The sequence below is a fragment of the Medicago sativa genome, chromosome 7, assembly GCF_051527215.1.
Source record: "Medicago sativa cultivar Bolivia chromosome 7, Bolivia_mono, whole genome shotgun sequence".
NCBI classification, from domain to species: Eukaryota; Viridiplantae; Streptophyta; class Magnoliopsida; order Fabales; family Fabaceae; genus Medicago; species Medicago sativa.
The window spans coordinates 14,923,777-14,984,724 of NC_140755.1; the positions used below are offsets into that span (position 1 = coordinate 14,923,777).

General features: G+C 36.3%; 3 protein-coding genes and 1 non-coding gene across 6 annotated transcripts; 1 reads left to right on the plus strand and 3 right to left on the minus strand.

The window, feature by feature from the left end:
- Positions 1-8,028: 8,028 nt before the first annotated feature.
- On the minus strand, positions 8,029-8,135 carry LOC146904503 (small nucleolar RNA R71). Its single transcript, XR_015020819.1, has one exon. It is a non-coding gene; the product is annotated as a small nucleolar RNA R71 (small nucleolar RNA).
- A 21,128-nt stretch (positions 8,136-29,263) lies between these two features.
- Positions 29,264-30,583, minus strand: LOC146904504 (uncharacterized). Its single transcript, XM_085728301.1, has one exon. It carries the CDS (start codon positions 30,581-30,583, stop codon positions 29,264-29,266), a length of 1,320 nt encoding a protein of 439 aa, XP_085584427.1.
- Positions 30,584-30,726: 143 nt separating this feature from the next.
- Positions 30,727-55,436, minus strand: LOC146904505 (uncharacterized). Of its 3 annotated transcripts, none has more exons than XR_015017582.1 (9): positions 54,800-55,436; positions 53,155-54,259; positions 52,455-52,730; positions 51,565-52,341; positions 47,851-48,395; positions 40,749-40,796; positions 37,767-40,591; positions 36,833-36,909; positions 30,727-30,997 (listed from the first exon to the last, which is right to left on the minus strand). XR_015017582.1 is itself a non-coding variant. In XM_085722862.1 (8 exons), the coding sequence occupies exons 1-7, from the start codon at positions 55,285-55,287 to the stop codon at positions 37,771-37,773; spliced, it is 6,060 nt and encodes a 2,019-aa protein (XP_085578988.1). In that variant the 5' UTR covers positions 55,288-55,436; the 3' UTR covers positions 36,726-36,914; positions 37,767-37,770. The 3 variants fall into 3 exon arrangements, 1 of the variants encoding a protein (XP_085578988.1); XR_015017581.1 differs by having other exon boundaries at positions 36,833-36,914; XM_085722862.1 differs by lacking the exon at positions 30,727-30,997 and having other exon boundaries at positions 36,726-36,914.
- Positions 32,663-34,199, plus strand: LOC146904506 (uncharacterized). Its single transcript, XM_085728302.1, has 2 exons — positions 32,663-33,400; positions 33,795-34,199. The coding sequence occupies exons 1-2, from the start codon at positions 32,663-32,665 to the stop codon at positions 34,197-34,199; spliced, it is 1,143 nt and encodes a 380-aa protein (XP_085584428.1).
- Positions 55,437-60,948: the final 5,512 nt, after the last annotated feature.

Sequence of the window (60,948 nt, forward strand, 5' to 3'; positions counted from 1 at the left end):
TTGCATTAACTTGAGCACAGTTATTGTTCAACAAAATACTTCCCAGTACAATTGGATATATCCATATATCTTCAAATTTATCTGTTTCAGTTTGTCTCTTGAGAAAAACATTACAACCCGTAAAACACTTGAGTCTCAAGATAAATTAGCTACCTTTAATTCAAGAATCTTGGATTACAAGATTCTTAAAGATTTGAGGGACAATTTAGATATTACACTACAAGAGAAATTGTGACAGTTAATTGTTTTCAAATATGCTCCATTACTGCACGCTAATCTAGGGCAAATTTCTCTAACCTCCTTAAAACCACCAACCACACGCAATAATTTCCATCCCATCATTACTTTGTCCTTCTCTTCACTCAAATTCAGAAAAATCATTTGTGTTCTCTTCTTCCAGTTGCAACATCTTCTTGCTCATCACTTCATTGTCTCTCACCAAATTAATCTAGTCGCTATGATCTTCAAAAACGACCCTCAGACCACCAAAGAAATCTCAGTCTCAGAACCTCGTGAAACTGACTCTTCTAAAATGACTGATCCCGTCACAATTGTGTTTTCTCCAAAATCTGAGATGAAAATTGTAGCAAAGTCTGCTTCAAAGAAGAAAATGGCCCCTGAAACAAAAAGGGGTGAATCAAAGACGCCATTGAGCATGACTGATTTGTATGAAAAGGAGAATCTTTTCATCTCCACCGTTGTCGAACCTAATGTTGGCACTTTTAGGAAGGATCCTCTCGTTGCTGATAATGAAGCTATTACCAAGAGTGCCTCTACTAAGGTTGCAAAAGGTAACTCTAGTAAAACCCTAATTTCTGCTGTACCTGGATCTGGTCAAAAATTAGGTTTAGAGGATTCGAACGAAGCCATAGATCGTTCTGAAAATATGGATGTAGATGATCCTAATTTTAATGTGGAGATTGCGACAAAAGACACTGTCCAACTCTCTCCTAACAAAAATGATGATCTTAAGGATGGTGAACCAAATGTTGGAACATCCCTAGTGTAACACCCTAAACCCCGACAGTTTTTTTATATTAAGTATATATTAAGATAAAAAGGATGTTACACTTCGTCATTCGTCGGTCATACATTAAATAAGTAAATAGTGCATCGTACTCAACAATAGAAAATACTTTAAATAAAGAAAACTTCATAATTTCAAGACATCAAATCCTCCATCAGCATTTGCTGATTAGTAACATGAAAGTCATGGTTCTTTAACATCATAAAATAAAGATATTCAACGTTTAACCCCAACCCAAGTGTTACAGATCAGAGCACGCATTTATTCGACTACTTAATGGCAAATATAAATAGCTACGGAGGTATATTCCCGTTGCCACCTTCTAAGCGTCCCGCAAACCTAATTCTCTTCTTCCTGTGTATCTGTACCCCAAAAGTACAGACACCAAACACACATACAACAGCAATGGGTGAGAATTCACATCATAACATATATTGGGATACATGAGAAAAGAAATTATTCATCATAACATCATCAATCATCATTAATAAATATTACACCGCTCACGTAATAGAGTCATAAAATACATACAACATTATGCACACACCTTTAGTATTCACACCAATTCACATCATTAGCACATATCAAGGTTCTTCCTATGCAGGACCTATATGCAACATACTTCATTCCTAGACCTACATGCATGCCGGTACCGGATCCTATCGTCATAATAATGTAGTTCAGAGATGTGTTACTGAAGCATACATTTCTTCATTCGTCATTCATCATTATGCAATATGATATGATGCATGAAGACTCACCAAACATCACTTAGAAAGACACATAAACAACACATCATCTTTATATCATAGTCATTCGTCATTTTTCATCATTCGTCATTTGGCTATTAAGAGACAAGTATGTCATTCGTCATTTTCGTCATTCGTCTTATAGAAATGTCATAACATCATTTTACATCCTAAAATTACATCATTACCACCTTGTCATTAATGGATATCATTTATTTGTCTATTTCTATATAACTTACATAACACCATCACCTTACTTCATTATGATCTCATCTTACTCATGTTCATACCCTTTATTTTAACTTGTGATACTATACTCATTCCTCATCCTAAGGTCCTTCTACTATCTCCATTATTGGTCTAAGACCTATTCATAAAGAACCCCTTGACTCCCTTTAATTACCCTTTTTCGATTCCAACTCTAGTCTCACTAGTAAATTGAACTAATCACCTTTTATTATGCCTAAGTACACTTCCTAATTATTTTTTGTTTATTAGTTTAGGATCATTAAATTTGTTTCTCACTCTAACGGCTCTCTTAAACTCCATTTAATTTTCAAAGTGGTTTTGGAATCCGTTGAAAGGGTCCTCCTGAATTTTCATAAATTTGCTTCAATACCTACCTGTAGTATTTTTACCATAACTCATAATCTAAAAATCATATGGGACTCAAACCAATTCTTAGAAAGCTAACTTTCATACCTACAACTTTCATGTTTACACCAAGACCCAGTTCAAAACGAAAAATGGTGAAAAAGTTGAATTTTCTCAGGTGGTCTGACAAAAATCGGGGGCCGATTTTCAAAATTTGGGGCCCGATTTTTGCAGAACCAAAAGTGTGAAACGCTGCCCAAAATCGGGGGCCGATTTTAGCACTTCGGGGCCCGATTTTTAGTTGACAGACAGCTTCAAAAATCTGTTTCAAAGTGCGTTTTTCACACATTAATCACTTTTATACCACTAAACTCAATTACAAAACTCCAAAATCATCATCCTAAGGTTACCCTATCATTCCAACACTATTTCTCCATTAACCTACCTATTTATCTACCCTTGTTAAGGCTATAGACTCTATTCAAAACCCTGAACTAGATTCCCCCAATTCTAACCTTTCAACATCATCATTATATGCCTTCATCGTTATTTTTTTTTTATCGAAATTCACATCATAACATCATTAACATCTAAAGAGTTCAAACAACCCCCAACATAGAATAGATACCCTAGAGTGAAAGGAATCTCCCCCTTACCTCGAATCTTTTGAAAAATCTGGTTTTGGCTTGACCTTGTTGCACTAGGGTTTTCTCTGCCTCCGCTCCTCTCCTCTATCCCTTTTCACGTTCAATAGATAATGAGACCTCTGATTGTTAATTCTTTATTTATACTTGTGCTAGCCTCCTACCATTAATCTTCTTATTCAATTTTCTATTATTTTTACTCCTCCCTCCCCCACTTAATTATTTTCTTCTATTCGACGCCTCCCCCTTTTCCTATATTATTTTATTTATTGGTTTTACTCCTCATCTTGATAATCCTCCTAACACGTCATTAACCATCATAATCTATTCCCTCATATTTAACATAAAATTTAAACATCATAACATCAATTCAATCTTAAACTCGAGAATTCCTCTAACTATCATGATTCAACAATTAAATATAAATTTCAGAGTGTTACAACTCTCCTCTACTTAAACAATTTTCGTCCTTGAAAATTTACCTGACGAAAATAACTCTGGATAGGATTCTTTCATCTGACTCTCCAGCTCCCATGTTACGCTTCCTCCGGCTGGCCCTCCCCATGTCACCTTTACCAATGCAATTTCCTTGCCCCTCAAAACCTTCACCTCCCGATCTTCTATTTTCAAAGGTAGTGCTTCAACAGTCAGATTGTCCCTCACGTGTAACTCATCCATTTGGATTATGTGAGACGGATCATGAACATATTTCCTAAGTTGAGACACATGGAACACTTCATGAAGATTTGAAAGTGACGGCGGCAGAGCAACTTGGTAGGCCACCTCACCAACCTTCTTTGTAATATGATAAGGGCCAATGAAACGTGGAGTAAGTTTCTTAGACTTCAAAGCACGTCCAACGCTCGTCACCAGAGTGACTTTTAAAAACACGTGATCCCCTTCCTGAAACTCCAAAGATTTCCTTAGCTTATCATGATATCTCTTCTGTCTACTTTGTGATGCTTCATTCTCTCTCGAATCATTTTAACCTTTTCTGTCGTCTGCTGAACAATCTCCGGTCCCAACACTGCACTCTCACCAGACTCGTACCAACACAAAGGTGTTCGACATCTCCTACCATACAACGCCTCAAATGGTGCCATCCCAATACTAGAATGGAAACTGTTGTTATAAGTAAACTCAATCAATGGAAAGTAAGCATCCCAACTCCCTCCTTGTTCCAGCACACATGCTCTTAACAAATCTTCCAATGATTGGATGGTTCTTTCGGTCTGACCATCAGCTTGCGGGTGATATGCAGAACTCAGTTTTAACTTAGTTCCCAAAGCACTTTGCAAACTTCCCCAAAACCTTGATGTGAACCTTGGATCTCTATCTGAAACAATACTCGAAGGGACACCTTGCAACTTCACTATCTGCTCAATATAAATTTCAGCTAACCTTTGTAGTGGGCAATTTATTCGGATGGGTAGGAAATGAGCTGATTTAGTCAACCTATCCATGTAAACCCAAATGGAATCACTCCCCTTCGCGGTCTTTGGCAAACCCACCACAAAATTCATCGAAATGTTGTCCCACTTCCACTCTGGAATACTCAAGGGTTGCATCAATCCAGACGGTTTCTGAGGTTCTACTTTTGACTTTTGAGAAATTAAGCAAGCATACACAAATTCAGCTATATCCTTCTTCATACCTGCCCACCAAAATATCTTCTTAAGATCTTGATACATCTTAGTGGCTCCCGAGTGTATACGTAAGCTACTCCTGTGACCTTCCTCTAAAATACTCTGCTTTAGTCCTGGCACATTTGGCACACAAACCCTATCTCGAAACCTCAAAATCCCATCCTCGCCTAATTTGAAATCAACCTCCTTCCCTTGGTTGATTAGTGTTAAGCGGTCAACTAAATCCAAATCTATTTTCTGTCCCTCTTTTATTTCCTCTAACACTTTGCTTGTTAGCTTCAACATACCTAACTTCACACTACTAGGTGTTACTTCACAGACCAAGCTAATGTCTCTAAATTGTTCTATTAATTCCATCTCCTTAACCATAAGTGCCGACATGTGCATGGACTTCCTACTCAAGGCATCAACTACTACATTGGCCTTCCCTCGATGATAACTCAGTTCAAAATCATAGTCCTTTAAGAACTCCAACCATCTCTGTTGCCTCATATTTAACGCTTTTTTATCAAATAAATATTTCAAGCTCTTATGGTCGTTAAACACCTCAAACCTCGACCCATACAAATAATCTCTCCACACCTTAAGTACAAATACAACAGCTGCTAACTCCAAATCATGTGTCGGATAATTCCTCTCATGAGTCTTCAGTTGTCTCGAAGCATAAGCCACAACATGCCCATCTTGCATAAGCACACCCCCCCCCCCCAATCCTCTATTAGATGCATCACAATAAACTACAAAAGATTTACTTGGGTCTGGTAGAACCAATACCGGTGCCGTTGTCAATTTTTCCTTAAGTCCTTGAAAGATTTCTTCGCATTGCCTATCCCACACATATGTTTGTCCTTTCCGAGTCAATTGTGTCAAAGGTAACACCATTTGCGAAAACCCTTCGATGAATCTCCTATAATATCCTGCCAAACCTAAGAAACTCCTGATTTCCGTAACCGTCTTAGGGGCCTCCCATTGCAAAATTGCATCTACTTTTGAAGGATCAACCGTTATCTCACCACAAGAAATTACATGCCCCAAGAAACTCACTTCTCTCAACCAAAATTCACACTTGGACATTTTTTCATATAGCTTCTTCTCTTTTAACGTCTGCAGCACTATCCACAAATGTTCTGCATATTCCTCCTCTGATTTAGAGTACACCAAAATATCATCAATGAATACTACAACGAACTGATCTAAATACAGATGGAAGATTATGTTCATATACTCCATAAACACTCCTGGCGCGTTGGACACTCCGAAAGGCATCACCGAATACTCATAATGACCATATCGGGTTCTGAAGGCAGTCTTCAATATATCTTCCGACTTCACTCGTATCTGGTGGTACCCTGACCTCAAATCAATTTTACTAAATACACAAGCTCCTGTCAACTGATCCAACAGGTCATCAATTCTGGGCAAGGGGTACTTATTCTTAATAGTGACTTTATTCAACTGATGGTAATCCACACATAGCCTTATACTGCCATCCTTCTTTTTAACAAGTAACACAGGTGCTCCCCAAGGTGAGACACTAGGCCTGATAAACATTTTCTCTAATAACTCTTCCAATTGTTTCTTTGATGAGTCATAGAATAGTCTAATTTAATGCATTATTTAGTTTAGTTTTATTTAAGATTTAGTTTTATTTTATTGCATTTTATTTCCTTTTAGAATATTTTACTTTAAATTGCTTTTTATTTTATTTCAGGAAAGAATATATGATGGAAGGTGTCTTGGAGCAAAAGAAAGAGGACTGGAGCAAATACAGTGCGAAAATACGAAGATACGGGACAAAAATATGTCTCCACCAAGTCAGAAGCTTGGCACAGCCCGTGCCAACATGTGGCACGACCGTGCCACCCTCCAGATGCTCTTTTGCTGCTTTTTCTTCGGGCCCAAGTTACCCTGTTGCAGCTTTACTGTTTTACCCTTTTAGTTGCTTAGTTTCTAAGTCAATTGTAAAGCTATAAATAGAGTAGCACTCCATCATAAACATTCATCTTTTGTTCTCGGAATAAAAGTTCACTTTTATATTATTGTTCTTTTATATTACTGTTTTCTCTCTTCTTCCCCCATGTCTACAATGAACGTTAGTGAGTAGACTTCTTTGTCTTGGGATTGTTGGTAAGTCTAATGACATAATCCTAAACAAACCAAGCTTAAACCCTAATTTCTATGTAACCCTAATTTCTAATCTAGATTCACCGTCTTAACGTGGATTAACAATTATCAAACTGTGGAAGCGAAAGCGGAGGGTTTGATAATCGTTAATCCATCATCCCAAACATCATTTCATAAAGCGAGAGCGGAGCTTTGATGTTGGAACAAGTGAATCTAGACAATAATTGCAAAACAGTGAAATAGTCTTTGCAATTATTGAGACAAAGAGTAGTTTCAATCCTCTATGCATCTTCTAGTAATCAAGTCAGCGAAATAGGCTTGGTTACTAGAAGTAAACTCTCACCGGACTTTCATCGGAAAGGTGAGGGGCTAAGGGAAACCGGTCTTTAGAAATTAAGGTGTAAACCATGTAATTAGATGTTTAAGTCTTGTCTAGTGAAGGGTTTGTTATTATGATAAACCAATAATCCCAAGGCTCTTTTATTATTATTGTTATTTATCTTCAGCAATTAACCCCCTATTTCATAATCTTTCTTCTCTTCTAATCATTCTCTAAAAGCTAATTGAATTCACAACTCCCTAGCGGAACGATACTCTTCTTACTACTATTACTTCGATAGGCCGTGCACTTGCGGTTTGGCTCTATCAAGTTTTTGGCGCCGTTGCCGGGGAGTTAACTAATTTAATTAGCTTTTTCTTAGTGATTAGAATTCTCTCTTCTTTCTCTTTTCTTTTTATTTTTAACTTTTTATTTTTTTGTTATCGTTAACTTCTTGGGTTCTCAACCTTTTATGCGAAGAACTAGAAATCGAGCGGTATTCATACCCGAGATCGAAAGGTTCTTACATAGAAGAAGGAGAGCGGCACAAAATAACACCGCCATGGCCAATCGCACTCTCAAAGAGTATGCAACGCCGTCTACGGCTGAGCCACAAGCTGTTATTGTGTACCCAACGGTTGAGGATGACAACTTTGAAATCAAGCCTGCCCTACTTAACTTGGTGCAGCAAAACCAATTCTCGGGATCCCCCACTGAGGATCCCAATCTTCACATCTCTGTTTTCCTACGAATTAGTGGAACCATGAAGGAGAACCAAGACGCCGTAAGACGTCACCTCTTTCCCTTTTCCTTAAGAGATAGAGCTAGCGCTTGGTTCCATTCCCTCGAAGTCGGTTCCATTACTTCATGGGATCAGATGAGGCAAGCATTCCTTGCCCGTTTCTTTCCACCATCTAAAACCGCTAAACTTAGAGACCAAATTACGCGGTTCAACCAAAAAGATAGGGAATCTCTCTATGATGCGTGGGAGCGTTTCAAAGAAATGCTAAGACTTTGTCCCCACCATGGCCTAGAGAAGTGGTTTATAGTCCACACTTTTTATAATGGCTTGTCTTATACCACTAAGATGTCTGTTGATGCAGCTGCAGGTGGAGCACTTATGAACAAGAACTACACGGAGGCGTATGCCCTAATTGAAGACATGGCTCAAAATCATTACAAATGGACCGACGAGAGAGCCATCTCTAGTTCTTCATCCTCCAAAAAGGAGGCAGGTATACACGAAGTCTCTAACTATGACCACCTTGCCTCTAAAATTGATACACTAACTGAGAAACTTGAAAAACTCAATGTTAATGCTATCAATTCAGCTTCTACTCCTTCTTGTGAAATATGTGGTATAACTGGTCATGCTGGTGTTGATTGCCAACTAGGTAGTGCTATTAACGGTGTTGAGCAAATGAATTATGCTCAATACAACCAAGGGATGAGACAAAATCAAAATTTTTACAAAAACCAAAATCCCTATGGACAAGTAGCACCACCCGGTTATGCAAACAACCAAAGATTCACTCAGAAATCCAATTTGGAAATTTTGTTGGAAAACTCTATTGCCAACCAAAACAAACAACTTCAAGAACTCAAAAACCAAACCGGATTTCTGAATGATTCTCTTTCCAAGCTCAATACCAAGGTTGATTCTATTGCTACTCACTCTAAAATGCTTGAAACTCAAATCGCCCAAATAGCCCAACAAGTGGCTACCTCTTCCCAAACACCGGGAGTCTTTCCTGGTCAAACCGAAGCCAATCCCAAAGCCCAAGTTAATGTCATATCTTTTGGGGGTAGTAAGTTAGGCGAAACTTTTGCTAAGGTTAAAAACATTGGGAAAGAAAGTGTCAAGCCTTTAGGTGATAAAATTGTGATAGATGAAGCAAAACCGCTTGAAGAAAACAAAACTTCATCCCCCTTAAATCCTGATAAGCTTAAACTAGAGGGTAAGTTTGAAAAATTTGTTAACATACTCAGGAAGATTTGCATTAAACTTCCCCTTGCTGAAGCTTTGTCTAGGATGCCTCTATATGCCAAGTTTTTAAAGGAAATTTTTTCAAAGAAAAGGGCTATAGAGCATAATGAGACAATAGCCTTGGCAAAGGAAACTAGTGCAATCATTCAAGAAGCACCCCCTAAGCTTAGAGATCCAGGTAGCTTTGCCATACCATGTGAAATTGGGAATGAAACCATACACAAAGCCTTATGTGACTTAGGAGCTAGTGTTAGTTTGCTGCCTTTGTCTCTTCTTAAAAGGATAGGGATAGGAGAGTTGAAACCTACCGAAATGGAATTGAAAATTGCTGATCGTTCTACCATGAAACTTGTAGGATTTGTCGAGGACATACCTGTTAAGATAGAAGGGATATACATCCCAACTGATTTTGTAGTCGTTGACATTGAAGAGGACGATGACGTCCCCATAATCCTAGGTAGACCTTTCCACGCAACTGCAGGAGCTCTCATTGATGTTAAACTTGGTAGGATTGTCTTTCAAGTGAGTGATAAGATGGTAGGATTTGAGCTGGAAAATGTTATGAAGGGTCCCGCTCTTTACTCTTGTTGCATGCTTAACGATCATGTTGTGAAAGAACATTTTATAGCGTCATCTACACAATATGATATCTTTGATCCATTCTAAGGACTCTTTCTAACCGTCAAGCTAATGACATTAAAAGAGCGCTTCGTGGGAGGCAACCCACGCATTTAATTGCTTTTGTTTTGTTTGTTTTTCTTTGTTTTAGGTTGTTTTGTAGGTAATTGTCCGAGTACGTTTCAAGAAAATGAAAATTTTTGAAGCCCCCTGGACCAGAAGGTTGGCACGGCCCGTGCTAAGACTGGCACGGCCGTGCCAGATTTTTCAAACAAAATTGAAGGTGGAAGTCAGAAAGATGGCACGACCCGTGTCAACAGGTGGCACGGCCGTGCCCGAGTTCTTGCTACATATACACATAAAAAATTTTCTCTTCTTCTTCCTCATTCACAAACCACAACCCTCTTTCATCTTTCAAACTTCTCTCTAAACCTCCATAACCTTCAAACCTTCAAACCCTCATATCTCCCTCAATTCTTAACCAAATCACTCAATTCTTTCACCAATCAACCACAAACTTCCTCCAAAACAAAAACCACCAATCAAAAACATCTTTCATCCAGCCAAACCCATAATTCACCAAAACCCTAATCTTTCAAAACCTAACCCAAATACCATAAAACCTTAACCAATCTCCACACCCAAACCAACAAACCTTCCTTATACATCAACCCCAACTCTAAAACAATCCTTTCCACCAAAAATCTTCCCAAACCCTAAACCTTCCAACCAATTCCAACAAGGGTCAATGGCTTCAAGAAGAAGTGGTAAGGAACCAGCAAGTTCTCAAGGAGGTCCTGCCCCAAAGAAACAAGCACAAGTGAAGAATCATGGAATCAAGTTCAAGGACAACAAGCAAAGGGACAGGTATAAAATTCTAATCTCTAAAACCTTGCATCCCACTAGATATCCTGCCTCTCATGATTTGGATGAACTAGAACTTAGAGATGATGTTTATAGGCTAATGGGTAGGTTAGGCTGGACTGATATGTTAACACCTATGTGGGGTTATGAAAATTTCACTTATGAATTTTTAAGCTCAATTGTCTTCACTAAAGATATGATGAATTTTGATAACCCTAACCATAGAGTTGTTTTCCGACTGATGAACATTGATTATAATATGTCACTTCAGCACTTTTGCGAGGCCTTAGGTTTTGCAAATGAAGGGTATATTCATGATTCTTGGGATCCTAGCCTAAAACCGGTTAACTATGACCCAGCCGCCTTTTGGACACGTATCACTGGCATTTCCAAATATGACCCTAGAGCCAACAAAGCTAGCAACATCCATAATCCTGTCCTTAGATACCTTCAACGGGTGATGGCTTGCACTATTTGGGGTAGAACCGAGCTTGGATACACTAGAACCGATGAGATGTTCATGTTATGGGCAATGCTCTACAACCACCCGGTCAACACTTGCTTTTATTTGATTGATTACCTAGAGTTTGTCGGTACTAGACCGGCAAGTAAAGGAGATATAGTGGTGGGTGGCATCATTACATACATAGCTAGGCATCTTGGCATTGGTGAGGATGAGGGGATCAAACAAATTGAGGGAAACAATAGACTTAACATGGACACCCTTATTGCTATAAATTTCATCACACCTCACTCCATCACCAACTCAAGTTTAATGTGTCTATCATGTTTTTACTTCCTAACCCATCTCGGACTACCACCGAGGTGGAAGCAAATTTGTTGTATCTTGATGATGTGCAGGTTCTTAGTGAGCAAGATGATGATGAGGGAGACGATGCTAACTTGCACTATGATGTGGGAGAAGGTTCTAACTTGCACCAAGAGGAAGAATATCATGTCCATGAAGCCGGTGAGTTTAATGAAAACCAAAGATGGGCATGGATGCATAATAGACTAGGAAAGAGGTAGGAATGATGAGGATTAATGAGTTGTTTATGTTGTGGACTATGCTTTATAACCATCATATTAACATTTGCTATTATTTGCTTGATTATCTTGTTTCAATTGTTAAAAAGAAACCGAACGATAAGAGTGATATAATGGTAGGTGGAATCATCACTTTTCTTGCTAGGAAGTTTGGGGTGAGTGTGAATCAAGGGATCAAGAGGATAGAGGGGAACTATTATCTAGAATTATATACTATTTTGTCCTTCCTTACAACCCATGGCCCTACTCACAATTACCAATATGAATGGAGAATTTGTTTGATTATTCTATCTAATTCGGACATAACTAATCCGAAGGTGGTGGAAAATTTGCTTTATGTTGGTACTAACCCACAGGTACATAATGATGGTGATGATGATGGTAATGAACAGGAGGTAGGTGCAAACTTGCACCATAAACTGTTGGAACAAAATGTGTTTAACAATGAACCTTAAAGGGTTTTGATGATAACAAGGTATTAAAAATTGTAAATTGGACTAGCTAATATTTGTTCAAGTGTACAGGACCATAATTATAAAGTTACATCATCATTGGTTCTGAATGAGCAAATAAAGAGCTATGGAAACAACAAAAATTTGAAGCTTGGACGCTCCTGAAGGCAACTTGCTACTGAAGAGAAAAAGCGCTCCTGAAGTCAAGCTGCTCCTGAAGAAATAGCGCTCCTGAAGTAAGCTGCTCCTGAAGAATAGTGCTTCTGAAGACAAGAGGTCCAGAAGCCACATCATCAGAAGCTGCGTCATCAGAAGCTGCAGAAGTCATATCATCAGAAGCTGCATCATCAGAAGCTGCCTCATCAGAAGCCATTTCACCAGAAGCTGAATATCAACTGGATTTGCAAAGAATCAAGAATTGAAGAATTATCAATGCAAAAGCTGTCTATTGGATTCGAAAACACAAACAAAGGATTAGTGGAGTTTGCAACGGTCATTTCAAAGGTGTTTGAAGGCATGTGTTTGCAATTTGGACGAAAGCGTTGACATTGTACTTTGTACGAATTGTACAACCACGTTCTCCACTACTCTGTTTTGTGTCCGCGCTACAGGACAAGAAAACAGCTCCAGAATACGGTTTCGCCTGCATAGATGTTCCTTTGGATAAGGAATGGATTTCAAATTTGTTCTTCATAGGACAACAGCCAAATCAGGCAAAAGATTATTGGTGAAAGATCAAGCTTCAACAACGACTCTTTGGTGTGCTGGCAATTTCACAACGTCTCTCTCACACCTCTATATAAAGGAGTGAAGACCTAGAGAATTGGCAATGCAAGAACGCTAAACGAAAGACTCACAAGATTTTCACAAGTACCAAACCTCTGCTGAAATTGTTCTGCATTCACTTAGAATTTCTGTGTCTCAAAGTCATATCTTAGAAATTCTTAAGTCCATTGAGTCTGTATCTGATTTGTATTGTGAGCACCTCTGATTGTATATCAAGTGTTCAACCTTAAACAATTTTTTGTGTAATTTTGTTTAGTTAGGAAGTCTCTTGCAGTTGTGCTTGAGCAGGAAGTCTCTTGATTGTGTTCTTGAGCAAAGGAAGTCTCTTGCTTGTGTGCTTGAGCATTGGAAGTCTCTTGCTTGTGTGCTTGAGCATTTGTAATCAGATATTACTCATAGTGAAATCTCCTTGGAAGTGCAAGGGGGACTGGACTACTTCCGGATTGTGGAAGGAACCAGTATAATTGCTTTGTGTCGTTCTTCTTCTCTCTCTCTCTGTTTTATTCCGCTGCATTTAGATTCTGATTATCACTTCAGAAGCTGTCTCGCTTAGCTTCTGATCAGTGTGTTCAGTTTTTAGGAGAAACGAAGAATTTTTCTAAAACACAATTCAACCCCCCCTTCTTGTGTTTTTCTCACCTTCAATTGGTATCTAGAGCCCTGGTCTGTTGTGTAACACTTAACCGTGCAACAGTCAAAGATCTGAGAAAAACATGTCTACTCCTACTCCTACTGGTCCTGGTGATACTAGCTATAAACATGTCTCACATGATTATAGTGATAGTAAGAAAACCAGTATTGGAAAAGTTCCAAAGTTCAATGGAGATGCTGAAGAGTTCTCTTGGTGGAAGACCAACTTTTACAGTTACATCATGAGCCTAGATGAAGAATTATGGGATATTCTGGAAGATGGTGTTGGTGATTTAGTCCTTGATGAAGAAGGAGCTGCTGTGGATAGAAAGAAACATACTCCAGAACTGAGGAAACTTTACAAGAAGCATCATATTATCAGAGGAGCTCTTGTCACTGCCATACCCAAAGCAGAATACATGAAGATGAGTGACAAATCCACTGCTAAAGCTATGTTTGCTTCTCTCTGTTCAAATTATGAAGGGAGCAAGAAGGTCAAAGAAGCAAAGGCTCTCCTGCTTGTACATCAGTATGAGTTATTCAAAATGAAGGATGATGAAACTATTGAGGAGATGTACTCAAGGTTTCAAACCTTAGTTTCTGGTCTACAGATTCTAAAGAAGCGCTATGTTGCTTCTGATCATGTAAGCAAGATACTCAGAAGCTTACCTGCCAGATGGAGACCAAAAGTGACTGCCATTGAGGAAGCTAAAGATTTAAACACTTTAAGTGTCGAAGATCTTGTTAGTTCTCTCAAAGTTCATGACTTAAGTCTTAATGAACATGAGTCTACTAAGAAGAGTAAATCAATAGCTCTTCCATCCAAAGGCAAGTCATCAAAAGCTCTCAAAGTGGTTGAATCTGAAGAGGAAGAACAGTCAAGTTCAGACTCTGAACCAGATGCTGCAGAAATGGCCATGCTCTCAAACAGACTTCAATATCTGGCCAAGAAGAACAGAAAGTTTCTCTCCAGAAGGGGTAACTCCAGAAGCTCAAGGAAAGAAGATCAGAAGGGATGCTTCAACTGTAAGAAGCCAGGTCACTTCATTGCTGAATGCCCTGACCTTCAAAGAGAAAAGTCAAAGGACAAGTCAAAGAGGTCTACATTCAAACCAAGCAAATTCAAGAAGCAGATTAAGCAGAGTTTAATGGCAACCTGGGATGATTTGGGTAGTGAATCTGGATCTGATAAAGAGGAAGCTGATGAAGATGCAAAGGTAGCTGTTGGGTTGGTAGCAACAGCAACTTCAGAAGCTGGGTCAGATTCAGACTCAGAAGATGAAAACGAGGTATATTCCAAAATTCCCAGAGATGAACTTGTTGAGTCACTTAAAGAACTTCTTACACATTTTGAAGTAAGAACCAATGAGTTGAAGGATTTAAAAGAAAAATATGCTGATTTGGTACAACAGCAAAAATCAACTCTATTGGATCTGAAAGCTTCTGAACAAGGACTTAGGGGCTTTGACTTCATGTGTAAAACATATGAAGATCAGCTCAGGTTCTTATGTCAGAAGCTACAAGAAAAGTGTAATGAAAAACCTTTAAGTAACCATGAAATTGCTCTTGAAGATTTTATTATATCTGGCATTGACAGAAGCAGAGTAGCTTCTATGATTTATAGCATTTACAAGAACAATGGCAGAGGAATTGGTTTTCCAGAAGTGAAACTTGAGAAAACCAATCTAAAATCTTGTTGTGAATGCATCAAGGAAGGTCTGAAAACATTCTTTGTACCAGAAGGGGCTGAGTTGGAAACTGTTGTTCAATCAGAACCTGAAGCTTCTAGTCCTAAGGCTAAGATTACTTCAACGCCAAAGAACTCTAAGTCAAAGGCTATGATCAAATCTGATTCCAAGACTTCAAAGGTCAGGATCCTGAAAAGATCAGAACCTATTCCTCAGAGTCTGGTGAAACCAAAATCTGGGGTTCTGAAGTCTAAGTTTCAGAAGAAGATAGTTACTGCTTCTGAAGTACCAAAACCTAAGGTGATGGTTAATCAGAAGCAACCCAACTCACAGCACAAGGTACAAGAAGTGAGGAGTAAAGCCTTAAGTACTAACCTTCCAGGACCCATAGAACAATGGGTACCTAAATCTAAAAATGTCAATGATGCAGGTATGTCTAAGAGCAGTGCCAAAGCAAAGATCATGGTACCTAGACAGCGGTTGCTCAAGACACATGACAGGAGACAAGTCCATGTTCCTCAGCCTAACAATGAAAGAGGGAGGAAATGTGAAATTTGGAGGCAACCAGTCAGGCAAGATCATAGGTACAGGAACTATTGGTAATTCCTCTACCTCAATTAATAATGTATGGTTGGTAGATGGTCTTGAACATAACCTTTTGAGCATTAGTCAATTTTGTGATAATGGTTATGATGTGCTTTTTGAAAAACCCAACTGTACAGTAATCAACAAGAAAGACAAATCCATTGTGTTCAAGGGAAAGAGAGTTGACAATGTCTATAAAATCAATTTTTCTGAACTGGCTGATCAGAAGGTGGTTTGCCTACTATCAGTGAATGATAAGAAATGGATGTGGCACAGAAGGTTGGGACATGCTAACTGGAGGTTAATCTCTAAGCTTAGTAAGTTACAACTTGTGAAAGGGCTACCAGACATTGACTATCATTCAGATGCACTCTGTGGTGCATGTCAGAGAGGGAAAATTGTGAAATCATCTTTTAAAACCAAAGACATTGTTTCAACCTCAAGACCTTTAGAATTACTCCATATTGATTTATTTGGACCAGTGAGTACTGCATCCCTATATGGAAGTAGATATGGATTAGTCATTGTTGATGATTACAGCAGATGGACTTGGGTGAAATTCATAAAGAGTAAAGATGTTGCGTGTGATGTATTCAGTAGCTTCTGCACTCAAATTCAATCTAAAAAAGAATCAAAAATTTTGAAAGTCAGAAGTGATCATGGTGGAGAATTTGAAAATGAGCCATTTGAAGCTTTTTGTGAAAAACATGGAATTTTCCATGAATTCTCTTCTCCTAGAACACCACAACAAAATGGGGTTGTAGAGAGAAAGAATAGAACTTTACAAGAAATGGCCAGAACCATGATTCATGAAAACAATTTACCAAAACATTTTTGGGCAGAAGCAGTGAATACAACATGCTATGTTCAAAACAGGATCTATATTAGACCTATTTTGGAGAAAACAGCATATGAACTCTTTAAAGGAAGAAAACCCAATATCTCTTACTTTCATCAATTTGGATGTACATGTTACATTCTGAACAACAAGCTCTACCTAAAGAAATTTGATGCCAAGGCCCAAAGAGGAATCTTTTTAGGTTACTCTGAAAGGTCAAAGGCATACAGAGTGTATAATTCAGAAACACTTTGTGTTGAAGAATCTATGCACGTTAAATTTGATGACAAGGAGCTTGAAGATAAAACTTCAAAGCAAGGTGAAAGTTTTGCAGAGATACAGGTTCCTGAAGCTACTCCAGAACCTGATCAGATAGCTGAATCTGAAGATAGTCCAGAAGCTGAACCCACATCAGAAGCGCAAGATGAAGCTGCTTCTGATGAAGCACAAGATGGCTCACATCAAGCAGATCCACCCAGAAACACATTCAAACACAAGTCTTCACATCCTGAAGAGCTAATCATTGGAAACAAAGATAGTCCAAGAAGAACAAGATCACATTTCAGACAAGAAGAGTCAATGATTGGACTAATCTCAATGATTGAACCTACAACAGTTGATGAAGCACTTGCAGATGATGGATGGATCCTAGCTATGCAAGAAGAGTTGAATCAATTTCAAAGAAATGATGTGTGGGATCTGGTACCCAAACCTCAGCACAAGAACAATATTGGAACAAAATGGGTATTCAGAAACAAGCTGAATGAGCAAGGTGAAGTAACAAGAAACAAAGCCAGACTTGTTGCACAAGGGTATAGTCAACAAGAAGGCATTGATTACACTGAAACGTTTGCTCCAGTTGCAAGATTGGAAGCAATCAGGTTACTTCTTTCCTATGCAGTTAATCATGGCATAATATTATATCAGATGGATGTCAAGAGTGCATTTCTCAATGGTGTCATAGAAGAAGAAGTGTATGTTAAGCAACCTCCTGGATTTGAGGATATTAAATATCCTGACCATGTTTTTAAATTGAAGAAATCACTATATGGCTTGAAACAAGCTCCCAGAGCTTGGTATGATAGACTAAGTAATTTCTTAATCAAAAATGATTTTAAGAGAGGACAGGTTGACACTACACTCTTCAGAAGGACCCTTGGGAAAGATATTCTTGTTGTGCAAATATATGTTGATGATATAATATTTGGTTCTACTAATGCATCTCTTTGCAAGGAATTTTCTGAGTTAATGCAGGATGAATTTGAAATGAGCATGATGGGAGAGCTGAAGTTCTTCCTTGGCATTCAAATCAATCAATGCAAAGATGGAGTCTATGTTCATCAATCAAAGTACACAAAGGAGCTTCTGAAGAAGTTCAAACTTGAAGATTGTAAAGTGATGAACACTCCAATGCATCCTACGTGCAACCTGAGCAAAGAAGATGAAGGAACTAAAGTAGATCAGAAGCTGTATAGAGGTATGATTGGTTCTTTGTTATACCTCACTGCATCTAGGCCAAATATTTTATTCAGTGTATGCTTGTGTGCAAGATTCCAATCAGATCCTAGAGAATCTCATATGACTTCTGTCAAGAGAATCTTCAGGTATTTGAAAGGAACAACTAATCTTGGACTCCTTTATAGGAAATCCTTAGATTATAAGCTAATTGGATTCTGTGATGCTGATTATGCTGGTGATAGGATTGAAAGAAAGTCAACCAGTGGCAACTGTCAATTTCTGGGTGATAATCTTATATCCTGGGCTAGCAAAAGACAAACAACTATTGCTATGTCTACAGCAGAAGCAGAATACATTTCAGCTGCAAGTTGTTGTACACAACTACTCTGGATGAAACATCAGTTGGAAGATTATCAAATGACTGCTAACAGTATTCCCATTTATTGTGATAATACTGCTGCTATTTGTTTGTCTAAAAATCCAATTTTGCATTCAAGAGCGAAGCACATTGAAATCAAACACCATTTTATCAGAGATTATGTTCAAAAAGGAATTTTAGATATACAATTCATTGATACTGAAAATCAATGGGCTGATATATTTACTAAGCCTTTAACTGTTGAAAGATTTGATTTTATAAAGAAAAATTTGAACATGCACTTTGTATCTGATTAAATGCTTGCTTGCTCCTGAATAGGATTTTAGGTTCTGAAGTTAGTTCAGAAGCGGTAGTCCATCAGAAGCTCTTTATTGAGGTTCTGAGGAAAACTCGCTTCTGATGATGACGTCAGCATCTGAAGTCCAGAAGCTGGATTTATTGCTTCTGAATAGTTGAATTAGTGGAAACGTTGGAAGTTACCTTTTAAAAAGTAACTTTTGGCCCACTAACTTGGTAGTTACTCTGTGAACCTCTTACGAGGCCTGTATGTGTTGGTGTATAACTAAAAGGGCAATGATGATTTAAAAGCTTTGAAAGTACTTTTCACGCGCCCCCAATTTTGTCATTAATGTTATGTTTGTTTGTCTCTTTTGAATTGCAATCGTTTTACTTTTAACACTTTGTCAATTCACACACTACTCACTCACAACAAACACATTTGCTCTCAAACCTCTTGCGAAGTAAGCGCATTCTTCTCAACCTTAGAACCCTAAAATCTTCATCTTCTTCAAATCTTCGTCAATCATCAAATGGCATCATCAAGCTCAAAAGTTTCAGAATCTACATCAAACAAGCAAAGCGTATCAGAATCTGGGTCCATCTACAAAAAGAAGACTATGGATATTCCATGGGAATCCTTAATAGTTCAAGTAGAGTCACCGGTGGATTTTGCTTCACTCAAGAAGTATGAAGTAAACATGGAAGGTTTGATAGAAACTCAGATGATGTCTGAGTATTTCAAGATGCTAAATGGGCCAACATATGTGAACTTGGTCAAGGACTTTTGGTTAAAAGCTGAAGTGTACAATGAAAAGCCTGCAAAAGTCGTAAGCAAACAAGCGGGGTCAAAGAAAGGGAAAATGGTCATGGATATGAATCCTACATCATTTGATAGCTTAGAAATAAGGTCTGAAGTGATGGGCATTCCTATAACCATCACTGAGGACGTTATAGCTAAAGCTTGTAGGATGCATGCAGAGGGAAGATTCCAAGAAATAGTCAGGAAGGAAGATGTCCTGCTAAAAGGTTACTACAACTCTCTTCTGGGTGGGAAGAAAGATGCCAAGCCTTCAGAGATGGAGATTCACAACAGAATGTTGGTGAAATTCAGTAATGATTGCTTCTTTCAAAGAGCAGGAGGGTCTGACCAACCCAACAACCAACAGAAGCTAGCAATTTATTTCATGACCAATCTTGAAAAGATAAACTTCCCCAGATATGTAATGGATCATCTCTGCTGGGCCATAAACGAAAGCACTACAAGAGGAAGAAAACAAGTACCCTATGGAAGATTGCTTTCTGAAATCTTTCATCAAGGAAGGGTGCTGGAGTTCTTAAAAAGGACAAGGAGTGCTTCTGATAAATGTTTCGAAGTTTCTACTGCTGAAAGGACTATCAGTAGCAGGAGCTTATGCTCTATGAAGTTCATCAAAGAAGCCCCTAAAGATGAAAAGTGGTTAGAGATGACAACTGCTGAAACTGAGATAATCAGGGACTTTCCTCCCATCTTTAAGGAAAGTGACTCTGATTTCCTAGTTCAATCAGTAGCTGAGTACGTCTTGGAGGAAGATGCAAGGTCTCAGGAGGATGCTGCTCTTGCTAAAGGGAAAGGCAAGAAGGCCAAGGCAGTTGCTGTGTCAGAAGCTGCTGTTTCTGAGGCACCTGAAGGGAAAAGGGCCAGAACTAGTTCTGAATCAGAAGCTGCTCCTACTAAAGGAAAGAAGGCCAGAACTAGTACTGAGTCAGAAGCTGCTAAACCTGTTTTTATCAAGGAAAAAGGAAAGATGCAGAAGGTTGGTGCTGCTTCTATTCCACAGAAGAGGAGAAAAGGTAAGGTAGACTTGGTAATCACTCAAGAGCAGCTGGATGAAGCTCTTGAAGAAATAGAGAAAGAGGAGGCTGATCCCAAGCTGAAGAAGAAGAAGGCTCCCCTTCAACTTGTGAGTCCTATGGTTGAGATGACTCGAATAAGGAAAAGGATGGCAGATGAACGTGCTGCTGATCTTATATCAGAAAGAAAGGATCATAAAGCTCAATACATTCATCAAAGAGATGAAAAGCTCAAGGCTTTGGGATTGGAGGACTGTGATAGGTTCTACAAAGATAAACTGGCTGAAGTAAGAGCCATTGCTGGTAAACCTACTGAAGACAATGAGGAAGACGATATGATGCTCGTCTTTGAAAATGCTCCAGAAGAGGGAACTTCAGAAGCAGTTTCTCAATCTGCTGATCCACAGAAGATCACTTCTGAAGCTGACCCTGCAGATCAGGTAATCCAGATTCCAGTCACCTCTATCCCCTCTTCACCCTCTTCACCATCAGCACCTGAACAAATAGAAGACACTTCTGTCTTAGACAATCTTGCTCTCCACTACTCAGGTGAATTACCCACAGACAAAACTTCAGAAAAGGCCTCTGAAGCAACTCCAGAAGCAGCTGCTTCTGAAAATGTTGTTTCAGAAAACCCCCATCAACAAACACCTGAACCACAAAAACCCACAACACCCCCACAATCACCAATAGCCATCATTGACCCCCAACTCAACAATCAAACAACAACTTCACCACAACAACCACCAACTGAAATTGAACACTCCCCACAACCAACTCCCATGGATGTTGACATCTCTCTAGTCAATGTTCAAGCCTCAACCTCCACCACACACATTGATTCTGACCAGCCTTCGTCTTCAAACACACAAACACACTTTACCATTCCAGTTCCTAACCCTGTTCAAGATTTGGAAATCAGTGATTCTGATCTTGAAATCCTTGAACAATCACCCACAAACATCCTGGAATCTGGATATATTACTTCTGAGCTTCTGACAATCCTTAGTCAATTGCTTAATCTTGTGGATCAACGAAGGACAATTGATCTCACAAGTGCATATGAAGACTCCTGGGCATCACTTCAGAACCGGGCAACTGAGCTAATTGAAAGCTTAAGGGCTAAGTGCATCAGAAGCAAGGAAGCTTCTGTCAGGAAGTTAATGGAGCATCTGAATCAGAGTCTCAGAGTAAGAAGTTCTACACTGCTCCTGGCAAACCAGCCTTTCTTCTCAGAAACGGACTATTTGACCAGAGAAGCCAGGTTGTGTAAGCTTCTGAAGAAACAGATGGCACAGCAGCAGCAAGAAGCCAGAGAAAGGGAACAAGCTCTTCTCCAGAGGCAACAACGGCTTGAAGAAATGTTGCAGAAGAAAATTGAAGAAATGGAGGAGATGAAGAAACAACAACAAACCAACCCTTAGTTGCACACCTTAGTGTTATCTTTTGTTTGTTGTTTGTTTTATATTCTTAGTCCTTGTTTCTGAAACCATCTTGTTCTACTTTTCTATGCTTCTGAATGCTTACTGCTTCTGACTGTTTAGCTGCTTCTGACAATTGATATACATGTTCATATATTTTGCTCTGACTTATTTAGTTCACTTTCTTTTATACTCTCTCCTGTTTGAGTTTTTCTCATATTTTTTTGTCTTTTATGCTTAAATTTATTTTAATTTTTTTGATAATGACAAAAGGGGGAGTATATGTGACAAGTATTTAAAGGCTCTGAGCCCCATTAATGGCATTTGAAATTTTGAAAACCTTCTATCATTTTTTTTTACCTTATTGGTATAAGCTATGAACGAACGAAGGAGTATCAAAATTCAAGTAAAATTAATTGAACCATTCTTCTTATCTATAAGTTAATTCTTTCAATGATTCAATTTTGTTTTTAAGCTCTGATAATATTATTGCGCGAAAAATGAATTTAATTAACCTGGATAGAACTTAGGGGGAGCTTACAAACCTCACCTTAAAGACTATCAGACTCAGGGGGAGTTTGAGCTTACAAACCTCAGATTCTGAGCTTACAAACCTCAGAACCCCAAAGTCAACTTGTTAATTAGATTAACAACAATTGATCAATTTTAAATACTTTTGTTTGTCATCATCAAAAAGGGGGAGATTGTTGGAACAAAATGTGTTTAACAATGAACCTTAAAGGGTTTTGATGATAACAAGGTATTAAAAATTGTAAATTGGACTAGCTAATATTTGTTCAAGTGTACAGGACCATAATTATAAAGTTACATCATCATTGGTTCTGAATGAGCAAATAAAGAGCTATGGAAACAACAAAAATTTGAAGCTTGGACGCTCCTGAAGGCAACTTGCTACTGAAGAGAAAAAGCGCTCCTGAAGTCAAGCTGCTCCTGAAGAAATAGCGCTCCTGAAGTAAGCTGCTCCTGAAGAATAGTGCTTCTGAAGACAAGAGGTCCAGAAGCCACATCATCAGAAGCTGCGTCATCAGAAGCTGCAGAAGTCATATCATCAGAAGCTGCATCATCAGAAGCTGCCTCATCAGAAGCCATTTCACCAGAAGCTGAATATCAACTGGATTTGCAAAGAATCAAGAATTGAAGAATTATCAATGCAAAAGCTGTCTATTGGATTCGAAAACACAAACAAAGGATTAGTGGAGTTTGCAACGGTCATTTCAAAGGTGTTTGAAGGCGTGTGTTTGCAATTTGGACGAAAGCGTTGACATTGTACTTTGTACGAATTGTACAACCACGTTCTCCACTACTCTGTTTTGTGTCCGCGCTACAGGACAAGAAAACAGCTCCAGAATACGGTTTCGCCTGCATAGATGTTCCTTTGGATAAGGAATGGATTTCAAATTTGTTCTTCATAGGACAACAGCCAAATCAGGCAAAAGATTATTGGTGAAAGATCAAGCTTCAACAACGACTCTTTGGTGTGCTGGCAATTTCACAACGTCTCTTTCACACCTCTATATAAAGGAGTGAAGACCTAGAGAATTGGCAATGCAAGAACGCTAAACGAAAGACTCACAAGATTTTCACAAGTACCAAACCTCTGCTGAAATTGTTCTGCATTCACTTAGAATTTCTGTGTCTCAAAGTCATATCTTAGAAATTCTTAAGTCCATTGAGTCTGTATCTGATTTGTATTGTGAGCACCTCTGATTGTATATCAAGTGTTCAACCTTAAACAATTTTCTGTGTAATTTTGTTTAGTTAGGAAGTCTCTTGCAGTTGTGCTTGAGCAGGAAGTCTCTTGATTGTGTTCTTGAGCAAAGGAAGTCTCTTGCTTGTGTGCTTGAGCATTGGAAGTCTCTTGCTTGTGTGCTTGAGCATTTGTAATCAGATATTACTCATAGTGAAATCTCCTTGGAAGTGCAAGGGGGACTGGACTACTTCCGGATTGTGGAAGGAACCAGTATAATTGCTTTGTGTCGTTCTTCTTCTCTCTCTCTCTCTCTGTTTTATTCCGCTGCATTTAGATTCTGATTATCACTTCAGAAGCTGTCTCGCTTAGCTTCTGATCAGTGTGTTCAGTTTTTAGGAGAAACGAAGAATTTTTCTAAAACACAATTCAACCCCCCCTTCTTGTGTTTTTCTCACCTTCAATTGGTATCTAGAGCCCTGGTCTGTTGTGTAACACTTAACCGTGCAACAGTCAAAGATCTGAGAAAAACATGTCTACTCCTACTCCTACTGGTCCTGGTGATACTAGCTATAAACATGTCTCACATGATTATAGTGATAGTAAGAAAACCAGTATTGGAAAAGTTCCAAAGTTCAATGGAGATGCTGAAGAGTTCTCTTGGTGGAAGACCAACTTTTACAGTTACATCATGAGCCTAGATGAAGAATTATGGGATATTCTGGAAGATGGTGTTGGTGATTTAGTCCTTGATGAAGAAGGAGCTGCTGTGGATAGAAAGAAACATACTCCAGAACTGAGGAAACTTTACAAGAAGCATCATATTATCAGAGGAGCTCTTGTCACTGCCATACCCAAAGCAGAATACATGAAGATGAGTGACAAATCCACTGCTAAAGCTATGTTTGCTTCTCTCTGTTCAAATTATGAAGGGAGCAAGAAGGTCAAAGAAGCAAAGGCTCTCCTGCTTGTACATCAGTATGAGTTATTCAAAATGAAGGATGATGAAACTATTGAGGAGATGTACTCAAGGTTTCAAACCTTAGTTTCTGGTCTACAGATTCTAAAGAAGAGCTATGTTGCTTCTGATCATGTAAGCAAGATACTCAGAAGCTTACCTGCCAGATGGAGACCAAAAGTGACTGCCATTGAGGAAGCTAAAGATTTAAACACTTTAAGTGTCGAAGATCTTGTTAGTTCTCTCAAAGTTCATGACTTAAGTCTTAATGAACATGAGTCTACTAAGAAGAGTAAATCAATAGCTCTTCCATCCAAAGGCAAGTCATCAAAAGCTCTCAAAGTGGTTGAATCTGAAGAGGAAGAACAGTCAAGTTCAGACTCTGAACCAGATGCTGCAGAAATGGCCATGCTCTCAAACAGACTTCAATATCTGGCCAAGAAGAACAGAAAGTTTCTCTCCAGAAGGGGTAACTCCAGAAGCTCAAGGAAAGAAGATCAGAAGGGATGCTTCAACTGTAAGAAGCCAGGTCACTTCATTGCTGAATGCCCTGACCTTCAAAGAGAAAAGTCAAAGGACAAGTCAAAGAGGTCTACATTCAAACCAAGCAAATTCAAGAAGCAGATTAAGCAGAGTTTAATGGCAACCTGGGATGATTTGGGTAGTGAATCTGGATCTGATAAAGAGGAAGCTGATGAAGATGCAAAGGTAGCTGTTGGGTTGGTAGCAACAGCAACTTCAGAAGCTGGGTCAGATTCAGACTCAGAAGATGAAAACGAGGTATATTCCAAAATTCCCAGAGATGAACTTGTTGAGTCACTTAAAGAACTTCTTACACATTTTGAAGTAAGAACCAATGAGTTGAAGGATTTAAAAGAAAAATATGCTGATTTGGTACAACAGCAAAAATCAACTCTATTGGATCTGAAAGCTTCTGAACAAGGACTTAGGGGCTTTGACTTCATGTGTAAAACATATGAAGATCAGCTCAGGTTCTTATGTCAGAAGCTACAAGAAAAGTGTAATGAAAAACCTTTAAGTAACCATGAAATTGCTCTTGAAGATTTTATTATATCTGGCATTGACAGAAGCAGAGTAGCTTCTATGATTTATAGCATTTACAAGAACAATGGCAGAGGAATTGGTTTTCCAGAAGTGAAACTTGAGAAAACCAATCTAAAATCTTGTTGTGAATGCATCAAGGAAGGTCTGAAAACATTCTTTGTACCAGAAGGGGCTGAGTTGGAAACTGTTGTTCAATCAGAACCTGAAGCTTCTAGTCCTAAGGCTAAGATTACTTCAACGCCAAAGAACTCTAAGTCAAAGGCTATGATCAAATCTGATTCCAAGACTTCAAAGGTCAGGATCCTGAAAAGATCAGAACCTATTCCTCAGAGTCTGGTGAAACCAAAATCTGGGGTTCTGAAGTCTAAGTTTCAGAAGGTGATGTGCCTACTATCAGTGAATGATAAGAAATGGATGTGGCACAGAAGGTTGGGACATGCTAACTGGAGGTTAATCTCTAAGCTTAGTAAGTTACAACTTGTGAAAGGGCTACCAGACATTGACTATCATTCAGATGCACTCTGTGGTGCATGTCAGAGAGGGAAAATTGTGAAATCATCTTTTAAAACCAAAGACATTGTTTCAACCTCAAGACCTTTAGAATTACTCCATATTGATTTATTTGGACCAGTGAGTACTGCATCCCTATATGGAAGTAGATATGGATTAGTCATTGTTTTTCTCACCTTCATAAACAAGAAGTCGGTGGAAGCTATAATGATAAACGGCGGGCATAGATGCAAACCAAAGTTCAAAGAATAAGCACCGAGAAACAAGGACAAGGTGTTGAAAAGAACAATGTCCAAAGGAGCAATTGAATAAATGAAGAAAATAATCACATGCTCCGAAACATGACGCAACACCTTCACCCTCCAAAGTCCACCTTATGGACCTCAATGAACAATTATGAGCTCTCCTCTTCCTATCTTCCCTTATCTCTTCTCTCCTTCTCCTACTCTTTCTTCTACTCCTTCTTCTTCTTCTTCCTCTATTTCTTCTTCTTCTCTTTTAATTTTCTTTTCTTTTGAATCATTGAGGACAATGTTTTCCCTAAGTGTGGGGGGGGGGGGGGGGGGGGGGGGGGGGGCCTAATAAAGTGTATAGAGTCGTAGTGTTCCCAAACTCCCTTGAACTTTATTCTTTTGTTTTGTTTTTATAGCAAGAGGCATGATTAGTAGCTTGTTTTTAATGCAAAATATGGCATAAAATTTTTTGTTTTGTCTCTTCTTTAAAGGTTGTTTCTTGTACATGAAAGTAGTTTCTTGTGTTCTTGCTATACCCACATCTTGTTTTATTGTGAAAAATCTCCAATGAGAAAAGCACCCAGTTGCAATCCCTGAGCAAGTGTATGAATAGGTATTTTAAGGAGCACGTTCTATCTTTAGTGTTAACTTAGACCCTTTAAAGTCTTCAGAGTAAAATTAATATAAGTTTGTATGGGAAAATCAAATGTTCTTAATTGTTATATGATTAATTGTTAAAGTTATAATGGGGCGGGAGAATGGCACCAACATGTGGGGGAAAGGACAATCCCTAACTTCCTAATTGTGGTGGTGACTCCCTAATTTGAACTTAAAGTGAAACAAATTCATCAATGCTAGGGGGAAAGGACAATTACATCCGAGAAGACTTCCTACGCGGAGATGAAATAAAATAAAATTTTGCAGCACTGCTTAGGGTGATTTTGAATCTAGGGGGAAAGGACAATTACATCCGAGAAGACTTCCTATGAGGATAGATAGCCCCTAAGCATCTGCAGCCCCTTGTGCTTAATTGTTAAATTAATTCAATCTTAACTTAAATTCCCATCACTCTTATATGAAATGAAGAAAGGACTTTTCTCGGTTACTTTAGCACTAAGGATAGAACCTATTCCTCATAATATCTGTCTTATACAGGAGCAAGAAAAGGGTTGGACTGTACAAACACACTCACTTGAGACATGATGTTGGGTAGAATAGGTTCATGAGAAGTATTTGAAATTGTAATTAGTGTACTTGAAGCAAAGCCTTTCTTTTTGAGACATGTGTTCTTAATATTGCCATGATTAAATCTTTTGTTGCTGCTATGTCTATTGCCTTTTTCTTGAGGACAAGCAAAGATTCAAGTGTGGGGGAGTTTGATGAGTCATAGAATAGTCTAATTTAATGCATTATTTAGTTTAGTTTTATTTAAGATTTAGTTTTATTTTATTGCATTTTATTTCCTTTTAGAATATTTTACTTTAAATTGCTTTTTATTTTATTTCAGGAAAGAATATATGATGGAAGGTGTCTTGGAGCAAAAGAAAGAGGACTGGAGCAAATACAGTGCGAAAATACGAAGATACGGGACAAAAATATGTCTCCACCAAGTCAGAAGCTTGGCACGGCCCGTGCCAACATGTGGCACGGCCGTGCCACTCTCCAGATGCTCTTTTGCTGCTTTTTCTTCGGGCCCAAGTTACCCTGTTGCAGCCTTACTGTTTTACCCTTTTAGTTGCTTAGTTTCTAAGTCAATTGTAAAGCTATAAATAGAGTAGCACTCCATCATAAACATTCATCTTTTGTTCTCGGAATAAAAGTTCACTTTTATATTATTGTTCTTTTATATTACTGTTTTCTCTCTTCTTCCCCCATGTCTACAATGAACGTTAGTGAGTAGACTTCTTTGTCTTGGGATTGTTGGTAAGTCTAATGACATAATCCTAAACAAACCAAGCTTAAACCCTAATTTCTATGTAACCCTAATTTCTAATCTAGATTCACCGTCTTAACGTGGATTAACAATTATCAAACTGTGGAAGCGAAAGCGGAGGGTTTGATAATCGTTAATCCATCATCCCAAACATCATTTCATAAAGCGAGAGCGGAGCTTTGATGTTGGAACAAGTGAATCTAGACAATAATTGCAAAACAGTGAAATAGTCTTTGCAATTATTGAGACAAAGAGTAGTTTCAATCCTCTATGCATCTTCTAGTAATCAAGTCAGCGAAATAGGCTTGGTTACTAGAAGTAAACTCTCACCGGACTTTCATCGGAAAGGTGAGGGGCTAAGGGAAACCGGTCTTTAGAAATTAAGGTGTAAACCATGTAATTAGATGTTTAAGTCTTGTCTAGTGAAGGGTTTGTTATTATGATAAACCAATAATCCCAAGGCTCTTTTATTATTATTGTTATTTATCTTCAGCAATTAACCCCCTATTTCATAATCTTTCTTCTCTTCTAATCATTCTCTAAAAGCTAATTGAATTCACAACTCCCTAGCGGAACGATACTCTTCTTACTACTATTACTTCGATAGGCCGTGCACTTGCGGTTTGGCTCTATCATTCTTTAATTCACCCGACTCCGTCGCGGACATCCTATAGGGTGCCATTGACACAGGTCTAGTCCCAGGTACTAAGTCTATGGAGAACTCGACCTCCCTATCCAGTGGTAAATCACTAATATCTTCTGGAAACACTTCCGGGAAATTACACACCACTAATTGATCAGAAGCCTTGGGCTCACTTTCTAACTTCAGGGAAGCAAACATCATGAATAGTTGTGCATCCTCCTTCAAAGATGTCATTATCTCTCCAGCCGTTACAAATTTTGAATTTCTTTCCTCTTCCGGTTCAGGAAACAAAACACAGTCTTAGTGAAACAGTTGATGTAAACACGGTTAAATTCCAACCAGTTCATCCCTAAAATAACATCAAGTTGACTCAGAGGTAGGCAAATCAAGCCCATCCCAAAATCCCTACCATAAATAGACAACGGACAATTCCTACATACTAAGGTGGTTGTTACTGAGCCACTAGCTGGTGTATCTATTTTCATACTACTCGACATAGAAGTTACTTCAACGTTTAGTCTTTTAACACAATCAAGAGAAATAAAAGAATGTGTAGCTCCAGTATCTATAATAGCAATTAAAGGGAAATTGTTGATGAAACAAGTACCTCGAATCAAGTTGTCAGAACTAGGGACATCTGCTCCACTCAGAGCAAACACCTTCCCTCCATTCTGTATCTTCTTCGGCTTTGGACAATTAGTACTAATGTGCCCCAACTCATTGCAGTTAAAACACTTTACACCTTCTTTACACTCTGAAGCACGATGACCCTCAACACCGCAACTAAAACACTCAGAGGAGTTTGCTTCCTTGTCACTCGTACCATTATGTTGAAGCTTATGTTTTCCCTTATCAGCTGGAACACTATAAAGCTTGCTACGACCTTGTTCCCTACTCCTCCTCACACTGGCAATTTTGTAATGATTGGTCCTCGCCTTACTGTCGTCCTCGTAGAATCTGCAGGCAGTCACTAACGAAGAGAATTGACGAATTTGTTGATAACTGATGAACTGCTTGATTTCGGGGTGTAGTCCATTCTCAAACTTCAAACATTTGGAAACTTCTGCTTCTGCTGCATTAATGTAGGGGTAAAACTTGGACAACTCTTCAAATTTCGCAGCATATTCTGCCGCTGTCATATTGCCTTGTTTCAGATCCAGGAATTCAATCTCTTTTTTGTTACGCACATCAGCAGGAAAGTATTTTCCCAAAAATTCTTCCTTGAAAATTTCCCATGTAATCACAGTACCTTCTCCCTCAAGCCTCTGACGAGCATTCTCCCACCAGAACTTAGCCTCCTCTGCCAGCATGTGTGTCGTTAGTCTAACCTTTTGTGCGTTAGTACTCGCCATCGCCCTGAAAATTCTATCGATCCCTTCTATCCAGTTCTGCGCACCATCAGAATCATACCTCCCCTTGAAGGTAGGCGGTTTGTTTCTCATGAACCGGTCCAGACGGAGCTCATCAGCTTCTCCTTGTTGGTTATGTTGTCCTTGCAATGCATTGTTCAAGGCTTGAGCCACTGCAGTCATGGCATTTGCAATTGCTTGATCGTTCCTCCCAGCCATATCGTATCTGCATTGTCAAGACAAGCACACTTAAAAGTTAGGCATCTACAGTGCTCTATACACATGTCGCCTATTAAGATAAAAAGGATGTTACACTTCGTCATTCGTCGGTCATACATTAAATAAGTAAATAGTGCATCGTACTCAACAATAGAAAATACTTTACATAAAGAAAACTTCATAATTTCAAGACATCAAATCCTCCATCAGCATTTGCTGATTAGTAACATGAAAGTCATGGTTCTTTAACATCATAAAATAAAGATATTCAACGTTTAACCCCAACCCAAGTGTTACAGATCAGAGCACACATTTATTCGACTACTTAATGGTAAATATAAATAGCTACGGAGGTATATTCCCGTTGCCACCTTCTAAGCGTCCCGCAAAGCTAATTCTCCTCTTCCTGTGTATCTGTACCCAAGAAGTACAGACACCAAACACACATACAACAGCAAGGGGTGAGAATTCACATCATAACATATATTGGAATACATGAGAAAAGAAATTATTCATCATAACATCTTCAATCATCATTCATAAATATTACACCGCTCACGTAATAGAGTCATAAAATACATACAACATTATGCACACACCTTTAGTATTCACACCAATTCACATCATTAGCACATATCAAGGTTCTTCCTATGCAGGACCTATATGCAACATACTTCATTCCTAGACCTACATGCATGCCGATACCGGATCCTATCGTCATAATAATGTAGTTCAGAGATGTGTTACTGAAGCATACATTTCGTCATTCGTCATTCGTCATTATGCAATATGATATGATGCATGAAGACTCACCAAACATCACTTAGGATCATTAAATTTGAATTAATAACCTTTTATTATGCCTAAGTACACTTCCTAATTTTTTTTTGTTTATTAGTTTAGGATAATTAAATTTGTTTCTCACTCTAACGGCTCTCTTAAACTCCATTTAATTTTCAAAGTGGTTTTGGAATCCGTTGAAAGGGTCCTCCTGAATTTTCATAAATTTGTTTGAATACCTATCTGTAGTATTTTTACCGTAACTCATAATCTAAAAATCATATGGGACTCAAAGCAATTCCATTAGAAAGCTAACTTCCATACCTACAACTTTCATCTTACACCGAGACCCAGTTCAAAACGGAAAATGGTGAAAAAGTTGAATTTTCTCAGGTGGTCTGACAAAAATTGGGGGCCAATTTTCAAAATTCAGGGCCCGATTTTTGCAGAACCAAAAGTGTGAAACGCTGCTCAAAATCAGGGGTCGATTTTAGCACTTCGGGTCTCGATTTTCAGTTGACAGACAACTTCAAAAATCAGTTTCAAAGTGTGTTTTTCACCCATTAATCACTTTTAAACCACTAAACTCAATTACAAAACTCCCAAATCATCATCCTAAGGTTACCCTATCATTCCAACACTAATTCTCCATTAACCTGCCTATTTATCTACCCTTGTTAGGGCTATAGACTCTATTCAAAACCCTGAACTAGATTCCCCCAATTCTAACCTTTCAACATCATCATCATATACCTTCATCGTTATTTTTTTTATCGAAATTCACATCATAACATCATTAACATCTAAAGAGTTCAAACAACCCCCAACATAGAATAGATACCCTAGAGTGAAAGGAATCTCCCCCTTACCTCGAATCTTTTGAAAAATCTGGTTTTGGCTTGACCTTGTTGCACTAGGGTTTTCTCTGCCTCCGCTCCTCTCCTCTATTCCTTTTCACGTTCAATAGATAATGAGACCTCTGATTGTTAATTCTCTATTTATACTTGGGCTAGCCTCCTACCATTAATCTTCTTATTCAATTTTCTATTATTTTTACTCCTCCCTCCCCCACTTAATTATTTTCTTCTATTCGGCACCTCCCCCTTTTCCTATATTATTTTATTTATTGGTTTTCCTCCTCATCTTGATAATCCTCCTAGTACGTCATTAACCATCATAATCTATTCCCTCATATTTAACATAAAATTTAAACATCATAACATCAATTCAATCTTAAACTCGAGAATTCCTCTAACTATCATGATTCACCAATTAAATATAAACTTCAGAGTGTTACACATGGACCAACTGAAAAAGCAACCTGATGATGTTGGATCTCCTGAAGATGAATATGCTCATAAGAATGATTCTGAACAGGAGCAAGTGTCTGGTGATAATACTATGAACTCCTCCTCTGAAAAAGAGAAACGGATTGGAGCAGAGCAGAATGAAGTGGAGACTGATCCAAAGGAGGATGTTGCTGGTAAAAAGGATGAAGAAAATGTGGTGGATGTTGATGATATAGATTCAGATGACGTTCCACTGAGCAGGAAATTTGGTGGGAGTGTGGCCAAAAGACTAAGAAGTGGTAAAGGGAATGCAATTCCCTCTGAGGCTGAAACCCCAAAGAATAGGACCAAGAATGTTGGTATAGGTCCAAAGAAAGGTTGGAGTAAGGTGAAGGTAAAGACTATAGTTGGCAGAACAAAGAAGAGAAAAATTGCATCTATGAGTGAATCTGAAAATGATGTTGATGAAGATGATGTAAACATCATCTCCTCTACCAATAAGAAGTCAGCTGGAAAGAAGAATGTGCAGACTGTGGAAAATGTTCCTATTGCCAAGGTTTCATTTCATCTTCCTGAAAACGCCCAAAGGTGGAAGTTCATTTATCACAGGAGGCTGGCATTGGAAAGAGAGCTTGGGAAGGAAGCATTAGAAATTGAAGCTGTAATGAAACTCATCAGAGAAGCAGGTCTGATCAAGACAATTTGCAATCTTGATAATTGCTATGAACAGCTTGTTAGGGAGTTTTTGGTAAACATCTCAAATAATTGTGACAATCCCCTTAGCAGAGAATATAGGTGTATGTGAGATGTGGGTGTGTCAATTTTTATGTCAACATCATCAACAAATTTCTTGGTGTTAAAGAAAACAATTTCTCTGAGTTAAAGGCAACTAATAGTCAAATTTGCAAAGAAATCACTGTCAACCAAGTCAAAGCTTGGCCCAAGAAGAAAAAGATTTCATCTGTTAAGTTGTCTGTAAAGTATGCCATTCTAAATAGAATTGCTGCAGTAAATTGGGTACCTACCACTGATTCTTCAGATGTTGCCACTGGGCTTGGGAGATTTATCTGTTATAGGTACTAAGACCAAGATGGATTTTGGTGCTTACATTTTTGAACAAACTGTGAGGCACACCAAAACAGATGCTATTAAATTTCCTATCGTTTTTCCTACCTTTACTCTGTAACATCATTCTCAACCAACATCCCAACATCAAGAATGTTAAAAATATCCCTGCCAAGAGGGAATCTCCTCTAACCTTGCACCATAAACTGTTTGGTGCTGATCATGTTCCTGACATTGTTGGAACATCTGGAAGTGCACCTGCTGTAGGAACAATGACAAAGCAGGAAATTGTGGCTGCCATCAAGGATATCTATGTACTGCTGGATGAAAGGAAAGCTCAGTTTGAGCTGATGATTCACTCCCTGGAAAGTGAAAACACAGCTGCAAATGAACAGGAGGAAGATGAAGAAGCAGATAAAGCAGACAATGGCAATGAGGACAGCAAGGGAGACTCAGATAGCAGTTCTAGAACTGTTGAATGATGTTTCTTTTTCTATTTTTATTTTGCGGGCAATGCCCTGAATATTTTTGTGCACCTGTGTGTGCCTATGTTGGTCTGTAACCATATATTTTCTGCACTTTATTTCCTTTGGTACTCTATTAGTACTATTCTTATATATTTTCCTTCTAGTTATTTCTTCTGTTTATTTCCTTTACTCTCTGATGTGTTTGGCATATTTTGCGGCTAAAAAGGGGGAGAAAATTTTTGTATATCTATACTCCATATGTCTTTTTGTATATGTGCTCTTCTGCATGTATCTATATGCCTGTTTGTGTATGTCTGATTGATATGACTGTTATTCATGTTGTTGCATTTATTTTGCAACTATGTCAGGTTATGTGTAGATGTTGGCACTCATGTTTCAACATCTTGATGGTCTTAGTGATGATATGAGAATTTGTTCTCAGTTTTTTTTTATGTACTTGTTCCTTGTTGATGCTCTTTGGAATGTTAGAACATGTCTAAGAAGACCAGTGTAGATGTTAGAACTTGTGCCACAACATCTCTGTGATGCTTCTGAGAATCTATTTTTCTCAGATGATGTACATGTTCTCTGAAGCTGCTCTATAAAAGGTTGGAACATGTCTGCGAGACCCTGTGCAGATGTTGGCACTGAAGCTGCAACATCTGGATGTAATTCTGAGAATTTATTTTTCTTAGAATTCTTAGTGTACATGTTCCCTGCTACATCTTTATATTATGGAACATGTCTGTGTGTATGACTTTTTAAAGTCTAAGTGGTTTGTGTGACCTTTGATAGGTCTACTAGCATGTATCTGCTGATAGGTTTGCTAGTTAGTGAATATTCCTTGAAAAATCTTATGCCCAGATCATGAAGTTTTTATGTCTATGCATTAGGAGTTTTTGTCTGGTCAAAATATATGTATGCATGTATTCAGGGGGAGTAATGGAATATTCCTGTAAGTAGTCAGCCATAAGACCATATATTCAGGGGGAGTGATACTTCTATGTGTGCTTGTGCTAAGTCCAAGCTGGGTGAAGGATGTTGAGTCAGAAATTCAGACATCTATGGAGCTACTTGGTTTAGTGGGAAGCAAGGGAAAGAGCAGCAAGGTGTTGATGTTAAATTGGCATCATCACTAATTTCGAGTCAAGGTGGAGATTGTTGTGAAAGTGATTCAAAATTGGAGAAATTGAAGTTTGCTGAAGATGTCAAAATCGGAGCACGATTTGAAAAATCGTAGTACGATTTTTGGAGCAGAATTGGCACTTTCCATTCGTAAAAAATTGGAGCACGATCTGGCAAAATCAGAGAACGATTTCGCACAGAAGAATAAAAATAAAACGTATTTTTATGGGCCTGATTTGGTTCCAATTTATGAGGGATGCTTTTACTATAAATATAGACATTGTATCAGTGTAAACCTTGAGATAGAGGGGGCTCAATCAAGGGTTTAGAAAGACAACAACAAAACTAAGGTTTGTATAGAGTTTGTCTCTTGGCAACAAACACTAGGGTTTGAGGGTTGATTCACCTTGGGAAACACTATTAGGATTGAGTTTCTTGGTTACGGGAAGAGAGTGGGGCTTTGGGTAGAATTAGGCGGGAGACTTATTCTTGTAACCCATTGATATCTCTTTTGTAAAGTTACTCATCATTATAGTGAAATGGATGGCTGCTCTCCCCCGGACTAGGTCAATTTGGATCGAACTGGGTAAACAAATTCTTTTGTGTTCTCTTTTTCTTTTTCTCGTTTTCTACTTTTGTTTGTGATTATAACTTCCATACACTTTGTTTGGTTGCTTGACTATCCCTTGCTCCACACATCAAGTTTATTATTGGTGTGATTTTTCATCGAATCCACAACAAGCAAGCACATTAAGATTAACGAGACAAAGAAAATCAGCAATAAACTGTCAATACATTTTAAGTTTTAGCATGTTTAGTAGCAATGAAGGTAACCTAGCACTCTGCACATTTTCATGCATCTCAAGTCTTGTGTTTAATTTTTTACACATTTTCTGTTATCTCCGGCAAACAAAGATCATCTCCTTGCCTGACCACATCATCCACTAAATCAGGCAAATTATAAGATGGTATATTTTAGGGACATGAATTACATTTAAGCCTGTTAAATAATTAATTTTAAATTGTACCAAAACTTTGAAAATGATATTGTAATTATTTATGGTTGCTTATTTCTTTCTTGGGCCATGCTAACTTGTGCCCAAAGGTACAAGTTAAAATTCTAAAAAAGGAATTAAAACATAAATTTTGTATTGAAAAATTAAATTTTAAGCTTTTAACATATTGAATGCACAATTTTCAAAATTATATTTCTATATTTTGCTTTTTAACTTGTGCCCTCTAGATTGTTTTAATTTCAGTTACTTAGTTTGGAGCTTCAGTTTTCCATTGTAACTAACAATGGCAGTTAATTTTTAATTTCCTCTGATATGAGTTTGCATAGCAGAGAATAGTAGAATAATAATCCACACCACAGCACTTTCTCCGAATATAACTCTTATATATTCTTCCTTTCTGTAGTTGCATTTTCTATTGTAATACAATTTACGATACTATCTTTCAGGAAAATAAAGAGGAAACGAAAAAATCATATTCTTGAAGTTGTGGTGCAAGAGGAAACTTACATAAAGAATCATGTGGAGTGGAAAGAAGCTCTTATGTACTGCTTTGTTTTGATAATAGAAGAAAAAGTGTTTCCTCCCTATGCTAACAAATAATGGCAACAAGATAATAAGTCAAATCAGTAGGATAGTCCATAAATACAAATAATGTAGTGGATTAAGAAGAAAATTCTGTAATAAAACTGCATGCAAATATCATCATAGGAATGAGAAGTAGAAAGGGGAGAAAGTAGCCAAAAAATATCTAATGCATGTACCACTGATCCATCTCCTAATCATTACAAAATTAATCTAAGCCAAAAAATAATCTAATTTATTTAGTTTTGCATATTTAAATCTATATAACTATTTATAACTAGTTAAAGTTTTATCAAAAAACAAGTCAAGATAACGACCAAACTCAAAGTACCTAATTAAATAAGTGATGCATAATATTATGCAAATCCTGCAATTTAACAAAATCTTCAGTATCTCAAAAAAAAAAAAAAAAAAAAAAAAGAGTTGCTATCAAAGATGCTACAGAGATACAGCATATGAATTATTGATTCTTACCATTTTCATTGGCCAAACCAGAAGTTCTTTTTTTTCATTATTTTGCCATTTTCACAGTTAACTTAAACTGCTAAAACAGCAATTTAAAAATTCACCTTCAACTTAAAAATGCAAATGAAAACGCCTGAATGAGTGAAGAGAAGAAAATGAAAGTGTGAACATTTTTTTTAAGATTTATTAGCTAGAAGGAAAAGAAATGTGAATGAATTGAAACTAGCAAAAAAGATTTCATTAGTTAAACGAGTTAATGCAATAATTACTGAAGTCTCAAGGCAACAAGGGGAAAAACAGAGATAGAAAGTAAAAAGTTTATCCTGGTTACAATACTGAAAGCCATTTACTTTTGAAAATCCGAAAATTAATTGTTTGTAGAGGTAATGGGTACCTTTTTAATGAAGAGATGATAAGATTATCTTTGGGACATGGCCAATTTTGTGGCAAGTTTCACCGTTTTGTGTCTGGCATTCTTCAACTAAGATAGGACATCCAATGATTTCTAGGGTCTGTAAGTTGGTTAGACAGGGCATTCCTTCAGGCAGTGATGCCAAATTAATGCAATCATACACCCTAAGATGCCGAAGCGATGAGAGATTGCATATCCAATCTGGCAATGCCTTTAGGTCTTCACAATTATGAAAGGCAATTGTTAGTAGAGAAGGAAGACACACGACGTCATACTTAAACCAAGTTTCGATTTCCTGTAACGCTTGACATGAAAACCAATTAATTTGAAGAAGCTGGAGAGAAGTAAGATTTTGCATCCAAACATTTGGGATACTTTTCACATCCAGTCTCGCTCCATCAATGTGTAAGGATTTGAGCATGGAAAGAGGAGGGAAGTCATTCAAACTTTCTACTGCTACTGTGTTCAATGTTGCTACCAATGTTTCCACCCCACAATTAGACAATTTCAACCCGTTCTCAAGATTTGGAAAGGTAGGCATACAAGTCAACATACGACATCCTCTGATTGATAATTGAGAAAGACGGGGAAAGGGAGGCAATGAAAGATTTTGTGAACAGTTAGTATTGTGGAAACCATCTCCCATCCTCCGCCATCCCTTCAACTTGTAACAAAGCTGAAAAGAGATGCTCTCCAAAGATGGAAAGAATGCTGAAGTAAAATCTTGATCATAATATATGTACTCCAGTTCTTCTAGGAAACTTACATGAAGTGACTTAAGGAATGGGAGACGCTCCAACGGTGGGAGATACTGCAGACTTCCGCACAAAAAGAAAGATATTTCAACAATATTTGTGAGTGGAGAAAGCCAGTTTGAAAAAACCATCCCTTCATATAGCCAAATGCTCCATTTAAAAAATCCAGATGGTGTCTCATCTCTGGAAGCTTCCCAATCAGAGATGTGAAGGTTTCTCAAGTTGATTAATTTTGATACAGCCGTTGTAGAAATCTCCACCTTTTCATTAGGTGTCAATATTAGTGTTTGTAAGAAAACAAGACAGCTAATTGATTTGTGAAGACTTCCCAGTCCTCTGCAGTGTGATAAGTTAAGATACCTTAAATGTTTCAAATTTCCAATTGAACCAGTCAACTTGCTTAAAGAGCAATATGACAGCTTCAAGACACGTAAGTGTTTGAAATTTAAAATAACTGACAATTCATCCCCATTCAATTCCTCCTCCTCATTGGAAGACAGAAAAATCAAAGTTCGCAGCCTGCTTGCATCTAATGAGCCCAATAAATGAACTGCATTGGGTTCCAACGATACATGCATGGGCCTTTGTATATATCTTTTAGCCACGCTTTCCATGTAACAACAATCATTGCCAGCTACTTGCGTTGCAAGATCATGCATTAAATCATGCATTTTGAAGCTAACAATATCACCATCTTCACCCACTTTTGCATCTTGGAAAAATGACTTCATCAAGAAAATCTTCACGAATTCGTTTCCGACATCTTCTAGGAGTTGATTTTCATCTGAGCATTCAAGATAACCATGTGCTATCCAAAGTTGAATCAATAGATCCTTCTCGATTTCCCGATCCTTAGGAAATAAAGAGCAATAAGCAAAACATTGTCTCAACCGAAGCGACAAACTTTGGTAACTCAATTTTAGGATGGACATAATGCTTTCTTTGTCTTTGCATAATTCCCAAAAGTCGCCTTCTAAGACATCGGTCCATTCTCTTTCTTCCCTTTTACTCTGTAATAGGCCTCCCAATGTTCTAATTGCTAGTGGAACTCCCATGCACTTTTTTGCTATTTCTTTACCAGTTGATTCAAGTCTTTTGGTCACTCCACTGGTTTCATTCTCAAATGTGATTTTCTTTAACATACGCCAAGATGCATCTAGAGTTAAACCATTCAAATCATAGAGGTTGCTTGCTTCCAGTCTCTCTGACACAATTTTACTACGAGTTGTCATTAAAACCTTGCTATCTTCAGCACCACACATCAAATAAGTTTTCAATTGAGTCCATTTTTCATGACTAACATTGCAAATGTCATCCAAGACTAACAAGTACCTTTCAGCAGTTAAATTCTCACGAAGTGTATGTTGTATGTAATTAAATGATAACTTATCATCAATTTTGCTATTGATTAATGATTCCAACATTTTCTTCACAATAGTCTTGACATCAAAGTTATTAGATACACATACCCACATTTTCTTTTCAAAATGGTTTTGCACTTCCACATCATTATATATGAACTGAGCAAGAGTTGTCTTGCCTATACCTCCAATACCTACAATAGCAATTGACGAGATATTCCCCTGTGGCTGCCTCAAGAGATTTATAATCTCCTTTTTATCATTTTCCCTTCCATTAATATTTGATTCTAACAAAAAAGAGATAGATTTGTTCCTAAAACTGTCAGTTTGCTTAACCATCACAGCTTTTGGGCTTAATTTCAACTTAGCCATTTCTTCCACCACATCATCAAACTTTTTTTGTACTTTTTCAAATTTAGGAACCATTGTTCGGCGAATATAAGTATGATTTGAAGATAATGAATGAAATACCCATGTCATTTTGTATTTCATACCTTCAATAATAAACTCATCTAGCAAGTCATCTGCAAGAAGAAGCACATCTTTGAGCTTTGTTATCCAATTTTGTTCCTGTTTCTCCTGGGCATCAAGGAGCACAACTCTTATGCATTCAACAGAGTTCTTAAGCCTTTCCAACTCATCCATAACACCATCAATCCGTCCATGTTCACGAAAGGCTGCAGAAGCCAACCTATAAAAACAAAAAGTTTATGCACTAATTAATTACTTTCATTTCCACACTTCTCTTCTATTTTAAAAAACATGTTAAGAATATTCCTTAACATGTGTAAATTTACACATCTTAGAAAAACCTTGATATTTATTATACAAAAAGAAACTGTATTCACCTGTTAAAGAGGCTTTCAGCAACAGCGTATGGAATTTGATCGGCCATCCTTCAAAGAGAGCAGAAAAGACAAAATGAGATGGTGTCAAATATGGGGAACAGACAAGTTTCACTAAACATGGGAAAGCCTATTTGTCCTAATTAGTTATAATGATTTTTTTTTAAAAAAACATGAAGGTCCAATTACAAGTGTGTTCCTTTTCATTTGGACACAAATATAATTCATCTTTATTATTTAAAACTACTCCCTCTGTTTCACAATATATGTCCAATTTTTGCAATGTGCACTATTTACTTTGACCATACTTTTTAACTGATGCATAAATACAAATATTAACATGTAAGATGTTGTTTGATTTGTCTCGACCACTACAACATTTTTGACCTTAGGCAACGAAACTTTAGACCACGGCTGGATAAGCGTGGCTTAAAGTGATATAGGCGACAGATTTTTACACGTAGGCAGGTTTCTATACTATGTCCACCAGCTTTTTGAAAAGCGTTGTCTATTCAAATTAGGCCACGACTACTTAATCGTGGGAATAATAAATCCGTTGCCTATTCCTTACACGCAACGGTAGTTACCTGTTAATATATAAACCACATTATAAAACTGTTGCCCTTTCTTTCATAACTAGGCAACCTCTGCAAAATCGTGGCATCAATAGGTTTTGTCCACGGTTTTAGAATATATTAGGCCTCTCTTTAGATAACCGTTGCCTGTGAATTTTGAAACCGTGGCACGAAGATCTCTGTAGCCCACCTAGCATTTCCCTCTATTTTTCTTATTAATAAAATGGTAGAAAATAGAAATTATATTTACTTTTGGATTAAATAAGTTTTTTTTTGTATAAAATATAGTGAATGACCAAATCTCATTTTTGGTCCTAATAAATAAAAATTGACAAATTTGTATGTTTAAAATTTCAGCACGTAGTTTTAGTTCTTGATATAAAAAAATTAATTATGCTTAAACTTTCAAAGCTTGAATATGTGATTTTCCCTTCACGTTGTCATTGTTTTGATATTAGTCCCTGTACTTTTTTTTATTCGACATTAATCCATGGTTGTAAAATTTTGTTATTAGTCCTTATATTAAGTTCTGTTAAAAAAAAAAGAAGTAAAATTAACGGTGTGTCATGTGAATCAGTTATTACACGCCACGTGGCACACTAAAATACAAATTTTTTAGAATTAAAATTTAAATATTCCAACATTTTATTATTATTTTATACCCCTGTACTTTGGTATGGGTCCATGAACCCCCGTTTTTTTAATCTTCCAATGATATTATTATTATGTTGTTCATTATTTTTATTGAGAATAATTATAAAAAAATATAAAATTATTTCTATAATTGTGATGTCCCTGCCAATTGAGCTATGTCTATGGAGACTATTGGTCAATTTTTTTTGAAAAAATAAGCGAATTAAAATTAAATATTTATAAGAATGAAATAGTGGTGAAAAAAAAAACTCAAATGACATATTCTATTCCAACGAGTTTGGAAGAATAATATTGTTATGGTAAATACTTGAATTCTTTATATTTACAATGAAATTCAAATATTTTATTATTAATTTTATGATTTAGTTTATAAAATATAAATTTTTTAGAAAAAATATAAAATTTAATTTTAATTTGTTTATTTTATCAATTTTAATAATTTGGCCAATAGTCCTCATCAATATAGCTCAGTTGACATGGACACCCTAGTTTAAAAAAGAAGACAATGTGATAGGATTAAAGCTTAGTAATTTCTAAAAAGAATTATTATTTCATAATTATTCTCAATAAAAATAATGAACAAAAGAATAGTAAAACATAATAATATCATTGGGAGATTTAAAAAAAAAAGGTTGAAACCAATAATTATTCTTAAAATTTTAGTGTGCCACGTGGCAATAATTATTCTTAAAATTTTGTTCCAATTGTTATGGATTGTTGTTATTTTAATGGGATATAACTAATTTTTGATTCCTTAAAAAATAATTTTCAATTGATAATTAAAATAAAAATGATAAAATAAACTAAGATAAATGGATAAATTTGGGAATGTCCGTCTGAACTAGAGCTATTAACACGGGCCGACCTGTATGGACCAGGTCGTTTAGTCCGATTAATTATCGGGCTTGGGCCTTAAATATTGAGCCCGAGTTTTTATAGGAAAAAAAATATATATACTTATTTTGTTTGTTACACTTTTTAAGTGATAAAGAAAAAAAATAGACATATATATATATATATATATATATATATTCATATCATGTTTGTTATATTTGTTTTAATATTTAAATTTATTCTTATCTATTTGTTACATGTGCTATTTTGTATTGAAAATTGAGAGTTTTTTTGAAAAGGGAAAAAGTCAGCACAAAAGTGCTGAAAGGGGGTTGTTTTCTTTATATATATTATAGATTCGTTTCATTATTTATAATTTTAAAGATCGAATATATAAATATCTATAACCATAACATATGTAATTTATTTAAAATTGATTTCCTTTCCATTTTAGTTTAAGACGTTTGTACGAAAATGTTTACAATTTTTTTTTTGCTAGGAATTATTTTTTTTTTGAAGGAAGGAATTATTTAAACATATTAAAAATATTATTTAAAAGAATTTTATAGGAGTATTTTATAATACTTTTTATAAAAAATATATAATTTTTAATACAGACCGACCCGTTTAGCCTGCGGCCCATGCAGGGCAGGCTCAAGTAGCATATTTCAAGCCCGTTTTTCAATCAGGCTTTTTTGGCTCAACCCGATAAAGCCCGAAGTCCGTCAGGGTCGGCCCTAAACAGGTCGGGTAGCCCGTTTTGACAGCTCTAGTCTGAAAGATTGTCTTTAATAATTTTATATTGTTGATGTCATTAAGATAGATAAAAATTTATAATATAAAAAATATTTTTTTAAAGGATAAAAATAATATAAAAATAATATTTTTTAAAGAAAAAAAAGTTTTTTTTTATTTGGAAATGAAAAGATATATTTGCTATACTTTTGCCTTTTGGTGTAATTGTACGTCAATGGGAATAAATAATTTATTTCTCTATTCCTAAAAACCTTCCTAAAAAAACAAACCTTATTTATCCTTTTATTTTTTTACTTTTTTATTTTTTATTTTATAGAAGACAAAATCAGCAAAATCTCTTTCATTTGTATGTCGCTCTTTTCTTCTCCAAATCGCTCAAACCTTTCCCTGAAAACACACAGATCGTTCTCTTTCTTCTTCTTCGCAAGCATCCGTTTTTCAATCGAACCAATCGAGGAACCCTATCACCAACAGAAGTACGAAGGGTAACAAACACAACCCCATCACACTTCATAGTCAGAAAAGAATCTGAAGTTAGATCTGGTTTGTCTCTTTATTTCTCCATCGATTTTCCTTGAGATAGCTTCTAGAATTTCTTATTGCTTTCAATTTTCGCTTATTCTCCAAAGTCACAGTATTAGGGTTTGTGTTTTTAGATTTTTTAACTATTGATTTGCTTTGTATCAGAACAGTCCCATCAATTTCTTAACTTAGGTTTCTTGTCTGACATTGGAGAATTCTAATTTTGATGATTTTATAAGTTATTCTCAAAAGAGGGGTTAGGTTATCAACTAATCTTTAGTTGTGATTCTTTGATGAAGTGAGTAAATTACTTGTTGAGAAATTGAATTTTGGTACTATTCTTAAGCAAAGAAGATGTGGGTTTGAATCTCAACAAGTCTTTGATTTTGAATCATTTGTTTTCAAGTTTGAATCTTTTTTTTTTTTTGTGTTCAATTTAATCTAGTGTCTTACAAAAATCTACATGTTTTGAAGTTATAACATTATCATTGTATCCTTTAATGGGTTTGCATTATCTCATTATACATGGCATAGTGTGACAGAGCTCAAGAATCACTACAAAGTAAGTCTATTAAACACTTGAAGCTATTTATAAATCCACTTGGTGTTTGTTCTTTGTCATTTGTTTCTGAGACTTTTTCTCTTGCTTCATATTGGTATGGATATGCATTGGACCTTTAAAAATGGAGATTTGTTAATGATATGTATGACATGTGTACTCTTTAGACTTGCTAACAATAATGAAATATTGTTGAATTCTTCTTAGAGATTTGTTAGTGATATGTATGACATGCCATGTGCACTCTTTACACTTATCAAATGGACCTTTGAAAGTATATACTATATTTGCTCATTCTATACTAAATTTGCTTTTAGTTTAACATAAAGTGGTTATGAAACACGTACGCATCATATATAAGTTAACATGTGGATTGAGTGTTCACTCTAATGACTTGTTAACGGGCATAGTGGGTTCTTCCTCAATTTTCTAATAGGAATGAGCCAAAAAAAAGTATTCCTGCTATCTAGATGTGTTGTGGTGTCCGACACTTGTACGATACTCGTACGACATGTATCGGACAAGTCACATAAGTGTCCAAAATAAAATAATTTTTTTCTTTGCTTTGACACTCCTTGAACCGATGTTTGACACCTATATAGCGAAATTAATATATATGTAGCGGTGTGCCGGTGTCCTTTGTTTTTTTTTAATTAGTGACAGTGTCCTGTCATAATCCATCCTTCATAGATTCTTCATTGTTCATTATTTCTTTTGCAATTTTGTGGGTCTTAACGTACCTTGAAGTAGTTGTAGAGTAATGTGCACCAACTATTTAAGATCTCATTAAGAGATGACAATTTCTCAAGAAGAGGAGCAAAGAATTAAGCGTCCTCATTCAATTTTAAGTGTAAAGTATGTACATCTATTCTTGATTTAACATTACAATTAATGTTTTCCATGGATAGAATTGATTGGTTCAACGTTATGTCTTACAAAAATCTAGTATTTGAATGGTGAGGCTATTACCTTCTGCAAATTGATCTATATTTAAATTTCTAGGTTGCATTGGCCTATGCTAATTTTAAAAGTGAGTAATTGTGTTTTTAGGCTGTTTGGTCTTTTATGATATTCTTTTATTTCACCCTATTATTTATGTTGCAGACAAAGATGCGAAGATTCGCAAGAAGATACGGTTTGGAGACTCAGATAATATGATGAGTTTAATTGAAAAAAGAGTATATTGTGGCTTAATTTAATTTTAACTATCATGAATATAAGTCTTTATTTTTTTCCCTCATTATCTATTCAAGAAAGAATTCAATTCAACACTTCAAAGAAGCGTTGGACTCATTAACATATTGAAAGTCTTGAATGTTGTTTAGGTGTCAAAAGTTGACTATGAGTTGAAGTTTGTTGTCAATTGATGAAAAATTTAATTTAAGATGTAACCACTTCAGTAGACCATTTAGATGCTAATTTTGGCAGGTACTTATTAAAAAACTTGTATAATTTTAAGATTGTTGATTGAAGTATATATTTGATGTGTTCAAATTGAAAAATTGTCATGTGGAGTCTTATATTAGATGCATGTGTAGAATCAAGGGGTTGGCCATTATTATTTTGAAAAATGTAGCATCATGGCAGGATATTTAGGGGATACGCTGGTAATTGTTGTTTTTTTTTTATAAATTTCTTTTTGCCACGGTTTGTCAGCGTGGCTTTAGAAAATACCGTAGCCTAAAACTGTCAATGAAAGCCGTTGCCTAAACCAAACCGTGGTCTAAAACGATCAGCGAATCCGTGGTCTCTTCCATCATTTTAGGCGACGGTTGGATTATTTTGTGGGTTAAAGTGAAATAACCGTGGCCTATAGAATAGGCAACGCCCGTATATACCACACACGGATAACCGTGGCGTGTTCGTATAGGCAACGGTTTTGGGGCTTAACCCCATGGTTTTGTGGCGTTGTGTAAATTGAAAAATGGTGTAGTGGACAAATATTTTCAAAATATTAAATTTTTATAATTTTTTACTTTAGATAATTAAAGATATTAACGGTCAAAATTGTACATTGGCATATGTGAAGTGGTTGACTTGGACATGTATTTTGAAACAGATGGAGTATTAATTTGAGGGTTAATATAATAATTTTCATTATAAAATATTTGTTAACTTGCACCAATTTAGTAAGTTAGACCCACTTTTGTTATGAACATATTAATGTCACAATTAGAAACATTAAACAACCCAAAAAAAAAAAAAAACAAAACGATTTTGACAACATTAAAAAGAAAGAGAAAATGGTTTTGACAAAAAAAAAACATAAAAACTGTTACAATTTTTTTAAAATTGCATAATTACCATTCATTTAATAATGGTTTATAATAGTAGTAGGTTTATATTTTTGTCTAAATGAAAAAGTGCACCCTTGCTAACTTGAACCTTCATGGTTTTTGTTGGTTTAAGTTAGAATATCCCATATATATATACGAGGAGTGTTACGATCACTCTCTATCCGACACTTTTTTTTAACTCACTCTCTTAATGAGTGAGGAAGGATTAAACTACACCGATGCAAAGTTACACATTCAATATCATTTTACTATGGATATTTTCCAAATTTGTTCTTTAGATTGTAAGTCTACAACTAATATATTAAAAGATGTTCACCAAAATGCCTGAATGTATTCGGTTAAACCATTAATATCACTAATTTGATGTGTTTCATTGTCAATTTTCTATCAAATGATAAGAAAAAAAAATTTATTACGGCATAAATATAGGATAACAGTTTATTTTTCCCTCTTACTGGTGTATTTACTCAGCGTTGTCCATTTAGGATGACCAAAATTATGTATGCATGGTATTTTCAAATAAAATTCACCACGGACCGGTACTGGAAGAATATCTTAACGAGTGCATACAAATAGAAAACATAAACCATATTTTAAGTCCCCGTAAATTAATTCTTTCAACAAAAAAAAAGTCTCCGTAAATTAATAGATGCATGGACGGATAAAATTAACTGGATTTAGGAAAAATGATTACCACATATAGAATAAAATAAATATTTATTAAGTACTCGGACTCGTAGAAATCCATATACGCTATTAAATTAGGAAGCTTATACAATTGTCATATAATGAAATCCATATAAAAATTTCATTCAAATAACCAATACTCCTAAATAAATTTTTTTTTTGAAAGAAACTCATAAATAAATTTTAAAATACTACTATCAAATGCAAAACAAAAATTTTACCTTATGCTGACATCAACATCATTCACCAAAGCCCCTTTCTCATCAGCATCCTCTGATTGATTCAGAATTTTCTCGTATCTTTTACTTGCTTCATCCGTATCCTTTTTATTATCACACCTCGAGGGACTGGACTTGGCATCAACATCAATTTCCGTAGTAATGGACGGGTCATATATTAGATAGACAGCTGTCTTCTTAGCAATCAACCCATGCGCCAAAGCTACAAATATCTCCACATTGTCACCAGTACCAAAATTTGACAATACACCATGCCAATCTTCATCATTAAAGGACATTATCGTGTCACGCTTGTAAATTTGGATAGTGAGTTTTGTGTAATTAATGATCAAGACACTAGTAAAGCATTCAATTGTCAGGTTTTGAAGTGTTGACAAATAACGAACACATAAAGCTATTCCCTTCATGCAACAATCACTATCCTCAGGCACTTGGAAAAGTACAGAAGATCCTTCGCATTTATAGGCTAACCAAGAAGGATAATTGTTACCCGGAAGGAAAGAATGACTAGAATTGGTTGCCAAACCCTGTATCATGAACATATGCTAAGTTATTTATGAAATAGTGTTCTAAACAGACAAATGTATACAAGGAAACTGATCCAAGGAATCCAGGCAATATAGTTCCTTTCGGCTTTCCATTAAGGTAGCTTTCTCAATAACAACTGTAACAGATACAAGTTTACCTACAAGTTCTCCCTCTGCACTACGATCTTATCATTCTATGCAAAAGATTTTTGTAAACTTGATCTACTGGCCTATTATCAACATTTTAGAAAATACCTGACATTTTTTTCCAGTCAATTACTTTCTCTTCAAAGCTTTAACAGTACTGTTGTCACTTCTTTATGAATAGACGTATGCAACAACATGAAGCTTTTGTTTTCTAATGAAGGGTTACATTATGGAAACATTTAGCTTACCGCTATGGATTTCCTACTAACGTAGAGAGAAAAGAAACATCATAAACTAAAGATTTTAAAGCTCTGTATCTGTAAAAATAATTATCTAGTTACCTAATTCTTGCAAGACTGTAGCTTTATTTGCTTGTTAGATTGTAGGTATATATACTATACATATATATATTTTAAAAAGAACTGTTGAATTGGTGATTTTGTATTTTGTAATAAGAAGATCCAAGTCCAAACAAGGTTGGCGTATTATGCATAACGACGACTTATTGATCTCACAATGTTTGAAAGCAAGGTATTTTCTTAGAAGCAATTTCTTGAAAGCTTCATAAATTGGTTATTGTCCAAGTTATACTTGGAAAAATATTTTGCAAGCTTGTGTGGATGTTATTTAGAAAGCTGGTATTTGGAGAGTAGGGGATGGTCGTCTAATTAACGTATGAGGGGATAATTGGCTTCCTTATCAAAATGGGCACAAGATTTGGTCCCCTAAACACCCTAATTGTGATATTATGTTTGTCTCAAACCTCATTCATCATGATATTCGATGTTGGAATGCCCCTTCAATTAATGAAATTTTTCTTCCTTTTTAGGCTCAAGAAATTCTTCAATTGCCGATTTCTTTCTCTCAATTACAAGATGAATTTGTATGGGATGCTTCACAGTCAACTATTTTTTTGTGAAAAGTTCATACCATTTCTTAAAGGCAAGGCGTGAAGTAGATATCTTTCAGAGCTAGCTAATGCAAAACATTGATCACCAAGTGTGGAAAAATTATGGAAAATAAAAAGCATTTCAAGACACATCCATTTATCTTGGAGGACTTTACATGCAAAACTACCTGCAAAAACTTATCTTTTTAAAAAAGAATAAGTAGCGATCCATCGTGTGTTCTTTGTAGACAATATAATGAGACAATTTCACACCTTTTTAAGGAGTGTCATTGGTCAAACCAGATGAGTCCGGGTATGCTCCATTTACCTTTGCTCCATTTACCCCATTTACTTATACGGATGTGTGACATGTGGCAAAATAATATCTAATGGTTGAAATTAGAAAAACAAATATAAGTAATAAAACAAAATTCCTAGCTTAGTACTGTTCACTTTCTCCTTCAATTAACATCTCGTCCAACCCCTTCCCCTCATAACCTGTAACCATCCAATCTCCGCTGTTCGCCACCGTCAATTACTCCATCGCCTCCGTTCGCCGCCGTCGGTTACTCCATCGCCGCCAACCACATCTCTTGCTCTCATCGTTGCTCGCTTATGTCCAATCAGCAGTTTCATGAGCGGATATTTTTCGTACCACAACCGTCGTCACTAATAAGTCCAGCGCTGACATCATAAATCAGCCCATCATAGCCACCATCACTTATAAAACAACGACGTTTTGGCGTGAGAAAGAAACGAATCGGACTGAGTTTGGGAATCGGACTGAGTTTGTGAGTAAGAAACAACGGCGTTTCAAAATTAGTGTCTGGTTTCCTTGTATTCATTGCATTTGTGTTGAAATTAAATATTTAGGAAAAGGGTTTGGGAGAATAAAGATGGAGCAAGGATATGAGAGATCGGTAACAATCACATGTGTGTGTGTTTATTTTTGCCTTTTTAATTTTAACCGTTGGATATAATTTTGCCACATGTCACACATCCTTATAAGTAAATGGGGTAAATGGAGCATACCCGGACTCAAAGCAGATATCGTTTGCTTCCTCTTTAGATGTGGTATATAATTCACATGATTATAAGTATGTACCTTTTCAAAAATGAATGGTGAGAAATATTATTGATGCTGATGAGGATATTATAGTCTATGTTTTGGACTTATGTTATGAAGTATGGTATGCTAGAAATAAGAAATGTTTTGAGGATATCGATGTTGACGTGACTGTCACTGTTCAAAAGACACAAAGATTTGTTGTGAGAATTTTAAGTGCTAGTACGGTGGAGGTCCAACTTTGTCAATACCTGATGCTCAATGACACCTCCTTTTAGTTATTTCTATAAACATAATGTTGATGCAACAGGTCCGATTGGGGGGGGGGGGGTAAGTGGAGCATTGATGTTGTGGTGAGAGATAACGAAGGTGTTGTCGTTGCTGGCTAGTCTTTTCATTACCAGATTCTGAAGTTGCAGAAAGGTTTGAAATTTGCGAAAGAACATATCTTTTCTAAATTTCATAGAAGAATTAGATGCTTCTGACCACATTAGAAGCATCTGATTCAGATTGCAAATTTCAAACCCTTCCGCATAGCTAAATCTTCGGCAACTTCGGAATTTGGTAATGAAAAGACTTTCCAGCAATGAACCAATTCCCCCCCCCCCCCCCCCCCCAACATCGGACATGCTGTCTCAGCACTAAGCTTGTAGAAATCACTAAAAGGAGGAGTCCAAATGTTAATCAACAATCTCCCACCTAATATCGACTCTATTATTGAAGATTGTATTAATTTTAGTGCTTGTTTTCGTAGTTCAAATTTTTTGTATGTAAGGCATGAAGCTAACCAAGCTGCTTATTATTTAGCTAAACATGTTCTTCATAATTTAGATTGCATATGGATCGAAGAGAGTGCTCCTTGTAATTTTACAGTATTGACATATGTTACACTATGATATATATGACCCCTAGCATTGATATTAGTTTATCTAAAGGAATACCTAAATAAATTTCTTGTCACTTTCAGAAAACTTAATGCTACCATTTAATGAAATGAAGAAAAAAGAAAACCATGTTCTCTTAATTAATAATAAATATCAGTAAAGGTGAAAGGATAGAGAAGGAACCTGTGCTAAGCTCTTGTCAAGAGTATCCATGACTATTTGGGAATTTCCCATTCCAATCACAATTGATTTTAAGGAAAGATTTGTGATTTGGTGTCCATGTGATGTTGTTTCCAACTCAGTAAAATTCACATCATATAGATCATCAATAAATCTTCTTAATTCTTGAGTAAGTTGATTCTCTGAGTGGCATTGAAACCAAACACATCGAAGCTTTGAAAGGACGGTAAGAATTGGTGATTGATAGTCCGTATTATTACTCTCTACATCCAAGGAAACTAGAGACAACGAATTGCCTGCAAATGGAGAAATACGGGATAGGGAATTTCTGGTTGGCGACATCCAAGACCAAATGAGAGAAGGAAAAACATCACGTGATAATCCTTCATATCCACATAGAGATATGTATGCAATGCTTTTTGATCTTGCTATTGAATAGGGCACTTGTTCGATACCAGTATCTGCTGCAATTAGAGCTGTCAAGGATTCCATTTGCAATATATCTTCTTCCAATTTGTCAATCTTTGAACAACCAGAAAGAATAAGTGTTTTCACTGATTTCAATTGATAGGCCTCTATTGGAAGATTGCCAAGACTTGTACAGTCACTAAAATTTATCAGAACGAGATTCTTGAGGTCCCCAATGGACTGGTGTACCTCAGACAAGCTTGGACAGTCCTTCATAATGAGCTTTTCTAGATTCGGTAATTTTGAAAAGTCAGGGGTGATTTTCAAGTACTTAGAATGACTCACATTGAGAATTTTCAGCTTGTCTAACAGCTGCAAGAAAATGATTGTTTAAAAGAAAAATAACAAAATAAAATAGCAAATATAAAGGTGGCAACAGATTATAATGTTATCAACCTAAGTTTTAAAAGAAAATGTTATTATACCTTGGTCTCCGGCCAAACTTGTCTAACATTGCTATATTTTAATTCAAAAGCAACTAGATTTCCTTGATCAAAATCATTGGGTATAAATTTGAAGGTAGATCGTTGCCAATCCACCCATCTCAATTGTTTGGAAATTAACCCATAATCTCCGATGAGGTCAACACCATCAAGTTTTAAAAGCCTCAGTTTTTTCATCTCCTGTAAAGCATTAGTATCGAAGCTAATTCTGTCTGTTCTTTGCCACTTCAAATTCAATCCCTCAATAGTATCTGTTCCCTGCATGTTAAGTAAAAAAAGCTGAGAAAGTAAGGGAAAATGTTCATCATTTGCTTTTCTTGCTAGAAAGCTAGGTAGCACCGACACTTCATATTGAGGGTGTGTTTTGCATCCAACATACGTTGGTGCCAGACAATATACATACACATGTGATTATATTCAATCGTTTATTTTTTCTCAATTTATTACCATTGTCAACGTCTTACTGTAAAATGTCGGGTTTGTGTTGGTGCTTCATAGCTAGAAAGTAATACATATACTTATATAACTGGAAAGGTGCAGCAGACTACTCACGTTTGTAAGAATGCAAATAATGCATCCAAAAAATTTCAGCCAAAAGTTATGGACAGCAAAACTAGTTCAGCAAAAAAAATAGAAACTTATGATCTTTATAAAATTATAGAGGATGGTCAAAAGTTCTTACAGTTTTTTTTGACAAAACATCCAGCACATCGTCATGAAACCACAATCGACTATGCTTCGCAGGCTCTTTTTCTAAACTTTCGGCAACAATTGATCTACCCATGTGTCGTAGCAAATCATGCATTTGAATCTTGTTATTCTTTCCAACTTTTATGAGACTGCGCTCTATGAGGACAGCTATTCCAATATCAGCATGAAGTCCACAACCATTTAGTATCACTGTAACATCAGCTCTGTTCTTTCCAATGAAGAAACAACATATGTCAAGAAATATATCCTTTTCAGTATAATCTTCTAAACCATCGTAGCTGATTCTCAGTTTCTGTTGCACTTGATCGTTGGGAGTTTTCTTTAACTTTGATAGTGCACTTCTCCATTCTCGGTTTGTCCTCTTTGATAAACAACTTCCAAGGACTTCAAGAGCCAATGGTAATCCTCCGCAATAACCAACTACTTTATTAGTGAGTTCGCTAAAACCTTCTCTTGGATTTGGTTGTTGAAAAGCATGCCAACAGAAAAGTTCAAGGGACTGGTGTTCGTTCATCTCCGTCATTGTGAAGATATGGTCATTACTAAGTGAATTGAGAAGGCTTGCATCTCTAGTTGTAATAATCAGTACACTTCCTGAACCAAACAACTTAGGATTTGCACACAGAGCTTTTAATTGCTCTGGTTTGGTCACATCATCCAGTACGATGAAGGTCTTTTGTCTCCGAAGTCTTTTTTTGATCTTAGTTATCCCCAATGCAATGCTATGAATCTCCTGTTTTATTTGCAGGAGATCTAAAAGAAGTTGTTGTTGTAAATGAATAACCCCTTTACTATTATGATCGCAAACTTCTCGAATACTTTCGACGAAACTTGTTCTACGGTTGAATTTACGATAGATTCGATTGTAGATAGCTTTGGCCATAGTTGTTTTCCCGGATCCACCCATTCCCCATATCCCTATCATACAGACCTTGCTTGATTGATCATCAATAAGCTCAATCACTTCTTGCACGCGGGATTCCAATCCAATTGGAAAATCCGTAGTAGACAACAATGAGATATCTATTTTGCTCAAAATTTGCTGAACAATTTGCTGCACTAGTTCACCTTCATTCCTTCGGTAATAATAAATAGTTATAAAGACAAAGATTGCGCATAAATTATGAACACTTAGATACGTTTTTTATCCTTGTAAATTTCTTCTACTTTCGGTACTCCAAAATTTTCCTTATCACTTTTCATCTTGTTTTTAAGTCAAATCATGTGAACCCTTGAGATTTTTTGAATGAGTTTTTGCAAGATTGTTTAAAATATTATAAAAATCTCTCCAAAAAATAAATTTGAATTTTTTAACAAAACATATGAAATATAAGAGAGTTTTATAATGTATTAATTTTGACTGAAAAAAAAAATCAAATTTCAAACGATATATATACATTGACTTAAAGCATGAACAAAAGTTGTGATGAAAAACTTTTTGGGACTAAAAAACTCGAATAAAAATTGTAGGAAGATTAAAATGAAAAGTTAAAAGAGATTTAAAAAAAAAAAAAAAAAAAAACCCAATTATGAAATACTCCCATTATAACCTCAATAAAATTGGGTTTATTCTCAAATATAAGTATTTATTACCTGAAAAAAAAAGTATTTATTACCTGAAATTGCTGGCATCCCATCCGGATAGATTTGCAACTTGGGTGAGTGCGCTCCTCCACTTGGACAACAGATCTTTTCTTTGTTGATAATCTGAGTATATTTTTATTGCAGTTACTTCCAAGTCTTTCCCAAAATTACCCGTCTGCTTACGGACAACTGATGGGTCAACATGGTAAAAGAGGGGTATAACCAACTGGCCATAAGTTTTTTGGCATTCCAAGATATGTACAAGTTCGTTAAGACACCAGCTAGAGTCTACATAGTTCGCCGAGATCACAACAATAGATATCTGAGACCCTTCTATTGCTCTCTCTATTTCTTCTCCCAGCTTATTTCCCTTTGTAAGCTTCTCATCATCAAGAAAAGTGTTGACTCCTGAGTTTTCAAGTGCAGCATAGAGATGAGAAACGATACTGTAGCGAGTATCCGCCCCTCTGAAACTTATGAACACGTCGTAGATCCATGGATGATCAGAGGAGGAGGACATAATTGTTTCGATCAATTTCAATCAAGTCAACGGTAGTTACAAGACACAAATGCAGAATAATAATAATAATAGTAATGATGAGATACAATACGATATACTTGTTTCCTTCAAAAAAAAAAAAAATACGATATACTTGTTCAAACTCATCTACCTTCTATGGTCGTCACTTCTATTATTTATAATGACTCTTGTGGTGTTTTTTTTTTTTTTTGAAAGAACTCGTCTCTAGTGGTGTTTTAAAATACAAAAACCCGCTTGGCTTTATTACAATATAGTTGAGAATAAACTAGAGCCAGATGAAGTAAACTAGGGTTAGTTGGTTGGTTAGTTAGTTAGGAGTTACTTAGATTAACTCATCCATATAAATAACTCTTATTATTGTACCATTTTCATATATTTTATTCATTTCCATCTTTATGATGACTCATATAGATAATTACACAATTTATTTTTCCATTGCATTTGATCTAGAATCATGCAATCCTCTAATTACTAACCGCCTCTCCATTATAGTCATCCAGATAAACTAAAACCCATTCATATGTTGTTTGCACTTTGTTTGGTTGGAAAAAAAAGGATGGAGAAAAGAACGAATATATATATATATATATATATATATATATATATATATATATATATATATATATATATATATATATATAGGGGGCTGTTAACTTGCACCCACCTAAAAACACTAAGGTGCAAGTTAACAAGCTGCACCTACTAGTACTTTACTAAAACACCCTTTTATCTCTATTAAACTTCATTTTAATTAAAAGGACATTTTTGTAAATAGCACAAAGACACAATTGTTTTTCCTATTAAATATATGGAAAATGCTACTTCTCAAGAAAAATAGTTTCAAGAATTTTTCAAGAAATAGTTGGCAAATTTTAATTGGATGATTTATTTGTCCACTTCCTATTTTTCAGCCACACCTCCTTGAATTGTGGCAAATAGTGCATTGTGATTGGTTATTCTTTATTCTTGAAGAATTCTTGATGTTATTTTTCTAGAGATATAGCATTGCTCTAAATATATATTCTGCTCCGTTTCATCCTTCATCCAATTAAAAACAGTTGTCTTCATCACCTTCATCCTTTCTCTCTTACTCCGTTTCCTTCATTGCCGTCGTCTCCTCTCCGACTCAACACCACCGCGGTTACCACAACCACTGCCACCGTTGACAACGATTATTACTGAGCCGCCGCCAACTTCAGTAACCATCGACTCACTCCCTCCGATTCTGTTCCATTTCACTTCTGATTCAACACCAACACCATCGCAACCACCTTCACCGGCGCCGGTTACCAGATGCAGAATCCTCTCTATGCTTCATAGACCGAGTCCATTGATAATTCCTTGAAACAGAGGAAGTAGATGATACACTAACCACCGACGGCGGAGGAGGTGGTGGCGGAGGTCTAGGTGGAGGATGTGTAAATGAATCCCTTGAGTCGTTTGAATGAAGAGGCATCAAATTCGGCGCCGGTGGCGGCGATGAGAATAGGTGGATTCTAGGAGAACCGTGCTGAAATTGTGTTGACGGCGACGACGGAGCATGTTGCTTTATGGAGAATGGACGGTATCATGACGCGTTTCATCTCCGGCAAAGAACCTGATAATCGAGATTTCGGTGAAGTTCTCTTCGAATGCGGAACAGTGGAACATAGATAAAACATGTTTGTGTTTTATTTAAATTAAATTTACCAAACTATCCCTTGTCTAATATTTGTTTATAACAGAAAAACATGGGTTTTTTGGTAAATAACTAGGAGGTGCAGCTTGTTAACTTGCACCTTACTATTTTTAGGTGGGTGCAAGTTAACAACCCCCATATATATATATATATATATATATATATATATATATATATATATATATATATATATATATATATATATATATATATTTTGCTAATATACACACACTTAAAAATTAGAAGGTGTGCATTAGCATCCTACACCTATTTGATTTAGACAAAAAATACCCTTCCTTTCTTTTATAATTGTCCTTAAATCCATGTCCTTTATAGTAATTTTCTTACTTATGACCCACCCATATGTTTCTCTCTCTCCTTATGACGTTGTTGACTTCAAGAACTGCCATTAGCATAACTCCAACCACCATAATCAATTTGAAAGGGATGGTGATTATTTTTGCAGCATAATACTCCCCTTTTCATTCACCATTGATGACCATCACAGTGGCCATACGAAGGTCAGATTGGGACCATGGTTGTCGCGTAAAAACGCATAAAAACGGAGGTCGGAGTGACGGACTTGACAACGGCGTGACACGACGGCGGAAGATGGGTTTGAATGTCCGCGATATAAGATGAGTCTCCATTCAATGTCGAGGCCGGCGAAGAACGTTTGAGGAAACAGGTGCCGACGAGGGTGGCGGAGGAGGGTTTGGACTGTGAGAAGGGAGGCGAAGGAGAAGTCGTAGATGTGTGATGGGAACAGGTGCCGACGAGGGTGGCGGAGGAGGGTTTGGACAGTGAGAAGGGAGGCGAAGGAGAAGTCGTAGATGTGTGATGGGAAGATGGAAAACTGACAGAGAAACAACCAATGGAAAATAGGGATTTTTGCTTTTATTTAATAAATTAATAAATAAATTTGTTAATTACAAATATAGCCCTTTGTTTTGACTTTTTTTAAAAAAGAGAAATTGGTTATTTTGTCCAACTAAAAAGGTGTAGTTTGCTAAAATACACATTCTAATTTTTAAGTGTGTGTATATTAGCAAGACCCTATATATATATATATATATATATATATATATATATATATATATATATATATATATATATATACATACATATATATATATACTATGAGAATGAGTATCTTATATGAGAACGGTGAGAATAATTATCAACCATCCGATCAAAAATAAATGGTTGCGTTTAAAAAACCTCATTTTTAATAACAATGTGTCTCTCTCTACTCAATATATGTTCTCTTCATTCAAATCGATTTCAGATTTTCACTTCGTTTTCCAATCGCACTTCAATTTCGTTTCGTACGCAATCACTATTTTTTTTAATGTTTCGATTCATCCAAATCGATTCCACTTTTTTTCCAGTTTTTTATCTATTTAATATTCCGAGTTTCAATTGAAGGTTGTATTTCAAGGTTTTGGGAACAACAGGTATGCGTTTGTATGCTGGGTTTGGGTTGGATGGTTGTTTTCCAGATTTCATGAGGAAAGTCATGAGTTTGAAGATTTGAGTGTTAATGAGAATGATTTTTTTTAGGACCAAACAATTGATGATGATAAGTTGTTTTTCAGATATGGATTTTGGGGAAGAACACATAATCATGAAGATCGAAGTTTTGGGGAAGAACACATGAAAAATTGATGAAATGATAATTGATGAGAGCTTGCACATGCCTTCTCTATTTTTCTTCCAATTTTTCTTTTTTTTTTTTTAATTTCGTTTTATTAAATTGTGGAATTTCCAATTAAAAAAAAGTAAAAATTAAAAAAATATACAGGTGGCATGCCACATATGCTTGACCAAGTCAAAATTGAGGTTTTGCAAAAGGGGGTAGACATGGGAGGTCACTTTTGCCATTTTTTTTAATAGGGGGCCAAAATTGCAACTTTTGCAAACTTAGGGAGTGAAAAGTGCGTTTAAGCCTTTATTTTTTTTGTTCTTCTCTCTCTTTCATTCTATTTCTTTCGGTTCCCTTTGTTCTTCCTCCTTTTTTTTTCCATTCCCTCATTGGTAATCCTTAGACAATCACGAATCAAGCACAGAAAATTGAAGAAGAACCTTAAGCTCTCAATGTTGCTCAATAGCTTCTTTGTTAAAGGCACAAACATTTGTTTTGCTTCAAAGAATTTGGTAAAATTAAGTAGTTTCTTGATCTCCTTCATTCATTCTTCAACAACAATCATCATTATAACACTTCAGAAGAAGGATTGATTTTGTTGTTGTTGAGGTTTGGAAAGCTAGAAGTTACATTTATTTATTCTTATAAACAATGAGGGGTAGGAAGGGAAATTTCTGTGAAATTGACAACTTTGAAATGGTCAAAAGATCTCTTTGTTACAAAAACCACATTAAAATAATTAATGGCTGCATTTTAAAGTAGTCACATTAAAAAAAAGGTCTTGCTAACAAGTGCCCTAAGGGCATTGTTTAAGGAACCCACAAAAAGAAATTATGTCTTGAAAATACAAGTCCAACACAGGTTAAAGTCATAACCGTACAATTTTCAATGCAAAAGTTGCTACTTTTAGATGCTTAAACAATGCCCTTAGGGCACTTGTTAGCATTTTCCTAAAAAAAAAACAGTGGCGACTACATCACCATTATCATATTTTAAACTCTCACTCTCATTAAGTGAAAGAGCTGATCCTGCAAATGAAAGAGAGGTAAAGTTTCCCATACATCATTGGAGTATTTAATTTTCATAAGGAAGCTTGAGCTTATATTATGGCTATTAGCAATACAAACAGATGAGAAAGAGGGCACATAACATCACTAAAGACTAGTTAGCTTGGAGCGCAAGTTATCTCTTAATTAGCTAAGATTTCATTTTCATATCAGTTACATTTTGGTTTGTTACTAGTTATGATGAGCTTTCATTTCCAACTTGTATATAAACTACTGCTTGTAATATAATCACTTAATCAATAATATCTTCTCATTCTCACAAATTCAGTTTTCTATCATGGTTGAGAATTGATTTGAATGGCCAAGCTGTATTGTATTTGTGACATTGGCTCATCTTGATGATCTTTGGAAAGAAATATGATGGGTGACAAGTCGTAGTTTGTGTTGTTTTTAGTCTTTAATTTCAATAAAAGTTGTGTGTTTTAATTTTATTTTGGAATTATTTTATTTCAAAAAGTCTTTGCTATGTTTTCAGAGTCAAAATAAGGAAGAACAATGCATTTGGATAAAAGTCAAGGATAAAGAATCAAGAAACAAGAAGAAAAATCAAGTTTCCATGCCATTTTCACTCAGCACGGTCGTGCATATCTTTTGCCTGGTCGTGCGTCCCTGATTGGTGTGGATGTGCCCAGGAACAACGAGTGACACGCATGGACCCTGCGCCTTAGCCGCACGATCGTGCGTCCCTTCATAGGCTCATTTTTGGACGTTTTGAAACCAACATGGTTGTATGCCTCATCAGCACGACCGTACACGTTATGCATGCAGCCAGTTTTTAATGCTGTAAAGTCTTGGAATTTTCCTATTAATGCCTTGTAATTCGAGTTTAATGCGTAGTCTAAGGTTCTAGGCTATAAATAGTGTTGTTATCAGAGTTGGAATCACCTCGGAATGTTTGTAATCATACTTGAGAGAAATCAAAAGTCTTGCAATTGTTCAAAGCTCTTTTAGTTCTAAATTTCTTCACTTTTATATTCCTGTTCTTTACAATTATGCAATTTACATTCAACAATTTACTTTTATGTCTTATTATTTTATGTCTTTTAACTTATGTCTTTTGTCTACAAGTCTTGCGATTGTTGGAATGCTCTAATGATCTAATCCTAATCAAACCAAGTGTAGACTCTATTTTATTACAATTCAATTCTAACCTAATCTCATAGTTTTGAATCCTTATATCAAATATCAATTGTGTTACGAAACATGGCATCCATGGAAGGAATGAGAGAAATAGATCAAAGTTCTTTGTA

What these genes read in the sequence shown, in the direction of transcription:
- LOC146904504 (XM_085728301.1), bottom strand. Translation starts at nt 30,583, where the DNA reads ATGGCTGGGAGGAACGATCAAGCAATTGCAAATGCCATGACTGCAGTG.
- LOC146904506 (XM_085728302.1), top strand. Translation starts at nt 32,663, where the DNA reads ATGGACCAACTGAAAAAGCAACCTGATGATGTTGGATCTCCTGAAGAT. An exon ending in AGCTTGTTAGGGAGTTTTTG is followed by an intron (nt 33,401 to 33,794) that starts GTAAACATCTCA and finishes ACACCAAAACAG; the next exon opens with ATGCTATTAAATTTCCTATC.
- LOC146904505 (XM_085722862.1), bottom strand. Translation starts at nt 55,287, where the DNA reads ATGTCCTCCTCCTCTGATCATCCATGGATCTACGACGTGTTCATAAGT. An exon ending in AAGTTTGGCCGGAGACCAAG is followed by an intron (nt 52,342 to 52,454) that starts GTATAATAACAT and finishes ATTTTCTTGCAG; the next exon opens with CTGTTAGACAAGCTGAAAAT. An exon ending in GCTGAAAGCCTCTTTAACAG is followed by an intron (nt 40,592 to 40,748) that starts GTGAATACAGTT and finishes TTGTTTTTATAG; the next exon opens with GTTGGCTTCTGCAGCCTTTC.